The following is a 62,694-nucleotide window of genomic DNA, read 5'->3' as shown; positions in this document are numbered from 1 at the left end:
GACCATCTGCATGTTAGAGGGGGCAGGTTACATGACCATCTGCTGGTCAGAAGGGTTAGGTGATACGACCATCTTTATGACAGAAAAGGCAGGTAACACGACCATCTGCACATCAGAGGGGGCAGGAGATAAGACCATCTGCACGTCAGAGGTGTCAGGTGACAAGTCCATCCTTATGGCATGTGGGGAGCCGCCTGCTGTCCCTGCAGACGCCATTACAAGATGGCGCTCACATCCGGTTCATGCTGAGCAGTAAATAAGTCAGTACGCATGCCCGAAGTAATTTTCCACCTTCTATTCTCTGCCTACCTCGTGGCGTGATATGGGCTGATGAGTTTGTGACCAATCAAGAGTTGCCACGTCCAAGACGGGCTTACTAACCTATATAAGGGCTGGGTTTCCGACATTCGGGGTCTTCGCCCTGTAAGCTTATGCTCTCCCTCTCAAGATGCATTAAAGCTTTTCTGCAGAAGGATCCTGAGTGTGCTGCGTCGTTCTTGCTGGCGAGACGATAGCGCGGGACAGGGGTGTAAAGAGGATTTGATGTATGAAATACACAAAAATTCAATTAAAATTTTATTTTAAAAAAAGTTGTGCTTTTGTGTGGACAAATGCCTCTCAACAATTACAGTGTGCTAAACTTTTATATATGTGCTAATATGATAGGTTGTAGTATGGTGTATCACTATGTAATTTTAATTGTATTTCTTTGGTGTGAGGTTGACAGCTTTTCATACTTATTGTAAGGTTGGCGAAAAGAAAAATACAGACTAGGAAATAAGCAACTACAACAGCACAGGTTTAATGGGGGGGGGGCAGGATCTGCAAAAGGGAGAGCTCTGTGAGATGGAGGCCAGCTTGGTCTACATAGCAAGTTCCAGGCCATCTGGGACTACAGGAAGACCCTGTCTCAAACCCCCAAAACCAAACCAGAACCAAATGTTAGAGGCTGAGGTAGTTATAGGAGAAAAAGGGGGAACAGGGAAGGGAATAGAGATGTTTCCTTTTTTGGCTCTTGATGGCCTGTGCTAGGGGTAACTAGGGAGTAGTGATTTAAAGAATGGCAGGTGATTGATGAGCATTTCTAATCTGTAAATCCATTATTTTCTTTTATCATTTTCTTTAGCATTATAGTTTTTTTATCTGAGGTTCTTTATGTATTCAGAAAAGTAAATAATCATATCTGTGATAAAAGTTAAAGAATTATTCCTAATTTGTCTATTTTTTTCTATGTTTGTTTTGAAGTGCAGATTTTTAAACTTTTTTGAAACAAAGATTCATCATGTTTGTTGCTTAGGCTAACCTGGTATCAATAGACAGTCAAACAACAACCTCTTGAATAGCTGAGACTCTAGGTGCACACCACTACACCAGATTTAAACACTTTATATTGCTAAAATTATCTCTTTTCTTTCCATTAGAGTTTCTGAGTATTGTAATATATTTAGAAATGTTTCCCTGCTCTGATTTCCCATGTTTTCTAGCACTTTAAAAATTGTATACAGGCTGGAGAGATGGCTCAGCGGTTAAGAACACTGTTCTCGCAGAAGACCCAGGTTCGAATCCCAGCACCCACATGGCAGCTAACAACTGTCCATAACTCCAGTTCCAGGGGATCCAACAGCCTCTTCTGTTCTCCGCGAACATTGCACAACATGGGTGCACTTATCTACATGCAGGCAATACACACATACACATAAAATAAAAATATTTTTAAAATTGTATTTAGGTTTGTATATGTGTGTATGAATGTATGTGTGCTTTTATTCATTAAGAGCTTATTTTGGTGTTGGGTATGCAAAGTGACTAAGGATACAACGCTTTTTCCCAGTGAGTCAATCACCTATCCCAACACCATCTCTTGAATTATTGTTTTTAAATCTAGAGTGATTGCTGGATTTTGTCAAACACTTGTTAAGCACTTACGAATATAAGATTTTCTTCTCTTTTAAACAGTAATGTGATCAGTTAATAGTATTAGTGGTTTCTCAGTAGTAAACCAATCTTATGTTTTTGCCATAAAACTTCCAGATCTCTTCCAGAATCTATTTTGGTAAATAAATCCACTTCATTCAGATTTTCAAGTTTGCTTAAAGTTGAGCAAAATTAGCCTCTTAGAAATCTTATTTGATTTCTACATATGTGATTTTCCTACTTTTTATTTCTATTTTATTTACTTATTTATTATATATTTTTGAGACAGGGTCTCATTATGTATCTCTGACTGGCCTGAAACTAGCTATGTAGATCAGGCTGCTCTTGAATTCAGAAACCTACTGCCACTGCCTCTCCAGTGCTGAGATTAAAGGTGTGCACCAACACACTAGGCTGATTTTCCTGGTTTTAAAAACATCATGTTAAGTGTGCAATTTTTTTGTTCGTTTCTTTCTTTTTCATTTGTTTCCTCAAATGTTTGGGGTTGTGTGTGTGTTGGCTCTGGTATTTTGAGACAGGGGCTCACTATGTAACCTGGCTGGCCTCAAACTAACTATGCAGACCAGGCTGGCCTCGAACTCACAGGTTTACCTGGCTGCTGGGATCAAGGCGAGCGCCACCGTGCCCCATTTACTTTGTAATTTTTGTCACCCTTCTCTGGATGTTCCATGCACTGACTTTTTCGTATGAGCCGTGCCTCGCCTACATCGAAGTGTTTACCTTGCCTTTATTGTTTAGATGCTCTGTCCAGTCGGGTTTTATTCCTTTTTCCTAAGACTGTCACTGCTTCAGACCGCGGCTCAAGGCTTTCCTTTTCTTCCAGGGAACTCTGAGTCCTCTCGGTACTCCTCGGCTGGCTCCCAAACCCAGGACGGACCCCTTCGCGCCTGCGCAGAACGCAAGCCCACAAGCCCACCCACACGCGGGTGCCTGGCTCAGTCAGCCAATCATCATCTTTGATGACCCCCCTGCAGTGATTGGCTCTTGCGGAGACGCCCACCCGTTCAGGGAGCAGACGGTGGCCCACAGGGGACAAGACGACTGCGCAGCGAAGGCGGCGGCCGCGCGGGCTTCGGTTGCGGCTGTGGGCGAAAGGCTGCGGGGAGATGGCGGCGGCGGCGCTGGCGGCGGTGGACAGGAGCCGGCTGCTCCTGCGGCTGAGGTGACGGTGGGGGCGGCGGGGCGGCGCCGGGTCCCGTCTTGCGCTTCCCTCGGTTCTGGGCCACTGGGGCGGGAGTCCGCTGCGCACGGCTGCACTCAGGGCTGCGCGGCGGCGGCAGGGCCGGAAGGGATCCGACGAGCCAGAGCTCGTCTACGTCGCGGAGGGCTGGCTAGTCAGATGATCGACTCGTACCTTGACTCCAAATCCTTTACGAAAGGAAGCTTCGCGGGCCGGGGAACTTCAGTAGTAAAAATTCCTAGTCCTGCAAGTAGCTAGCTTTACCGTCCCAGCAGCCTCCGGCATTGTGGAAGGTCCGTGCCGCTTAGTGCCGGAAGACACTGACTCCGCAGGCGGTAGGCGGGTCCCCGCTTAGCTGCTTGTTAGATGTGTGATCTTGGCTGAGTTACCTGTTAACTTAGCTTCAGTCTCTTCTCCCAGGGGGAGGTGGTGACACTAGTATCTACAGGAAAGAATACCAGTCCAAATTAGCACATGGATAAAAGTTTAAACAGAATATGGCCCATGTGATTCAGTCCATAAACAAACGTTGCAGAATCAAATATACCTTTTCATTTGCTTTTATCTTCCACAAGTGATAGTAGGTGCTTTAGATTTTTAGTAATTATGGAGCTAACCCCAAGCAAAACGAGAAAGTTGATGAAAGTAATGTTACTGCTGTGCTTTTTCCCACGACTTTTCTTGGATTTTCAGGGCTCTTGTGGGTACTACCACAGACTCACCTCTCTCCTCCCTCAAAACATGCTAGCTGTTATAGAACAGTTATCTGGTACCTGTCATCCTGCTAACGGTGTATGGAGTTAAAAATGAGAATTTTACTCCTTTTTTTGCAAACGATTCTCTCGTAGTGAGATTCTAGACATGAGAGTAGAAGCTATCTTAATCATTGTAATTATCCCGTGGAAGCAGTTTGTTTATCTTGTTTAAATAATTATGAAAATGGAATAGAGCAATCAGAATGTTGGGATAGAGGATTGTGGTTAAGAGTGTGGCTGTCTGCCTACGTCTTTCTTTACTAGCCAGCAGAATAAAATTTGGGGCCATCAGTGGCCATGGTACATAATCAGAGTTTTAAGTTGAATATATTAAAAAGTTACCGTTTGGTGCTGGAGAGATCAGTCAGCAGTTAAGAGCATTGGATGTTCTTGCAGAGGACCCAGATTCAATTCCCAGCCCCCACATGGTAGCTAATAACCATCAGTAACTCCAGTTTCAGGGAATCCAGTGCCCTTTGGCCACCTCAGATATTGCACAACATGGATGCAGTGACATACATGCAGGCAAAACATTCGTACATATAAAAATAATTTTTTTTAAAGAAAGAAGCTGCCATTTTATAGACACATCTGCCCTGACAGGCTTGAAACCTTATCTAAAACTTACCTGTAGAGTACAAAAGTTAGAAAACTATAAAGATCAGGGAAGTTAATTCCCCCTCTTAAAGATCAAGAAAGTGAGATGGGCCAAATTGGAAAGACTTGAGAGGCCAGAAGTCTCCTGGAGATGCCATCTACAGAGCTCACATGCCAAAGCTGTGTGTCTTCCTAGTAGCTGTCAAGGATGGCAGCATTTGACTAATTGTGCCTCCAGTCAGATGTGTAGCCTACCCCAGTGACCCCTGTGCCGTGATAGTCCTGCTTGTTGCATAGTTACATTCAGAGGACATACATACTGCCACACCTTAGTTTTTATCTTTTTCTTTATAAAGGAACTAAACTTCTCAGTCTTTAGAACTGTGATTTTGCTGCCTCTTCAGATGCAGAAGGAAAAGACTATGGTAGAATTGATTCTGTAGTTTGTTGGTTTTCCAGCATATTCTGTGTAGCTGAAACACTAATGGTTATTATGCCCCTTTATTCCCAGAGTGAATCTAGTCTGCTTTTTGTCAGCTCTTGGTTAACATTTCAGTGTTAACTTAAATGATGTGTGTATGTATCCCTGAACTTAAAATGTCTTAGGCCTTAAGGTCTATCTAGTGAAGAAGCTTGGGACATCATTCCTCCTCCAGTTCTCTACTTTCTTTCAATATAAGAACTTGGAAAAATTGTATACTTTAAAACTGGAAATTATCTTCAAGGTCACCTCTTACAGGAACTGGTGATATAGTTAAGTGCTTTAGCATGAATCTAGCAGTGCAAGGTGCTAGATTCAATCCCTCATTGGGTGGGCAGAGGGCTGTCATCTTTACAGTCTCCTTTCTTGTGTGAGAACACTGAATCCAAGATGTAAACCCAAGATGGACTCAGATGATATCACCCATTAAGTTTCTTGAGTGAGAACACAAACCAAACCAAAAATTTAGCTGTTACCCTAGCATCATGGTCTGTGGCTCTCTGAAGCTCAAACCTGTCTATATGTAACATTTTATTTCTTAGTATTTAAGTTTTTTCATTGGGGGGCAGTAATGGAAAAAAGACTGAGAAACCGTGATGTAGAGTGATCTGGTCCTGGGCAGTGTTGGAGTCATATGGGAACTAGGCCACAGCAGCATGTCTTATGTCTGCTGCCTTTGTTCAGTTTCCTTTCTTTGATTTCTCTGTTTTAGTATCAGAACTGTCTTAGCAAAGGGTTGAATCCAGTTGGCATTTTTCAAAGTGAAATTTGATTAGAATATTTTATTTAATAAGGTAGAACAGAAAACATTGATAACAGTGTCATCTTTCATGACAATTCTGTGTGTACTAGGTAGTTTTTACAGTTGGTTATAGTATAAAAAAAAAAAAGCTGAAGTGGATTATCCTAAAGTACCTTTTTATCATCTCTCATTTTGTGGCAAATGCTGGCTTCGGGCATTAAACAGATGAAGTGACTCATTCACAGACATGTAGCACAAAGGGAAAACAGTCAGAACTTGAACTCTCAGTTTCTAGATTAGTTTTCTTTCCACAGAAAAAGTCTTACCAAATCACTTTGCTGATGACTTAAGATTGACCTTAGATCGTATCTGGATTTGATTTCAAGTTTTGAAAGACCAGTAACTATTCTTGTATATTCTGATTGATTATAATTGCTTTGGGGTTTGTTTTATAGGAAATGGGTTTGGAAGCAGAGACCCATGAAGTATGCAACAACTCCAGGTACTGGTAGGCTTTGTCTGGTTTTGCTTTAGATTGCAAACCAAGAAAGAGAAATGTGTAATTCTTAATGCGTGCACAATAGAATTAGTTCTCATAAACCTTTGAATTTGGGGATTTTCATGATAATTTTCTTATTATTAAGTCACCAATGTTGCTTCTTTTATGTCAAATCCTTGTTATTGAATTTTTTTTTTTTTTTTTTTGGTCTTTTTGAGACAGGGTCTCCCTGTAGCCCCAGCTGTCCTGGAACTCACTATGTAGACCAGGCTGGCCTTGAACTCACAGAGATCCGCCTGCCTCTGCCTCCCAAGTGCTGGGAGGCACCTTGTTATTGAGTGTGAATTTTAAAAAATATTTATTATTTGTATTTTATTTTATGTGTATGAGTGTTTTGCCTGCATTTATGTAAGTGCACCTGTGCAATACCCATGGAGGTCCGAAGAAGGTTTCAGATCCCCTGGTACTAGAGTTACAGATGGTTGTTAGCCACCATGTGGGTGCTGGGAATCCACCCCAGGTCCTCTGTAAGAGCAGTCAGTGCTCTTAACCTCTGAGCTATCTCTCCAGCCCCATTGAGTGTGAATTTTAAGGTGTAATGATGAGGAGTATTTTATATTTCTATCCATTTGACCCTATATTGAATGGGAAAAAAATAATTAGAATGGTCTAAATTTGAAAACAATTCTTTCAAGCAGAAGAACCATTATTTTTCTCAAATGAAATTTTATGTGAAATATAAAACAGAAGTGTAATGAAAGTTTAACTCTGTTTGACTGGATATGACCCCTACTTAGGGCACCCCAAACAAAATGTTGATAGTGAATTGTAGCAGGTCCTGTGATATGTGGTGGCTCTTGGCAGATCTCATGGAAAAAACACTTTTAAATTATAGGTAACCTTATTTTTTTTAAGAATAACCTTGGGTGCTAGAGAGATGGCTCAGCAGTTAAGAGCTCTGACTGCTCTTGCAGAGGACCAGGGTTTGATTACCAACACCCACATGGCAGCTAACAACTATGTGTGACTCTAGTTCCAGGGGATCCAACACCCTCTTCTGACCTCCTCAGGCATTGCATGACATGGGTGCACCTACCTATATGCAAGAAATACACTCACAGACATAAAATAAAAATAATAAAATATTTAAAAAAAAAACCTTGGACTGGGCATGGTGGCTCACGCCTTTAATCCCAGCACCTTAAGGCATAGTAGGCTTGTTCACATTATAAACAGAGATAAGATTAACTTTTTGGTTCCAAGGTTAAGTAAAAGTCACTTATCCAGAGCATATTTATATTGTAAAAGTCATTCCCACAGTCTTAATATTTTCATTTCTTGTTTCCCAGTAACATTTGTGTCTGATCTTCATGGTGTTTTAAACAGGAAGAAACATTACCAAGGTCCTCATTGCAAACAGAGGTGAAATTGCCTGCAGGGTGATACGAACAGCCAAAAAAATGGGTGTGCAGTCCGTGGCTGTTTACAGTGAGGCTGACAGGAATTCCATGCATGTAGATATGGTAGGTTTTTAAAAGCTGGAAACCGAATATTGAGTGTATGTATTTGCTTATTGTGTTTTAGCTCTTTACGATGACAGTTGATGCTTGCAGATGTTAACAAGGTTTATGTAGTTGAGTTCAAATTGCTCACTGAGTACTCTACTTGGGAACACTTTTAACATGTAAAACCAGTTGAACTAAATTGTGTTTAGTGGCATAGCTGATTTACATGCAAGAACTGTATCGAAGATTGTTTTCAGCAGTTCACAGAGTATAGTTCATAGACTACTTTGGGTAGCCCACGTCCAGACCTCTGTTGTGCAAGGACAAAAAGACCAAAACTGTTGTTAGCAATTGTCACTGGTTGAGTGACCTCAGACAAGTCACTTCATGTTTCTGAACTTTGATTTCTCAGTAAAATTCTAGCTGAAGAGACTGAACTCTGAGGTTTTCGTTTTTAGTTATTGCTAGCTCTTATCTACCAGATGGAACTCTAGCCATGGATGAATCTAACTGTTGGCCTTCATTAGGCTCACAACAAGCAGCAGTGTGAGTTCCTAGAGACTGACTTGAGTTGAACTTTTCTCATGGTAGTAAACTACTCCCTCCTGTTAGAAATAAATTCTCCTCATGATTGTCTGACCTTTCTGACCTCTCTCAGTGTCCTTTCTCTGGACCCCATCCACCTGAAAAAATTCGACCATTACTGCTGACATTCTGATGTCAGGACTTTCCCCTGACCCTTTTCCCTCTTCTCACTGTATTTTCTCATGATAGATCATTTTATCCATTCCAGTGACTTTATGGAAGACTCCACATTTCTGTTCGTAGTTCTGACTTCTCTCTGAGCTTGGCCCATAGACACCCTGCTGCCAGCTTCTCAGATACCAAACCAAAGCAGTATGTCTTGACATTGAACTTGAGATGTTTCATCTGTACCAAACTTGATTTTCTTAGGGACTTCCTTCCCCAGTTGACAATGCCTTGCTATAGAAAGAGCAATGCAGAGATTGGGGCAGCTTTGAACATCCTTCCTCTTCCCACTCTATATTCTTTACTCCTCCCTCATCTAGAAAACACCAAGGACTGTTTCCTCCACTTCCCACACACTTCTGCTCACTTCCTCCTGCCCCTCCTACCTATACCTAAGTCAAGTCATGCTCCTGTCTGTCTTCCTCTTTCCTCTTGGTCCCTTCTTGTGATCTGTTTCCTGCCTTTCAGCCAGACTGAGCGGTCAAAATAAAAGCTTGTCCATTTGCTCCTGTACTTTAATGGCTTTAAACCTCTTATGTCACCTACGAGGTTGGGAATAATTTCCAAGACAGATAATAGGTATTGTTGATGAAGGTAGGTAGAATTGGTATGTTGATGGAGATGTTGGTGAAACCCAAGGGCTGATGAACCAAGAGCTATTAAAATGAGCATGTTCTTGCTTGGTCTGTGTCCTCAAGAAAGGCTCACATATAGAGCCAGGTATGGTGGCACACACCTTTAATCCCAGCACCCGGGAGGCAGAGGCAGGTGGATCTCTGTGAGTTCAAGGCCAGCCTGGTCTACATAGTGAGTTCCAGGCCAGCTGGGGCTACAGGGAGACCCTGTCTCAAAAAGACCAAAAGAAAAAAAAAAAGGCTCATATACAAATGCCCCGAGGTGTGTATGAATGTGTGTTTCAGCCTTGCCCATATCCAGTGTTGGACCACTACAACCTAAATTGCATATGAAGAAGTTCATGATTAAATGAGATGTGGTACTGCCACACACAGTGAGTTTTACATGTGTTTGCTAGTAAAGAAGCACCCCAGAATATAATGTTAATGAAAAAGCAATTGCAGAAGTATATAGTATGATTCTATTTGCATAAAACTCAAACTGTACGTACTTACACAAATAGAACTATGGATATGAAAAATGTCACAAATGGATTATGGTGGAAAATGCCTGGAGAGGACACTAGTGAGGGAAATTCAGAGCTGACGGCCACTTGGTTTACTTCTTGTGTTCTTCAGAATAAGAATGTATTTGTGTTTTGTGAAATTAAAAGTTAAAAATAAATGATTTTTTAGCCAGGCATGGTGATGCATGCCTTTAATCCCAGCAGGGGCAGGGGGATCTCTGTGAGTTCAAGGCTGGCCTGGTGTACATAGAGAGTTCTAGGCCAGCTGGGGCTACAGGGAGACCCTGTTTAAAAAAAATAGTAATAATAATTGATGTTTTCAAATCCCATTATGAGTTCCATTAGGAAAAAAATCCAAAGCTTTTTCACTTCTCCAAAGGCCTCATGAAATCTGTCCTGTGTCATCCAACCACATCTCTGACCCTCGCTCACTGTGTCCCAGTCACACAAGCGATCCTTGGTCACTCAGTGGGCCAAGTTTCTTCCAACTCTAGATCTTCACACACGTTTTCTGTGTGGGAGATTCACCCCGTCTCCATTCCTGTTCTTAAGTCCACATTCTTCATCTGTCTCCCAGGTCAAGTCCTTACCAACCCTGAGGAACTTTCCCTGACTTTCCCTCCTAATTAGCCTGGACCACCTGCAGACCAGAGCTACTCTTTCTGTGGTCGTTAAATCCTTGCTTTCTCCTTCTGGGCTTTTATCACAGTTTCCATAAGTGTATAAATGCTTAATGACTATCTTCTCTCTGGATAGGGGGGCAAGTCTTGTTTACATCTATTTAGGCAGTTCCCAACTCAAAGCCTGACACATAGTAGGCATTCAGCAAGTTTGCATGAAGGAATACATGTTTTCTATGTGGTCTGCTTCAAGGGATGCTATGATTGTATGAAAGTTTTAAAGAGTAGTACAGAAGAATTCACAAATGTTTGAAAGAAACATCATCATACCCTAATAATTATGTAAACTTTGCAATTTTGTATTGCTACATTTCTATTTTTAAATGATAACTTGGTATTAAATACATTTAAGATTGTTATAATGTTATGATTGAATCTAGTACTGGGTTTATATGGGAAAATCAAGTTCGGAGTCCCCTTTCACCCAGGACTTGTTCACAAACTGGCTCATCTTTTCTTTTCTTTTTTTGGCCTTTTTGAGACAGGGTCTCTTTGTAGCCCCAGCTGTCCTGGAACTCACTATGTAGACCAGGGTGGCCTTGAACGCACAGAGATCCATCTGCTTCTGCCTCCCGAGTGCTGGGATTAAAGGCATGTGCCACCACGCCCGGGTAAACTGGCTCATCTTTAAAACGTGGCATGGACTGGTGCTTCTGAGTGTTAATTCTCAAATTGGTCATGATCATTGTTCTTGTGCCTTTTGTACCGGCATCTTTATTTTACCAGTAAATGATCCTGATGGAGTTGTATACAGTGTACAGGTACATACTAACCACACCATCTTTCACATCTGTAATGATTCTTAAACAGGCAGATGAAGCATATTGCATTGGCCCAGCTCCATCTCAGCAGAGCTACCTCTCTATGGAGAAGATCATTCAGGTGGCTAAGAGCTCTGCTGCACAGGTAAGAACTGTGGGAAAAGAAAAAACAAAAACTACAACACCAACCAATTAAGTTTTGTGTAATTTATGCAGAATTACTTGTTTGTATAAATGTTCTGTTTGACCCACAGTTTTTACATATCTGTTGGGTTGTATTATAAATTAGACACACCTTACTGGATCCTCTCTACTTAGAATCTTTTGGGAAATAGGTGGAGGGAGAATCTTAACTGAAGTTAGAATTAAGAGAGAATTCAGTTCTTCTGCCTTGAAAGCCAGGTGCTAGGACAGCAAGTGTTTGAGGAGGAAATTACAAGGTGAGATAGAACCAAGAGAGAAATCTTGCCCCTTGATTTTTCCATCTCATTCCAGCGCCCTTCCATGTTTTTCCAATATCCCAGACCCAAAACTTGGATATTATTACATCTCTTTCATCCTTCAAAATGAAATAGCAACTGATTTGTGTTTAATCTTTCTTTAAAATGTTTTCAGAAATATTTTTTTGTTCACACAGACCTTCGGCTTTCTTATCTAGATTTCTGAGTCTCAGATGAATCCCCTCCCTCTAACTCTCTCTTGAAAACAATGTGTTTGTTTATATATTTTGAGGGTGGAGTGCACATGCCACAGTGTTCATGTGGAGGTCAGAGGACAACCTGTGGAAATTGGTTTTCTCATTGCAACATGTGGCCCCAGGGATCAAACACTGGTCATAGGGCTTGGAAACAAGTGCACCCCCCCGCCCCCATCTCAAAACTCATCCTGGAAAATTGACTTTGGAGCTGATGAGGAAGAAAGTGGGAGGAGGTGAGAAGGCAGAGAAGTTAATTATACACATGGGTATTTGTTCTTGTTTTGACAAATTTCTTAGTTTTTGGAGTTAAAAGTCCCTTAAGGATGGTGTGCTGGTTTAGGGTTAATTGTCAACTTGACAGACTCTAGAATCACCAGGGAAACAAACCTTTGGCCATGCCTATGAGGATCTAACTTAATTGGGTTAATTGATGTGGGAAAACCCCTAGGCTGGGGAATCTGGATTGTATGAAATGGAGAAAGAAAGCTGAGCACTGGCATTCATTCATCCCTCTGCCTCTTGACTATGGATGTGCCATTACCAGCTGCTTCAAGCTCCTGCTGCCTTGATGTCCCTGCCATTATGGACCATACTTTGAGCTATGAACTAACAAACTCTTCAGTTGGTTTTGTCAGGGTATTTTTCACAACAGCAGGAAAAGAAATGAAGATAGAAAATTGATATCAAGAAGTAGGATATTGTGGTGAACCTAACCATGTGGTTTTTGGGCCTTTGGAACTATTTGTGGCTGGAATGTGGAAGAATTTACAAATGTGATATTTTTACCAAGAACTTGACTTCATCCTGACCATTTCCTGAGAACCTGAATGAAGCTGAATTTAAGGATATTTGAGGGGCTGGAGAGATGGCTTAGCAGTTAAGAGTGCTTGCTGTACCCAACTTCTGTTCCCAGCACCCATGTCAGGCAGCTCACAATCTCCTGTAACTCCAGTTCCAGGGGACCTGACACCTCTTCTTGCCTCCACATTATATACATTCATACACACACGTAAAAATATAAATAAATCTTTAAAGATAATAGATTTAGTTTTTTGTTGGTGGTTTTCTTTTGGGGGTTTTTGGTTTTTTTATTTGTTTTTTTCTTTTTGAAGCAGGGTCTCCCTGTAGCCCCAGCTGTCCTGGAACTCACTATGTAGACCAGGCTGGCCTTGAACTCACAGAGATCCACCTGCCTCTGCCTCCCAAGTGTTGGGTCTACAGGAGTGCGCCACCACGCCCAGCTTTTAAGTAGGTAAGGTATATGAGCATAAAGTTCTATACAAGGAGAGTGCAGTCAACAAAGTAGCTATGATTATTAGATTAGCACCATTAAAAAGATTGGGACAATAGGAAAGGCTCCTTGCAGACAAAACCTATCAAAGACTCCAGCTTATAAAGACGCAAATTTATATGATAGGAGAAAGCCTAAACTGAAAGCAGCCGAGTTCTCTGCTCCTTGAAATCAACTTCCTAGGATAGTATTTCCCCAGGGTCAGCATGCAGAAGCTGATAAAACTGGTCCAGCAGGGCCAGGCTCCACAGTGATCTGGCTGCAAAACTTGGCAGTGTTATCCACATGGTACTGATTTTGGAGACATGAAAGATTTTAAGGAGGTCATGGAGTTTACTCCATGGGTTTGGAGCATTTGAGGCCAGACAGCATCTGGGAGGGATGAAGTCCCTGCGAGGAGGCCTTGAGAGGCATTGCATGAAGTTGTGAAGGCGAGGCCCAAGTTGCTGTGGAGATTCCAAGATGTTGGCGATATAACAAAAAAATTTATGTATAGATAGATGTATATTCTAGGGACGGCCATGTGATCTATTAATTCCATTTAAAGTTTATTACTGGGCCGGGCATGGTGGCGCACGCCTTTAATCCCAGCACTCGGGAGGCAGAGGCAGGCAGATCTCTGTAAGTTCAAGGCCAGTCTGGTCTACATAGTGAGTTCTAGGACAGCCGTGGCTACAGGGAGACCCTGTCTCAAAAAGACCAAAAAAAAAAAAAAAAGTTTATTACTATCGTAAGTGTGCATGTATGTATATATGCAGTCAGGTGGGGGTGGGACTTGCATGTGGAGATCAGAGGCAACCTTGTAGAGTCAATTTTCTTCCCCATCTTTATATTGGTTCTGGAATCAAACCCAATTCAGAAAGACTTGCACAACAGGCACTTTACCAACTGATCCATTAAACTGGGCCCTGTTAATTCTACTTCTAGGTATATATCTAAGAATTTATAATGGGGATTCATATCTGTACACCAAGGTTCACAGCAATTTTATTTATAGAAGCTAATAGAAATAGCTCACATGTCTACACAAAGATTAGTGGGTGAACAGAATGTGGAATATACATGCAGCCTTATGCAGCCTTTAAAAATGAAATTCTGATACAAGATACCACATGGATGAACTTTGAAAACTGCTAAGTGAGAGGCTGGAGAGATGGCTCAGTGGTTAGGAGCACTGAATGCTCTTGCAGAGGACCTGAGTTCGATTCCCAGCATCCACATGGCAGCTATGAACCGTCTTTAACTCCAGTTCCAGGGGAATCCGAAGCCCTCTCTGACCTCTGTGGCATTGCACAACACGAGTGCGCTCACATACATGCAGACAATATACTCATACACATAGAATAAAAATAATAAAATAAAATATTAAAAAAAAGAAAACTGCTAAGTGAAATAAGCTACTCCCAGAGGGACAAATGGAAAGAGACATAGTGACTGCCTGAGAATATGGGTTGTATGTGGGGTGGTGATGCCGTTCTGGAGATGGGAGGTGGTGACAGATGGAGAGCATCATCAGTGAGCATGATGCTACTGAATTAGACACTTAAAGGTGCTTAAACTGGTAAGCTGTGTAGATTACCACAGTTTTTAAAAAACGGTTGAGGGTGTAACTCAGTATTAGACCACTTGCCTAGAATGTGTGAGGCCCTGGGTTTGATCCCAGGCATAAAGTGAAAAATGGAAAGAAAGAAATAGATATTTGTGGACTAGAAAAAGGCTTTAAAGCTCCAACATGACTGTTCCAGACATCTCTTTGGGAGCAGGAATGAGGAGACCTTGGTGTCCCTGTCAGCTGTGTCTGGAGAGGCTTCCATGGAGGAGGCCAGCATCACCAGCATCAAAGCTTTGCCAGTTGAGAACCTTGTTGTGTTTTTTCTTATTTCTAGGCCATTCATCCAGGATATGGTTTTCTTTCAGAAAATATGGAATTTGCTGAACTTTGTACACAAGAAGGAATTATATTTATAGGTCCTCCTTCATCTGCAATTAGAGACATGGGTATAAAGAGGTAAGAGTTATCTTTTTTTTAAATGTAGCCATATTAAGGCCACTTGAAATAAGTTTATTTTACTATTAAACCACTAAGTTTACTTCAGTGAGCATTTTTAATTTTTTATTTTATTATTTGTGTGTTTATATGCATGCATGTGTGTGTGTGTGTGTGCAGTCATTCTGCCTTTATGTGGGTTCTGGGACTCAAGCTCAAGTTGTCAGACTTTACAGGGCAAACACTTTATCTGCTGAGCCGTCTCAACAGTTCCATTAATAGGCATTTAAAAAATTTTTTGATTTATTTTATGTATATGAGTGTTGTACCTGCATGTATATAAGTGCACCCATATGGTGCAGTACCCATGGAGGCCAGAAGAGGGCATCAGACATCTGGGATTAAATAAGGAAAGATGAGGGACAGGAGAGCTGGCTCAGCATTAAGAGTACTGGCTGCTCTTGCAGAGGACCCAAGTTGGTTTCCAGCACCTACATGGCAGCTAACAACTGTCCTTAACTCCAGTTCTAAGAGATCCATTGCTTTCTTCTGGCCTCCATGGGTATTGCATGATGCAGGTACACTTACATGCATGCAGACAAAACATTCATGCATATAAACTAAAAATAAATTAATTAAAAATACTATGAGATGAGCTACCACGTGCAATAAGAAAAAGTACCTAGCAGGGGTTTTGTAATTGTATTATTTGTATGCATATTATTATTGTATAGTATTGATCCGAGACTCAAGTCTTTTCTTTATTTGTGGGATGGTTTCTTTAAAGACTTACTATAATTTATAGATATCTTAGAATTGAGGCATTTTAGTGTTTTTACTCTAAAAGCACATCCAAGTCCATCATGGCTGCTGCTGGAGTGCCTGTTGTAGAAGGTTACCATGGCGAGGACCAGTCTGACCGGTGCCTGAAAGAGCACGCAGGGAGAATCGGTTATCCTGTCATGATTAAAGCCGTCCGAGGAGGAGGAGGAAAAGTAAGGCTGTGGGTGCCTGCCTTTGGCATTTCTGGATAGTGGTTTGAGTTTATACTTTGGTCACACAATCCTTCCTTTCTTAGGGCATGAGGATTATTAGATCAGAAAAAGAATTTCAAGAGCAATTGGAATCAGCCCGGAGAGAAGCGAAGAAGTCTTTCAATGATGATGCTATGCTGATCGAGAAGTTCGTGGACACACCAAGGTCTGCTGTTGTTTTTTGTTTGTTTTTCTGACTCAGATTATTTTTTTATGCTCAAGGACAAGTTATTAAAGTGGAAAAACCCTAGGGTGGGCGAGATATGAATCTCATGGCTGCCTGGGAGACAGAGTGGGAAAGAGAAGGGGTAAAAGACATGCTGCTGAGGCAAGGTGTGGTAGAGGTCGGTCACCTGGCAGCAGGCAGCCACATGGTAGGGAAGGGAGCTTTATAAAGAGTAAAGGGTCTACGGCCACCGGGGTCGGGCCTGGTTAGTACTTGGATGGGAGAAAAAGAGTAAGGGGGCCTGGAGAGACGACTCATCAGTTAAGAGTACTCACTGCCCTTGCAAAAGACCTAGGTTCGAATCCCAGCTCCCACATGGTGGCTTATAGCCCTCTGTAATTCTTGTTTCAGGGGATCCAACTCCCTCTTCTGACCTAAGTAGGCACAACACAACACAGGTGCACTTACATACGTGCATGCATAACACTCACACAAAATAAAATTTAAAGAAAGAAAAGAGAGTAAGAAAACCCAAAGCATTGGTTAGGGAACTTAAAAGCATTTTTTAGACTCTAGCCAACATTCAAAAGAAAAAGTGAAGAAAAAGAAATAGTTCTGCCTTTTCCTCAGAAAGGCAGGCAGTCCCAGGTAAGCCTCACAGCGACTTTTATGGGGATTGCCTGATTCCGATTCTCATGTTACGTTATAAAAGCAATTCATGTATTTCTATGATATGAAATTATAATATGTTGTCTATTAGTGCCCCATTTTCACCTTCACATAGACGATTAGAGGACAGTATGCTTTCTTCTAAGCACTTTCTATGTGAATAGAAACAGACATGCATGAACACGTAGGAAACAAAGTATGTCCGAAAGAACAATGGATAGAATCTTGTTTAATAGTACAAATACTATACAATATTATTATATCCTAGATACTGTCCCATATCAGTAAATAATGTATCTGTCTCATTACTTTTATTCAAAGCTTAATGGCTCTGTGATACTGCTATCCCGGAAACTTACACAATGTTTGTTACTAGTAAAACTTAGGATTTTTTTCCAGCATAAAAATATTCTAATAAATCAGTTATAATTAGAGTTCTAAGTATCAATTGAGCTATTAAAAAATGGAATTAGTTAACTAAACTGAATTATTACAATTTCTAATGTTTTCTGATATGGTAATAAATTGTAACCCCAGTACCTAATACCTATGTTGCACTTATCATGTGCCTGGTTCTGTATGTTTTCCATGTACTAAGTAACCTTACTGTCCTTCTAATTCTAACACTAGCCTGCTTAGGGCTGTACTACTACTTTTATTTTGCAAGTAATGAAATTAAGCACCAGCATGACCATGCTAAACATCAGGGACTGAGTCGGGCAGTTTGACTCTCGAGTTCATACTCTAAACCATTGTACTTCCATCAAGATTCCTAATTTTTTTTCTGTTATTTAAAATAAGATGCTGATGATAAAGTTTCCTATGTCCTAGATTTTTATGTTAATTTTAAAAAATATTTTATTTATTATTTTTATTTTATGTGTGTGAGTGTATTCCCTGCATATGTTTAAGTGCACCCATGTTGTGCAATGCCTGAGGAGGTCAGAAGAATGTGTCAGATTCCCCCAAAACTGGAGTTAGGGATGGTTGTTAGCCACCATGTGGGTGCTGAGAATCAAACCTGGGTCCTCTGCAAGAGCAGTCAGTGCTCTTAATTGCTGAGCCATCTTTCTAGCCCTTGTTAATTTTTTAAAATATGTGATTTATAAGTCAAGTGAAAAGAACAATTCCTCCATTTTTAAATTTTCTTTGAGGAAGATCAGGTATTTTGGATTCAAGATTGAGGTTATGGACTTAGAAATATAGTTGCAATCTTATAAAATCTTTTGGTCAACATAGCCAACAGTTTAGGTTAACGAATGTGATATCCATCATCCCTAGTGAAATACACTAACAGGTATGTTTCATTTTAAAATAGGCATGTGGAAGTGCAGGTGTTTGGTGATCACCACGGCAATGCAGTCTACTTGTTTGAAAGAGACTGTAGTGTGCAGAGGCGCCATCAAAAGATCATTGAGGAGGCCCCAGCGGTAAGAAAATCCACTCTGGTGCAAGTATCTGACAGAGAGTTATCAGCCGAACAGTGAGGCTTCAGCATGCATGTTAAATTATAATTAACTAGAATTAATTACACGAACGAAATGGAATTGTCTTTTTTTTTTCTGTCTTTTTGAGACAGGGTCTCCCTGTAGCCCCAGCTGGCCTGGAACTTGCCATATAGACCAGGTTGGCCTCCAACTCACAGAGATCCGCCTGCCTCTGCCTCCCGAGTGCTGGGATTAAAGACATGTGCCACCAGGCCCAGCTGGATGTTATACAGAGGACTCTTGTTTTAGCAACTATTTAAAGATGTTCCTAAAATATATTAGTCATTTTCCTGCTACTAGTTATCTTGTGGAGGAAAGATAGCAAGAAAATTTAAAAAAAAAAAAAAAAGAATGACTAAGATTTTATTGATTGAGGACCAGTACACAGACATTTCAATTTGTACACAATTCTTAATACACATACCAAAAGTCTAAAGAACCACATACTGTGTTTCTTTTAAAAAGTCAGTCCAGTGATGTTCCAGCTTCCAACCTGGTAGTACATTTCCCTTCGGGGGACTCATTAACAGCAACATCAAACGCTGACCAACAATCCTTACTTCTACTGAAGTTTGTTACCACATACACTAGACACTCAAATTTTCATCTTTCACAGCACATGATCAAAACTGTTAGGAAAACTGGACCACTGTGACCAGTTGTCACAGAGGGCACACAGTTCTGACAGGATGATGACCAAGGGGTGGTTTGGGGTTTTTTTTTTTTTCTTTTTTTTTTTTTTCAGAAAACAGTTTACTAAAAACACAGGACTAGAAGTCATCTAAAATATTCCAGACATATTAAATGCACAACTGAGACTCCAAATTGCCATTTAGTATGCTCTGGGTCACAGGATACAAAACTAACCCCCCCTCTATGGAATGTTACACTGACACCCAAGACAGTCACAGCCTCCCTTGATTCAATATCCCACTATATTCTGGTTGTACCAAAAAATAACCAGCGAATGATTTCACCTCTTTAAAAAAATCATTTACGCCAGGTGTGGTGGCGCACGCCTTTAATCCCAGCACTCCCAGGCATGTGGATCTCTGTGAGTTCGAGGCCAGCCTGGTCTACAGGTTCCCGGACAGCTGGGGCTACAGGGAGACCCTGTCTCAAAAACAACAAAAATCATTTATACTTAAAAAATGGGATGAGGTGGGATTTTCCCCTTTCAAAACTGTTTCTAGAACTGCTAAAAAACTTGCATTTACAAAATAGCTGATAAAAATATTCCTCTGGGTTGTATAAGGGCAGCGGGGAGACTGAGGGCAGGATGCGGGTCTGTTGGACTTGGTGTCTTCCCTCCATCAGAGGTGGGCTCTCTGCCTGAGGGCAGGATGCGGGTCTGCTGGACTTGGTGTCTTCCCTCCATCAGAGGTGGTCTCTCTGCCTCACTGTCTCTCCATGCTCCTCCCGCCGCCCTGACTGCTGCTACCGAGATAGTCATTCTTATTTGGAAACTTTTGTTCCCTTAATATTGTTTACATCTCTTTGAGCCTCCTTCATCATTGGTTGAAGTTGTTATGAGAGTCAGGTCAGGACTACCTTTTTGGGGATTTATATTTCTTTTGGCCCTACAACGCCATTAATGAGGTGCATATTTCTGTTTCTAAAATATCAGAATCTGAGGTTTCTAATCAGTTTGTTCTTACACTGTATTCAAAATATAATTTTTGTCGCAGAATATATTATACCACTTGAAGTACATGTCAGTAATTCCAGTAAAGCTTTATTTTCAGGCAGTGATTACTTGAAAGTATATGTGTAAAGCAATTCTTAAAAACTTTGCTTGGTGACATATATTTCTTTTTATGAACCTTTGTTAATTTGGAATGTCAAAGTGTTCCTTTATTCCAAGAAGTCATTAGGTACAATTCAGATTGCTCTATCATCGTGAAACAAAAAGGGATCATTTAAAGTTTTCACATTGATACTTGACAGTCTTTAAATTTTTTTGTAGCCTGGTATTAAACCTGAAGTAAGGAAGAAGCTTGGAGAAGCTGCAGTCAGAGCTGCTAAGGCCGTAAATTATGTTGGAGCAGGTGTGTTAAAATTTCCTTTCGACAGAAGGAAAAAATTTATTTTTGTTTCAGGAGTTGAAAAAAAAACCATAAATCAGTGGCTTCTCAGGTTTTTGTTTGTTTTGTTTTGTTTTGTTTTTGCCATATCTTCAATAAGAAATATATATTTAAGACCTATTATATACATATAAGTGATTGTGCTTATATAAATACAGATTTAAAACAAGCATTTTACTAATCAGTACTTAGTGTAATCATATATTTTCAGTTTCATTGATTTCTGCTGTAATTGTTAAACTTTTATTTCATTTATTTATTTACTATGTCTGTGTGTCTGTCTATATATGTGTATATGCATGCAGGTGTGCTTCAGCCCATTTGTGGAGGTCAGAGGACAGATTTTAGGAGTCATTTCTGTCCTTTCACCCTATGGGGCTCCAGGGACTGAACTCGGGTCGTCAGGCTTTGACAGCAAGTACATTTACCTTCTGAGCCATCTTTCTAGCCCTCTGCTGTAATTTTTATTATTTTATTTCTTTTGATGGATTATTTGATTTAATTTGCCTTTTTTTTTCTTGCTTTCTAAAACAGAAGCTTGTATTACTGACTAGTCTTCCTTTCTTTTTTTAATATTTATTTTATTTTATGTGTATGAGTGAATTGCCTGTATGTGTGTCAGTGCACCCGTGTCATGCAGTGCTCACAGAGGTCAGAAGGTGTCAGATCCCTTGGAACTGGAGTCACAGATGGTCATTAGCTACCATGTAGGTGCTGGGAATGGAACCTAGGTCCTCTGCCAGAGCAGCCAGTGCCCTTAACCACTAAGCCATCTCTCTGGCCTAATTCTTCCTTTCTGATATATACATTTAACAGCTCTAAATGCCCCCATAGGCATTATTTCTTCTACATCCCATACATTTTTTTAGTTGTATTTTCATTTAATATAGAACACCATATTCTTTAATTTTCAGGTGTGTTTCTGTTACTGGTTTCTAATTTAGTACCATTGTCTTCTGAGAGCAGAAACCATAGATACCTGCTTCATTATTATAAGTGCTAATGAACATTAATTGTACAAATTGATAGTTATGCGTTCCCTTTCCACATTTCATGCTTCAGTCACGCTCACCCCCCCACCCCCCCAAGTTCCCTTTCCATTCCACCTACTTTCAGGTCCCATTTGCTTGTTTGTGTCCAGATAGAAGAGAAAATATAAACTCGTCTTTCTGTGTCTGGCTTTTTGTGAGTAACCTGATCTCAAGTTCCATTCATTTTCCTGCAGATGACTAATTTCATTCTTATTTATGACTGACTAATACTTGACTGCATCTTTTTAACATTTTCTTTTATGTGAATGAGTATATTCCCTGCATGTGGTTTTTGTTTTATTTTGTTTTGTTGCTGGTCTTTTTGAGACAGGGTCACCCTGTAGCTCCAGCTGGCCTGGAACTCACTAGGTAGACCAGGCTGGGCTTGAACTCACAGACATTCCCCCGCCTCTGCCTCCTAAGTGCTGGTATTAAAGGCGTGCACCACCACACCTGGTTTTCCCTATATGATGTAAGTGCATCTGTTGCATCTGTGCCTTGGACTGCCTTTGGAGGACAGGAGAGGGTCTTGGATCCCCTGGAACTGGAGTTATGAACAGTTGTTAGCCTCATGGGTTCTGGATTTGAACCTGGGTCCTCTGCAAGAGCAGCCACTGCTCTTAACCATTGAGCCATCTCTCTAGCCCCTCTTTGTTCATTTGTTAACAGATACCTTAGCTGATGTCATAACTTGGCTATTGTGAATAATCCTGCAATAGCGTGGATGAGCAGATAGATATAAGAACATGCTCATGTTATTTGCTTTGGACAAGTACTGCCAGGTGTTGTATAGCTGGATCATATCATAGTTCTGTCTTTTTTAAGTTTCCAGAGTGATTATATGAATTTGCATTCTCACCAGCAGGATATAATGGCTTTTTCTCCACATTCTACCAGCATTTGTTATTCTGTGATTTTGTAAATATTTTTGTATTACCCATTCTAACTGAGGCAAGATGGAAACTCAGTGTAGTTTCTGTTTGCATTTCCTTGATGGCTAAAGATGAACTTTTCCCCCCCATTTGTACTTACTCTTTTAAGAAGTTGGGGCTGGAGAGATGGCTCAGCAATTAAGAGTACTGGCTGCAGCTGTCTGTAACTCCAGTTCCAGGGGCTCCACCACCCTCTTCTGACCTCCACAGGCATTGCATGACGTGGGTGCACTTACATGCAGACAAATACACTCATACATAAAATAAAAATAATAAAATATTTTAAAAAGAAGTGTATGTTCAGTATGTTTGACCATTTTAATGTGGTTATTCTTTTGATGTGAAGCATTTTGAGTTCTTTATATATTCTGAATGTTAATCCTCTGTGAGATGAGAAGTTTCCCTATTTGGTAGGTGTCTCTTCTCTCTTTTCTTTGCTGTGCAGAAACTTTTAAATATGCTATAATCCCATTTATCAGTTCCTCTTTTTGTTTCTGAGCTGTTGAAGTCTTACTTAGGAAATCACTGCTTGTGCCAATATTTTGAAGTGTTTTCCCCTGTATTTCTTCTAGCATGAGTTTCAGGTCTCACACATGGCCTTCCCCATTTCCAGTTGACTTTTTACAAAAGTGACAGATAGGCATCTAGGTTCAGTCTTGTGCATGTGGATATCTAGTTTTCCCAGCACAGTTTGTGGAGAGGCTATCCTTCTGCAGTGTGTGTTGGAGCACTGTTGTTGAAAAGACAATCTATTTGGGAAATGTTTTCTTGTGCTGATATAGTGGAATATTCTTTAGATGGTTGTTAATTCTATTTCATTTGTAGTGGAACTTAACTTGGATGTTTATTTGTTGATTTGGTTGGATTTATCCTTTGGTAAGAGTGGTATTTTAGAGTCTATCTCTCCCTGATGTTCTGCCAGTGTTTATTTTATAAAACTGGGTGTTTGGGCTGTGATGATTGTTCCTTTTATCAATATTTCATGATATTTGTTCCTTCTGATCAATTCTGGTGTGAAGCCTTCTTGGTCAGATAAAAGTGTAGTTATCCTGCTCCCTTTCTGGTTCTATGTGCTTGGACTATCGCTTTTCTGCCCTTTCCCTTTTAGTCTATCTTGGTTGATGAGTTTCCTGTAGGCAGCAAGTTGGTGGTCCTTGTTTACCAACCAATCTAAATCTTTTAATTGGTGAATCAATTCCATTTATGTTTGGGGTTATTACTGATGATTTGTAGTAGCTGTTGTCATTTTGTTGTTTCTCTTGTTTTCAGTAACCTCCATTCATTTATTTCTCCTTTATTGATATTAGGGATAAAGGCATTAACAGTGTTTCTTTCCTAATTCTTTGCTTGTTTGCTCTTCTCATGGGATTTCTTCTTTTCCTGCTCCAGTGGTTGTTAGTCTTGCTTCCCCTTCTGGATATAGAATTCACTGAAGAATCTTCTGTAATACTAGTTTAGTGTTCATGAATTTCTTTAGTTTATGCTTGTCTTGATAGTTCCTTTGATTTTGAAGGATAATTATTCTGGACAGCATTCTGTTTCTTTTTAGGTCCAAGATACATCACTCAGGACCCTCCTGGCCTTTGGAGTTTCTGCGGAGAAATAGCCTGTTATTCTGACGGGTTTGAATTTAAAAAGTGATTAGTGTGTCTGTCTTGTAGCTTTTAAGATTCTTTGTACTTTTGGCAGTTTAACTGACAGGTAGAGAGGTTCTTTTCTGGTCATATCTATTTAGAGTGCTAAATGCCTCCTATACTTGGATATCGTGTTTCCAAAGACTTGGGAAATTCTGCTATTGTTTCACTGAATGGGTTTTCTATGCTATTACCCTGTACTTTGGTTCCTTCATGTCCTCCTGTTATTTTTATTAATGGTGTCTCAGTGATCCTACATGTTCTGTTCATTCAGACTAGTTTTCTTTATTACTGTCTGTTCTAATCTATAAACCTTATCTTCAAGCCCTGATATTCTTGTTTTATTTGATCTAGTCTGTTGACAAGTCTTTCAGCTAGGTTTTTTTGTTTATGGCAGGATTGAGGCAGTTTCTTAAAACTGGGCTAGGATGTAGCTCAATGCCATAACCCACTCACATGCTCAGGGTACCCAGGCTCTGTTTCCAGTCCTCTCACTGAGAAAGAAGAAAGCAAAAGCAGTGACAGCCAAAGCATAGAAGCAAACCAGATAGAGAAATATAACAACTAATTAAGAGCATTTACCACCACAGTACCAGTAACAGTAGAGGAAAGAGGCACAAAAACAATATGGGATGGACTAAGAAGTTACTAGTTAATAAAGATAAGAATAAAATACTAAAGAATATGTAAAATATTTATTCTTTCATTTTATGTGTATGAGTGTATTGCCTACGTATGTGTAAGTGTACCCCTGTTGTGCAGTGCCTGCGGAGATCAGAAGAGGGCATCGGATCCCCTAGAACTGGAGTTATGAATAGTTTTTTAGCCACCATGTTGGTGCTGAGAATAGAACCCAGGTCCTCTGTAAGAGCAACCAGTGCTCTTAACTGCTGAGCCATCTCTCCAGCCCCACAAAATAAGCCAGGCATGGTGGCTCATGCCTTTAATCCCACACTCAAGAGGCAGAGACAGGCAGATCTCTGAGTTCAAGGCCAGCCTGGTCTACATAGTGATTTCCAGGCCAGCTGGGGCTACAGGGAGACCCTGTCTCAAAAAGACCCCCCCCAAAAAAAGAATATTTAAAAGGGAATGAGAAATACAGAAAGTAATTTTTAAAGGAGTTAAATTAGAGAAGATTGAATTAAATATAAAAAATGGAGAGCTAGGGATATCACTTAGTGGTAGAGTACCTACCTAACACATGCAGGGTTCTGGGTTTGATCCTTAACATCCCAGAGAGAAAGAGGGAGAGGAATAGGAAAACAGTTATGAAAGGAAAATAATGAGAAAAAAAGAGAAGAGAGGTACAAACAAAATTGAGGCCTGCGCAGGCCCTTGCCTGACTGTGGCTTGGGGTTGCTGTCTGCCTCATAAAGCAAAAGTGGAAGTTTTGTCTTCTGGGAGACCAAGTCATTGTCTTCTCTGGAAAGTTCTCCTTCCTCTCCTACATATAGGCAACTTTGGCATTTTCCAGGACTTAGGGCCAGGGATGGAGGCCTTATGAGCCAAGAGTTCCAGTTGAGGTCAGGAGCTATGACAGTAACTATAATGAGAAAATCCAGAATGCAGCATAGTTAACTAGAGCCTAAATTTCACAACAGTTATAGAGTTAGACTTCTTAATAATGATTAAAAAAAATATATAGCCTTCCCCAGGGATGTTTTATATGTGTATATTCTCACATATTTATATTTAATATAACTTACATCTCAAACATAACGTCTTAGTTTCTTTTCCTGTTGCTGACAGGATAAGATAAAATACCTGACGAAAACAACTCAAGACAGAGTTTATTCTGGCTCACAGGTCAAGAGTACAGTTCACTGTGGCCAGAAAGTCAGAATAGCAGGAATTTGAAGCAGCGGGTCACATCACCATTAGGAAGCTCATGGCAATGGGTGCAGTGCTGCTTCTCAGCTCCCTTTCCTCACTTACGCAGTCTAGGGTTCCAGCTAGGGAACGGTACCACCCACCTCAGTTAATACAGTCAAGATAATCCCCCACCATACTCCTCAGTTAATACAGTCAAGATAATCCCCCACCATACACCTCGGTTAATACAGTCAAGATAATCCCCCAGCATACTCCTCAGTTAATACAGTCAAGATAATCCCCCGGCACCCACCTCAGTTAATACAGTCAAGATAATCCCCCACCATCATGCCCAGAGGCCTTGTCTCCCAGGTGATTCTAGATTATATCAAGTGGACAGCACTAACCATCACACATACACAGATATAACAAAAAAAAAGACTTTGTATGTTTCCTTTCCACCAAAGAGGTCAGTTGTGGAAGCAAAAGTAAATGTACTCAGTGTTTGCTGAGCGAAATTTTCAGGGACCTCTGGAGTCAGCGTAGGCCCCTGTCATTTCCCCTTTGTGTGTTTTGCTCCCCTAGCAATCAGAGGGGGTAGTTTATGGGCAGAGCCCATTGTAATCACTCATGGCTGCCCTGCTGGTTTTACTTTCTCTGCACAGCTGAAGGCAGAGCTGACGTCTCTAGCACCTTCTTTGCTGGGGCGGGGGAGCATGCTATGATGGTGTGGGGTCACAATCATCCATATGTTATGGAGAGAGAGCTGTGCTAGATTTCACTTGTGTTCTACTCCGTCTGGTATTCCAGAACTTAGCTCCCACATTTTATCATGCGACTACTTGCCTTTCCCCCACCGTGGTTCTCTTGGGCATCATGGACCAGCTTTCACTGCACAGAGGTTTCCTCAGTTTTATTTCAAATCTTTCCCCTGTAGCCAAACCAGTTCTGAAGGCCATTCAGTGTATATGCTTTGCTGCAAGTTCCTAGAGACAGAAAAATGTTACAACCTTTGACCCCCAAAACAGTATGTTCAGACAAGACATCCTCTCTCAAGATGGTGCGAATGGTACTGCAGTACAGAACTTACCTGTGTGGTGTGATGTGCAAATTCTAGGTCTCCTTTTGTATAAACTGCCCTTCTGCCCAGTGCTGAGGCCTGAGCTAATGGTGCTTTCTTTATCTGTCTCTTTAGCTGGATCCCACTGCCAGACGCTTTGTGGCTGGTTCACATGAAGTACTTTGTTTTACTCTCAGTCCTTCTGGGTCTTGTCCAGTATCTGTTCACAACTAAACTTCATTGTCTTCCCATAGTCACCCAGAGCAGAGCGTGTCTGCTCCCCAGTTGTTTTGATTCTGTTCCCTAGAGCAGCAGGTGATAGTTGTGTGCTTCTAATCTGCCATTTCCATTTCTTAAAATTTGTTTTTTTCTTTTTGAGACAGGGTCTCTCTGTAGCCCCAGCTGGCCTGGAACTCACTTTGTAGACCAGGTTGGCCTTGAACTCACAGAGATCCTCCGGCCTCTGCCTCCCAAGTGCTGAGATAAAAGGCTTGTGCCACCATGCCCAGCCCATTTCTTAAAATTTGTTAAGGTGTGAGTTATACCCCAGAATGTGGTTGTTCTTGATGACTGATCATTCCAAGTTTGAGAATGTGTTCTGTTGTGGTCCATAGATAATAGTAATATACAGTTCATTGCTGGTTGTTGCTAAGTTCAGCTATGTCTTTACTAATTTTCTGCCTACCAAATCTGTCCATATCTTATCAGGATTGATATTTCTCAACCACATGACAGATTCATCTATTTCTTTTTAGTCTTGTTTTTGGCCTCATTTATTTTGACACTGTTACATAGCTTTGCAGAACTGACCCCATTATCATTATGTAAAGGTCCTCTTCATCCATAACTTTCCTGCTCTGAATTCTGGTTTGTCTGAAACTAACATAGCTACCCTACATCCTTTGTTGTTAGTGTGAGCTATCATTCTCTGTGCTTTTACTTCGGATCAGTTTAAGTCTTTATGTATGTGTGTGTATATATATGTATACATACACACACATACACAAAGATGAGTAGACAATATAGTTGGTTCTTGTTTTTGTTTTATCTTCTTACACAATCTTTTATTTGGTCTAAGACTATTGAAGTTTAAAGTGAATGCTGATACAGTGCAGTAACTATCTGCCACGTTTGTAACTGCTTTCTAATTGTCCCTTTTTCTTATTGTTGTCTTCCACTTTTTCTTCCTTTCATGCCCCTCCCCCACCTCCTAATTCAACTCTGTTACCATGGTTTTAATTGAGTGTTTTATGATTCCATTTTTTCCTCCGCATTTCAGTTCGTAGCCCTAGGATTTACAGTATGAATTCAAACTAATCTGAGTGCACTTTGGAAAGAAAACAGTCTAGAGCCAGTGAGCTGACTCAGTAAAAGCACTTGCCATGCAAGCCTAACAACCTGAGTTCAATCCCTAGAACCCACAGTGGGAGGAAAGAACTGACTCGCAAAAGTTGTTCTCTGACCGCCATGTGCATGCTATGGCATGCACACATCTGCCCTTATAGACATACATCATAGACACACACACAATAAAAAAATAAAAATTTAAATTTTAGAAGTCTGTCCTTTCACATCACAAGTGCACAGTAGATGCACTTATGATCATAATAGATGTCTCTAGTGTCTCCCTTTTGACCCTTCTCTCCTTGCTACCCTGCATTTCTCCATAGGCATATGTGAGCAGATACGTACTCAAAGTCACAGTTGCTGTTCTTTTAAACAACTGTTAAATAAACTAAGAATAAATCAATTAAGATTTCATTTTACTTTCTCCCACTCATTCTCTGATGGTCTTTCCTTATGTAGACACACATTTCTGACATATATTTTCCATCCGAAGAATTTCACGTTCTTTACAAGGGTACTGTAATGATTGTACTGATTAGACAAAATCAGCACACCTATACTTAAAGTGTATTCTGTACAATTAAAACTTAAAGCTAAAGGTTACTTGTCTGCTGTGCATAAGGGTCTAGGATCCAACCCCAGCACTACAAAGAAAAAGCCAGGGGAGGTGAATAGACATTGTACTAGCATAGCTTAGATAGTTAACAGCTAACTAGTCAAACTTTCAGTGTGTCCCCAACAAAAAACTGTTCATCTTTTTGGGGGATGAGGGGAGCAATACTGGGGATTGAACCTGGGGCCTCGTGCATATGGGGCCGGCATGCTACTACTGAGCTATGTCCTCAAAAGGACTGTTAAAGGAAACTTATAGGAGCCCACAGCAATCAGGGGGGAAGCAGTATGTTTGTTTTTTCCCAAAGTTCAAGTGAGATGGGATATTATGATGTGAGGCTCCTGGGTGTTGGCACATGGGACAGAAACACATGGTCAACCATATTCTTACTACTACAGGAAATGAGACTGATTCATAATTTTCATTACCATTTGCTCACAATTCCAAAGATATTTTCCATTGCTGTTTCATGCAGCTCTCTATTTTAAACTGAGACTCATTTGCTACTGAAATATATATTTTCTTCATGAAATGCAAATTATATGCTATAAATGAATTCAGCACCAGTAAGTTCAGTTTGCTACATCATAGAATGAAAATCTTTTTTTTTTTTTTTTTCGGTCTTTTTGAGACAGGGTCTCCCTATAGCCGCAGCTGGCCCTGAACTTGCTAACTAGACCATGCTGGCCTTGAACTCAGAGAGACCCACCTGCCTCTCCTTCCTGAGTGCTGGGATTAAAGACATGCACCACCACACCTGGCATATAGAAAGAAAATCTTGATTTGCTGCTGATCATATACTGTGGAAGTGTGACCATTGTATCTTATCTTTTAGGAACTGTGGAATTTATTATGGACTCAAAGCATAATTTTTACTTCATGGAGATGAATACAAGGCTGCAAGTAGAGCACCCTGTTACTGAGATGATCACAGGGACTGACTTGGTGGAGTGGCAGCTGAGGGTGAGAATTTTTTTTTCTAGTAAAGATCAGTCTTGAGGTAGGGACATGGCTCAGTGGTAGAGTGCTTGCCTAGCACGAGAGAGGTCCTGGTTCCAACCCCTAGTTCTGCTAAAATAGAAATAAGCTCAGTCTTGAATGTGGTAACTTCTGGCCTCCTTTTAGGCCACTTTGGGTATAATTCACTTTCATGATTGTGACAAGGACAGGAAAGCGAAGCTGCGTTTGATGCTGGGACACTGACATTGTGGGAACTCAGATCCCTCATCCTTGCTAACCTTCGGTTTCCCTTAGGCTTCAGGGAGGAGGCAGGAGAGCTGCATCTCTGAAGCTTGTCATGGTCACATGACAAACCTTTCGCTCTACCTAAGGCCACAGCATTCTAAGCCATGCTGTTGTTCGATTTTTACATGCAAGACAGATGCTAGCCAAGATGAAATGGCTAGGGCAGAGTTGGGAGTCAAAAGCTAAGGGAATGGTCTACAATAGAGGATCTCGTAAAGTGCTGATTTAGAGACTGGCAGCCCACAAGTTCATTCCCAGTCAGTGTTCAGAGCTGCCATGATGAATCTACTGTGTTTTATACAAAAATAGAGCCATAACTGTTTTTTTTTTCACTGTGGCTACTCTAAGCATTGGTGATCCAGAGTTCTACAAAGGGTCTTCTGTCAGGATTAATAACTTAGTCTGCTTTCATTGTCTTTATTGAAGACAACTGATTTTTACCTTATCTTTTTAAAAATGTGAAGCAAGTATTTAATATCAATATTCTTGATTCCTGTAAGAGTCTTGGTTCATTGTATTACTGAATCTGTTACTGGTTTCATGCTTTGATGCTGAAGTCATGATTATTTGGATAACTTTGTCCTTTCAAAACTTCTGTGGATACCAATGCAATGTTCCTTTGGTGGATGATTGGTGGTTCAAATTGAGCCCAAAGATTCTTAGGGGCTGCCGTGGCCTTGAAAGCTAATGAAAAACATACACAGCCTAGCTACTAAACACAGTGAGTGTCAGAGAAAACTCTGGCAAGTGTGCTTGTTTCCAGAATTCAGGAGGTTTTTTGTTTTGTTTTGTTTTTGTTTTTTTTTTTCATCTGAAACAGTCACCATGTGATCCCATGGGCCACATGCAGCTGAGAATGCTTATGAATGTGAGCCAACCCAAAACTATAAAGTTACTTAAAATCTTACAAGATTTATTTTTTGTTTTTGAAAATTAAGTGTTCTCACGCATGGACTTGGTAGATGACAGCCTCATGTTCCATTGTCAGAATGTTGGACACTCTTGGTAGACTTTGAAATCATGGAGGATAAAAGTTTCCTAAGCATTAAGGCATGAGAGGAAAGCCACAGACATATTTCCTGGAACTCAGGAAGTTCCAGTCACTTGTCAAGGCCCTTCAGAAAGGAAGCAAGCTTTCATCATCTCAGGATAGATTATAGAAGTTAAGGAATTGGACTTGTCATATGGTACTCAGGTTACTTTGGAGGCGTGCTTTAGATATGTGAAAAGCAAGGGACCTTGACAGTTGGATGAGTGAAGCATTTGAGCTCCAAAACCTGCTAGAATCAAAAGCTTCTTAGAAAGAAGACTCAGTGCTGCAAACAGCTGGGTTCAGGCTATGGTACAGATGGTCAGCAGTGTTCAGGGAAAACTAGTGAAATCATCAAGGCTTTTAGAGACTTAGTGTCTGCCCAAGAATGAAAATGGCATAGAATTCCTGAGGTGTGTGTGGTTGGGACCAGTCTCTCCAGGACTCAAACAGAAGCTGGTCTCGGAAAAATTAGCAAGCAAAGACAAGCAAATTTGAAAGGGTCTGTATAGTAAGAAATAAGATTATGTCTTAGAATATGGGGTACATGGTCAACTCTTCTTTTGTATATTAAAACAAATGTAACTTAAAATATCAAAAAGAATGTCGTCATGAAGCATAGGAAGGAACAGTACCAGCTAACACTTCCATGGTGCTTGCTAGATGCCAGGCTGTAAAGTGCAGAGCCTGAGAAACTGCCCAGGCCAGGGTGAATATAGACACAAACTGAATTCAGTCAGTATGGCTGCAGAGACTGTGGTTTGAAAAACCCTAAAGATACTGAATTTAGTTCTTTTTCCTTTGGTTTTTAACTACTGTGGTTCCCGAGCCTTCCAATTGCAGGTTAGAGGAATGGCTTTGCTTCTGTGTGTGCTTACCTGTTTAGTTCAGTTGCAGGTTGCTTACAGTCTTTTCTCCTGTATCTGTCGCTTTCTTTCTTCAGCTACTGTTTACTGATATTGGAGGAAAACCTGAAGGGAGGGAGAAAGTGGCCACATATCCTCTAATAGCTTCATACTGTTGAAGAACACAGTTCATTGGATTGGTACAGAAGACCCCAAATTGTATTTTAGTAGTGATGACAGTAACAGTTTACCCAGCTTGTAATCTTCAGCCACACAGAAACAAAATTGAAAAGCTATTGTGCTCCTCTTTCTGCCTTGCTTTGTCACTCACTGGCTGATGGAGGTGACGGTGTAGAATGATAGGCCACCCACAGCTTTTTTCCATGGCTGTGAATAGAGTCTTGAACACCAAGTGATAGTATTTTATAAAGATTGATTTGGGGACTAAGTATTAATGTAAAGACTAAGCATATCTTGCCAGTAATAAATTTAGGTTTTGATTGTACTAAACAAACACGGATTTTTGTATTTATAAATTAGACATTAGCCTTTCTCCATTTAAAAACTCTAGAGCCCATTATAATTGATAGATTATCTCCAAACTGTGTCAGTTTTTAAATCTAGAACTGTTTTGTCTAATACTCAAGGGGATGGATAGTCATTGTTATTAGAATGCATTGCAGAACCCAGTTGTCCATTTTCCATAGGGAAGAAAGGCCAGGCCATTGACTTAGTAAGCCACCGAGCAGCTCCAGAGTGGATTTTCCTAAGAAGCACTCTTCTGTCACCAGATTGCAGCAGGAGAAAAGATTCCTTTGAACCAGGAAGAAATACTTCTTCAGGGCCATGCCTTTGAAGCCAGAATATATGCGGAAGATCCTAACAATAACTTCATGCCAGGAGCTGGACCATTGGTGCATCTCTCTACCCCTTGGGCAGACCTGTCCACGAGGATTGAAACTGGAGTACGGCAAGGTGACATGGAATAAGACCAGAGCTCTCACTCTGGTTAAACTCTCACTTTCTTTTCCCTGATATGAGGCCTTACTGTGTTGCCAAATCTGGCCTCAAATTCTTGGGCTCAAGTGATTCTCCTGCCTTGGCCTCCCAAGTACCTAGAACTCTAGGAGCTCACCACATGCCCAGATTTTAGTGCATTATTGCTTTGAGGGGGTTTTGGTGTGTTTTGTTACTGTTGTTTTACATTTAGTCAGTCTCTCTCTCTCTCACATCTCTTGAGTGGAGGTGGATGTGTGCCCTGTTGTTCATGTAGACGTCAGAGCACAATGTACAGGAATAGGTTCTCTCCTGCCTTGTGGGTTCAGGGGATCAAAGAGGCAGTGAAGAGCAGAAGTGAGATTGGGTCTTTACCTTGACCTCCAAAGTAAGAAAGCAAAAGGAGATACGATGCAGAAAACCAACCCGTGTGACATGCTAGGGCCCAGTGCTCTCAGTGACTAAGCCTTGTTGGGTTTTGGACAACGTTTTGAATCCTCTGAGCTGTGGTTTCCTTGAAAATAACAGTGTACTGTTGGTAGCTGCCATGCAGGACTTGGTGAGGACTGAATGTGAGACGCACAGGCAGAATGTCCTTTTGTCCTGTTTCTTTCCTTTCAGTTTGACACTCACAGTGTTTCTCAATTCTAGGAGATGAAGTCTCAGTGCATTACGACCCCATGATTGCAAAGCTTGTCGTATGGGCTGCAGATCGCCAGGCAGCCTTGTCAAAACTGAGATACAGCCTTCATCAGTACAACGTGAGTGAGCTGAGGCCAGCGGCCTGATGTGCTTGCTCAGCACAGTCACACTTTATCCTCACGAGAGCCTTAGTGTTCTCAACTCATTTCTACCAGTTGCATGTATGTCACACACAAAACGGTACTTCATAGAGACCCCGTGAGTCAGAGTAGACTTTGAGGACTGTTATTTCAGTTGTGGGGGGAAAAAGCCTGTAGAAATAACTGTTAATGTCATTACTTATTTTAATGAAATCCTAGCCAGTCTATGAAATAGGCCACCTACAGGAGTATTGCCTATATCCTTAAGTTTTCTTCAAAAAATAAAATTAATCTTCAGTTTCATTCATTTGACAGTGTTTATTTTTCTATAGCACATTAATTTCTTTGGTGCAGACGCCTCATACCATGTTGATTTCACTCCCACAGAAGGATTTATTAATGCATGATTTAAAATTATTATGTGTTAATTTGGTCAAACATCCCATTTCTGTGGCTCTCAGCATTCTGGTCACATTCGCATTCTTCCAGTGTGGAGTCAGCTTCTGTTCTCCTTTGCAGAGCATCTGTCCCCCACACTATCTGCTGACTGTCCTAGGCACTGCTTATGTCCGCAGAGTCCTTTCCCAGCATCTCATTTAAAACAGGACCCTTTGCTATTCTCTGTCACCTTGCCATCGTTGGTGTTTTACTGTGTGCTTGCTTGTAAATAAGCATAACCTCTTGAAGGCAGGGACTACATCTGTTTGTTCCTGTTCCCAGAGCCTAGTACCTAAAAGTGCACAGTAAATGGCTATTAAATAAAGGAAGGAATGGGCGAATATGTGCATGAATGAGCCCAAAGCTCATAGCTACTTTTACCTCTGATCCTTTTGTGGGGGTAGATTTGGATTCCTTTTTTATTTTTATTTTAGTGTTTGAAGACAATTCCTTACAGGTTGTTGATTGCTGTCTTCCCCCATGTCACAGGCCTGCCTTCATTTGCAGTTGTCCTATTTTCTGGAATGTTCTAGTGTGTCTTAACGTTCATCACTTTCCTGACCTGAGCCAGTGAAATGTTGCCATGCTGTCTACTGTAGCACCATGTCCTCCATCCTCCTCCTGTTAAGCAGCATTGTGATGTGTGAGTCCAGATACACATGGTGGATATGGTGACAGTAGTGACCTTTTACCACAGGCTATCTTAGGTTTTTCATTTGTCCCATTAGTTGTCTACACTAGGAGATACTTAGAAAAGAGTGGATGCTTTTCTGAATATGTTGTTTTCCCTGTTTAGTGGGAACCATGGTTTTTATTCTCTTCCTAGATTGTCGGGCTGCGCACCAACATTGACTTCCTTCTCCGCCTGTCTGGCCACCCAGAGTTCGAAGCTGGGAATGTGCACACTGATTTCATCTCCCAGTATCACAAGGCCCTGCTGCCCGGTTGCAGTGCCATTGCCAAAGAGTCCATGTGCCAGGCAGCCCTAGGGCTTATCCTCAAGGAGAAGGCTGTGACTGATGCTTTCAGACTTCACGAGCAAGGTACAGAATGCTCCTCTCATCCCTTTACTTGGCATGCTTGCTGAATCAGCAGCAAACAGGCTTCTCTTTTTCTTTCCTTTTGTGCTTCCAGCCACTGGTGCTGTTCTCTGCAGATAATGTTTTTCAGTGTGAAAAGAGCTGTTTCTCTATCATGAGTGCACACATAAACCCTACTTACTGACCCATTAAATGTAGTTTATTTACTAGGGATAACCCTAAACTTTGGAGCAAACAGAATTTTTTTTAACCTCTTATCTTTTCTTATTATTAGGATTATTACAGTAGATTTTCTTGTCTTATAAGATCTTATTGTTAAAATCTTTGATTTTTAGATTCATTCAAGATGAATCATATTGAAAGCTTAAAATATATAACTGTGTCTTTAGATTTTTTTTTCCTCTATTCTCATTTTGTTTTTTTATGTTACATCTAAATACTCCCTGTGTGGCAGTCCTGAGCCTGAACTTGGCATTTTCAGAATGGAATACCCTCTCGTTGTCACTTCTCTTCTTTAAATTTATAAGTAGCACAGTTACAAGCTTCAGACTAAATGACTACAGTTTAGTTATGCCATACCCCCTGGATTACATTCAGTGGATTATGTACACCCAAGCATACGGGGTGGACCAGTAACATGAGTAGAAGAGACAAGAGTCCTGTGGAAGAAGAGTGAATGGTGGAGACTGGGGGCTGGGTGGGGTGTCGGTGCCACAGAGGACAAGCACTTAGTTACAAATACTCAATTCTTCCAGAAAAGCTAGCACTTCTCATATGAAAGTTTCTGATGTCAATGAAAGTGTCTGCCTTAACTTTAAAATAGTGAGAACATGCTGGGCGTGGTGGCGCACACCTTTAATCCCAGCACTCCAGAGGCAGAGGATCTCTGTGAGTTCAAGGCCAGCCTGGTCTACATAGTGAGTTCCAGGATAGCTGGGGTTACAGGGAGACCCTGTCTCAAAAAGACCAAAAAGTAAAGTATAACTTTATTGGACTTGAAATTTGTAAATTTGTTGTTGAATTTTTAATCTTTTCTAGATAAGTTCTCTCCATTTTCATTCAGCAGTGGAAGAAGACTGAATATCTGTTATACCAGAAATATGACTCTTAGAGATGGTAAAAATGGTAAGTAATGTTTTATTAAAAGAGAATTGTAGGGCTGGGTGTGGTGGCGCACGCCTTTAGTCCCAGTACTTGGGAGGCAGAGGCAGGCAGATCTCTGTGAGTTCAAAGCCAGCCTGGTCTACATAGTGAGTTCCAGGCCAGCTGGAGCTACAGGGAGACCCTGTCTCAAAAAGACCAAAAAATAAAAAATAAAAATAAAAAAGAGAGAGAGAGAATTGTAAAGCATAGAAACATACCATATTAAACTGAGAATTTCATCGTGGTCATGCTTAGTCAGTTGCATGCTCTTAAATGCCTAAACATTGGAAAGAAATATGTCAAAACTAGAATTATTGGCTCAGGGTCATAGAGTTAATGATGCATGTTTTTCTTCACACTTTTTTAATGCTTTGTAACTTTATGAATGTATGCCTTCAAATATACTTAGCAAACAACTGAAATAAAATGTGACAAAATATTGGTGAGGTGACCATGGTAGGATTGAGGCCAGCTCTTTTTCCTTAGTTCAGGCCGTGTTTTGATGTGGTCCAGGTGGAGGTGGGTCACTACAGAGCTGTCATTTAGTGTATGTCACATGTAAGTTTTATCTTCACACCTACTTAATGAGGGGATCGCCGCTCACTGTGGATGATGGAAGGTGGGTGTTGCTGAAGCCTCACTGGGGCAGTTACGGATGCTGCTGATACTGGCTCCATGCTATTTCTAACACTTTTCAGTGTAATGTTTATTTTTTATTGCATATTAGTTTGAAGAAGTTCAGGGCAGAGTCTGGCTTTTTGTAGCTAAAGTTAGAAGAGGCTGGCACCTAGAAGCCAGGTCATTTATAAAGTACAGCCAGGCATCCTGTGATAGCTGGTGACTCTCCTTTCTGCTGTCTGCCTGGGAAGCCAGAGTGGGTGAGGTGTGCTGGGCACTAGAACGTGAGGTATTCTTAAACTCTGACAATCTGTTATAAAAATCATATACCTTTAATCCCAGCACTTGGGAGGCAGAGGCAGGCGGATCGTTGTGAGTTCAAGGCCAGCCTGGTCTACATAGTGAGTTCAGGTCAGCTGGGACTACAGGGAGACCCTGTCTCAAAAAGAAATAAATAAATAAATAAATAAATAAATAAATAAATAAATAAAATAAAAATCATATACTTGGGCTGGAGAGTTGGCTCAGCAGTTAAGAGCTCTGGCTGTTCTTTCAGAAGACCCCGGTTCAAATCCCAGCAACTGTCCATAACTTCAGTTCCAGGGGAATCTGATGCCCTCTTCTGTCCTCCGTAGGCATTGCACACATGGGTGAACTTAGACACAATATACTTACCAGGCAGAACAGCGTTTTCCTGCCAGCAGATCAGTGCACCCTCTTCTCTCAACAGAACAGGATCTTCTTTACCTCAGCACTCTAGACATCATCACTGGGGAGCAAAATCTTCCTTCACAGAGTCATTGCATTATGGCTCTCACCCAAGCATAGATGACCATTGCTGAAGTACAAAGAAACTTTGAATGAAACATCTTCATTCTGTAATACTCCATAAATGGTTAACCCCTCCATCTTGTGCTGGTTTTTACTCATCTCACCCTACAAAGTAGCCTCCAAAATCTAGAAGTGTCTTATTGGAGACTTCTGCATGCTGAAGGCATGTATCAGAAGCAGGAAAGTTGCAGTGGCCTTTGCAACCTAAATTAAACAGACAAATCACATATGTAAGTGTAATTCAGATGATCCAACTCTGCTATTTGGCATGAATCTTCAGTAAAGCACTGAGTTGTGTTTTGAATTATGCAAAAAGTTTCAATTTAAAAATAAGTACATTGACTGATTACTGGTCACTATATACCTTTTTTTTTTTTAAATTGAGACAAGATCTCCTTGTAGCCCCAGCTGGCCTGGAACTCACTGTGTAGACCAGGGTGGCCTCAGTCTCATGGAGATCTGCCTGCCTCTGCTTCCCAAGTGCTGGAATTAAAGGTATGAGCCACCACACCCAGCTCACTATATACTTTTTACAGTATTCTACAAAAATAATCTAATTCTGAATGTAACAGCTTCTGGAAATGTTATAGTAAGTCTCTGAAAAATGCTAATGAGCAGTGACCTCAAAATATTCCAGACTGGAAGCCTGGAGGCACTTACGAGTCTAAAGCAGAACCAGTTCTTAATGAGAATGACCACGTGTTTTAGAGCTGTATTTAAGACTTGAATTTTGTTGTTACTATTGGCCATGTTTCACAGAACTCTGTGTGACTGTCAATAATAATGGCTCGGGTTTACTGAATATTTTCAGATACTGTGTTAAACATTTTCCATAGTCTTTCATTTGCATTTTCAGAACAGGTCAATGGGATCCATGTAACTATTAACACCACCTTTATTATTAGTAACTAATCTTTCTTAACCAATGCCAAATTTCAGAGATCAGAATTTTCCAAAAGTAATTGAAGTCAGGTTTTAAACCCACTTCCTGAAGAATGTGTGCTTATATATATACTCTGCTAAATTTCTGTGTCTTATTAAATGTGTAACAGAATATTTAAGATTCTCTGGTGGGCAACAAGAATATCTAGGAGAGAAAATAACAAGTTCACTTGATATCTTAATAATTTTACTGCAATCCTACCAGTATTGGTGTCAGTTAAACACTTTTCATGTTTGGCAGATTGAAAGAAAACTGATCTGGTATAATTGGAGGCATTTTCTCCTAAAAAAATTTAAAGGGGGCCGGGCTTGGTGGCACACGCCTTTAGTCCCAGCACTTGGGAGGCAGAGGCAGGCGGATCTCTGTGAGTTTGAGGCCAGCCTGGTCTACATAGTGAGTTCCATGACAGCTGGGGCTACTGGGAGACCCTGTTTCAAAAACACAAAAAAAAAATTTAAAGCACATTGACAATATATAGGATGAAGAGTTTTCACACACTCAATATAAGGCTTTTGAAAGCAGCTTTGCTGAGAGATGTGGAGAAGAGTAAAAAATTTTTCATCCCTGCCTTTTGTCTGAAGGACTCTGCCAATTGGAATTATATGTAGTGGAAGGTGGCAGTGTAGTTGGTGGCGGTATAAGCGATAGGCTATAGTAGTTATGGTATAAGCTGTAGGGTGTAGTAGTTATGGTGTAAGCTGTAGGCTGTAGTAGTTGGTGGTATAAGCTGTAGGCTGTAGTAGTTATGGTGTAAGCTGTAGGGTTTGTCAACTTTAGTATTTGACTTTGTAAACACTTTCAGCTTTGTAGTTTTTTAAAAACAAGTGACAAATAAAAAATTTTATTTAAATCAGCATGAGGGGAGAATCATAATAGTTTTAATAGTAAAAGTCTAAATGGTCAAGACTGAGTTCAAAAGACCTGGCAGACACTTCCCAAAGGACTGTGAATCTGGTATGAACAAGACGTGGCGTCCCGTTTTGGGGACAGCAGTGAGGAAAAGGAATAGCCATGAGCAGAGGCACACGCGACACCAGCTGGCCGGCTTTTCCCTTGGAACTGGGCCCTGTGTGTAGAGAAAGGCAGGAAATAGAACTGAGAGGCTGGGCCATTGTTGCCGGGACAGCGATTCAGTGTGGAGCTAGAATGGCAGAGGTGGGAAGCAGGGAGGTCCCTAGGATGTCTTCAGAGCCTGTCAGCCTGGGTCAGTTAGGGTTAGGAAGGAAGAGGCTCAGAGGACAGGTTCTCCAAGGGAACAACTTGGCAACCAGCTGCTGACCCCTGGATGAGGAAGGCAAAGTGTGAGGCAAGGGTGAAAGGGTTTAAACTGGATAACGAAACAGCCACGCCTCTCTGGAGCTGTTGGGGCAGGAGGGGACAGTGATCTGTTGGGCCCAGCATGTTCATTTCAATGTGCCAGTAGCTCTCAGCAGGTCATGACTAATCAGGCTCTAGAGAAGATCAAGGCTGGAAGCAAATTCAAGCTGGTGGCATCAAAATGATGGCTGGAGGATCAGGAGTTCATGAAATGCCATTGACCTACATAACTGCCCACAAAACATGGCTTGTTACTGGGGATTGGACCCCAGCCCTTGTAGATGCTACACTCGAACACCTACACAAAACTTCTGATTTCCAACTTGGAAAATAATCTTCAACCAATTCCATATTAATGCATAGCATGCACAATTTCTCCGTCTTCTGATATGTTATATTTTTAAAGCACTTTCATGTTTATTTAGCTATTATCATGGCCTCTGTCCCCATACCCATTTAATGACTCAAAACTGAAAGCATTAAAGTGACCTAGTCCCAACTACAGAGGCCGTCAGATGGTGGGTTTGAACGTTGAACCAGAACTTCTCTTTACTAGTTAGTTGCATTTTCTGTGCTAACACTGTAGCCTTTTTATTGAGGTAGAAGTATATGAAATATTAAAACTCAATTTCAAAAGGGAAAGGTTTGAAAAATCTGCCTTCACTGACCGCTGGCAGGTACTTTTCTAAGAAAAAAAAAAATTGTATCCCTAGGGAGTTAAAAGATGTTGCTTTCTCTTTGAAGAGCTGGCTAGCTTAGAGTTGAAAGGGAGAATTTTGTTATCTCCGATATGAAATAATTTAATGTTTTCTATTTTCTCTTCCATTTCCCCCGATTCCATAAAGACGTAGCCATAGCCGTGACATATAACCACGATGGGTCATACGACATGCAGGTAAGCTTCGTTGGTTCTGGTCTTTGACTATGGTAACTGTACTGAGGAGAATATCATGTGCTTTTATTTCAGAGCAGTTTGGGGAAACTATCCTCTGTATTGTTTCTAACTTGTTTACCCAGTTTAGCTGATTCCTTCGCTAATAAGGACTTGGCCTTTCAAAAGAAGACCCTTGAATCAACCTCTAGCAGGCTCCTCGGGTGTGCGCATACTCATCAAAGCAGCGGTTCTCGGATTTTCAGGCTTAAGAATCCTGTAAACTCTAAAAATTATTGAGAAGCCAGCCGTACAAAGAACTGCTGATAGTTACCATTTAGAAAACATAACAGGAAGTTTGGTGCGCAGCTCAGTAGCACAAGAACGCTCACAGTATCACTGCCATTCCTCAGTGGCTTTTTTTTTTTTTTTTTAGCTTTACTACCTACACTTTCTCTGTTTTTTGACAATTTCCTACATAAATACAGTTTATTGTGAGGACCTTCACATACACACCCATTACCCTCTCTTATCTCACTCCCTCTCTCTCTGAATCAATCCTTTTTCCCCCACAATTCCCTTCCTCTTTTCGTGATTTTTTTTTCTTTGTTTAATCCAAAGTTTAGTTAAGGTTGCTTTGCATAAACATGGATAAGGAACCATTTGCCGGTGCATAAGCAATTCACCAGTGGTTATACCACTGAAGAAAATGATACACCCTCCTCTAGCGACCATTAACTGCCAATAACTCCTTTGGAAGGTGGGGCCTCACAGTCCCACATCCATAGGCAGTGTTGAAAAGCCCATTCTTGTGCAGAGCTTGTGCTTGTCCTGCAGACACCCGTGTGTGGCCGACAATGTCTCATGACACTGCTTCTCATCCTCTGGCCTGTGCATTCTTCCTGCCTCCTCTTCCACAATGTTCCCTGGGCCTTGGACGGAGTGATAGAGATGTCCTGTTTGTGGCTGAGCACTCAACAGTGTTATTTTCAGCACACTGACCAGCTACAAGTCCCTGCATTAACCATCACCCATTGCAAAAAGGACCATCTCTCCCCAAGGTTCAGAGCAGCACTTAATTTATGGGCAAAAACATAAAAACTTAGAAGGCAGGCAGTTTGAAGGTATAAGTTTTGTTGTTTTTTTTGTCTTTTGAAGCTATAATGTTGTACCTGTTAAACAGGTATGTTCTCCTTTCCCTCGGTTCCTAAGAACCACTGTTCTATTTCCTCTCTGTGAGTTGGATACTCAAGGTACCTGATATAAGTGGTGCTGGTGCCAGCCGGCCAAGACGGACAGTACCTGAAAGGGGGAGTGAGGATTGAAAGAAAGAACAAGAGACAGAAAAGATACTTGGGAGGGCTGTATGTAGAGACTGCAGCCACGGTTTATTTCAGCTCCACCTTTTTACAGAAGAACTCAGTTAGTTTCAACAGCTGTTTTTCCCACCTGTATCTGAGGGTCAAGGAGCGGTCAAATACTTGTTTTGTGAGCTCCACCATATAAACACATTCCTCCTGATTTGGCAGATTAGGTACTGGTGTGCAAAACCACAAACTCAGTAAACAAGCCTGACACAGCTTATGTACATAATGGATTAATAGCTCCCGACAAAGTGGGACAGTTTAATATTTGTCCTTTTATGACCGGCGTATTTCACTTAACATAATGTTAAGTATCAGAATTTCCATTTTAGGGCAGATGATATTTCATATACCACATTTTCCTTATCCATTCATCTGTCAGTGAACACTTGGATTATTTCCAACTTTCAGCTATTAATAAGAACACTGCTAGCAACATGGGTGTACAGATATCTTTTCAAAACCCTGTTTCAATTTTTTGCGCGTGTATCCAAAAGTGGAATGGCTATATCATGGAGTAATTCTGGTCTTACTTTGTGATAAACTATTACACTGTTTTCTGTAGACGTTGCAGCATTTTGCATTCCCACGACCATTGCACAGGAGTTCCAGTTTCTCTACATCCTGGCCAGACTGCTTGTTCTTTTCTTTCTCTTTGGTTGTTTTTTAATAATAATCATCCTAATGATGGGGTAAGGTGTTAAGACTTTGATTTGTAAATGACTTAAAGATGTTGAGCATTTTTGTTGTATTTACTTGCCATTGGTGTATCTTCTTGGGAGAAATTCCTCTTCATGTTCCTGTCCTATCTGTATTTTAATCCCAGTTTTGTTGTTTCTGTTAAGCTGTAGGTAGAATGGAGAAAGCAGAAAAATCATACAAATACACATTATATTAGCTATCAGAAGTGGAGCATTCATACATGTCCAGTAGCTTCTGGAGAATGCTACTCCATACTCATGAGAGAATGAATGTTTTAAAAGGCAGATAATATCTTGGTCCTATAATTTGACTTTATAGACCCTCCACGTGGCTGTTGAAAAACCCAAGGAATTTAAGCAATACTCTACGAACCTCCAGGGTAAAGTTTCTGACAGCCCTACATTACAAGTCTGCTGGCAAAATGAAGTGCTAAAACAGTTGGGTTTTTATTTTTTAATATTTTATTTATTGTTTTTATTTTATATGTATGAGTGTTATACGTGCATGTAAGTAAATGCACCCATGTTGTGAAATGCCCATGGAGGACAGAAGAGGCTGTCGGATCCCCTGGAACTGGAGTTATGGACAATTGTTAGCTATCATGTGGGTGCTGGGATTCAAACCAGGGTCTTCTGCAAGAACAGTCAGTGTTCTTAACTCTTGAGCCATCTCTCCAGCCCAACAGTTGGGTTTCTAAATAATTTTTGTATGTATAGCAGGGGCATGTGTTACAGTCTGTGTGGAGGTTAGAGGACAGCTTCCAGGAGTGGGTTCTCTGCTTCCTCCATGTGAGCCCCAAAGATAAAACGCAGGTCCTTGGGTTTGTGGTAGGCACCTTTACCCTCTAGGCCCTCTTGCCTTACATTTTTAAAATGTAGGCACTCGGGTACAAGTTGAGGGAAGAGACTATCATTTTTAATATGAGCTAAAAGATTTCAAATTCTACAGAATGGATTTATCACAGTGTGTGTTAGATTTCCCAACACTTTGAGATTTGGTTGTTCTCTTTCTCCAGGTTTCAGAGCCCTGAAGCCCTGGGAAGTCTTCTTACCTGTAGTACATGAGAGCCATCTTCATAGTGATGCCCCTGGTTTGGGGACTTTTTCTTATTCGTTGGTGACTGGTAAATTGCCAACTTGTGCCCGTTGATTCATAGAACTAAGTGTGCTTTTGTGAATCTTTAGACTAAATTTTTCCATTCTGTTATACCCTGAGGATTTTACAGATTATTCAAATAGCTGTTTTTAGTAGATTACAAGGTAGAATAAAATGTCATATTTAATTTAAGCTAGTTGAGAACCAATGTACAAATAATGCCATGTGACCTACTTCACTTTAGCCTACACAGTATACCTGAAGAGTCGACATGGACTTCTAGACTAATGTGGTGGGAATTGAATCAAAAAACATAGAGACCTGGATGGATTTTCTAAGTGTGAGGGAAATCTCTTGGGTATAAATGCCAGAAAACACTCTTTAAAACAAAAAGGGTTTGTGTTAGTTTGCCGGCTCCTTTGAGACATGAGGTAAGAAATCTGTCCTTTGGCACAGCCTCTTAGAACAAGAAAATTGTGGTCAGTCTGCAGCTCATGTATCTTTTTTTTTTTTAATGTTTTGTTATTTTTATTTTATGTGTATGCGTGTATTGCCTGCATGTAGGTAAGTGCACCTGTGTCGTGCAATGCCCGAGGAGGACAGAAGAGGCTATTGGATTCCCTGGAACTGGAGTTATAGACAGTTGTTGCTGCCATGTGGGTGCTGGGATTCAAACCCGGGTCTTCTGCAAGAACCAGTGTTCTTAACCGTTGAGCCATCTTTCCAGCCCCCATATCTTCTTAAATTGTAACCAAAGCCCATGAGTTGGATCTTCATGTCGATAAGAAATACCCTCTAGTTCTAGTTTTTTTCTTTACTGACTTTGACACAGGAAATCTTCATTTAACTTAGGTACTCTTAATAACTGAGCCATCTCTCTAGCCCCTTGATTTTTCCTTTTTCTTTTTGTCTTATTGAGATAGGGTCTCTCTGTAACCCTAGCTGGTTTGGAACTCACAGAGATCCTACTGTCTCTGCCTCCAGAATGCTGGGATTAAAAGCAGGCATGCGCCACCACACCCGGCTTGATTTGGGTTTTTTTTTTTGTTTTTTTTTTTTTTTGGTCTTTTTGAGACAGGGTCTCCCTGTAGCCCCAGCTGTCCTGGAACTCACTATGTAGACCAGGCTGGCCTTGAACTCACAGAGATCCACCTGTCTCTGCCTCCCGAGTGCTGGGATTAAAGGCGTGCACCATCATGCCCGGCTTGATTTGTATTTTTATTTAACTATTTTATTACTATCCTTTCCATCCTTAAATGCACGTTTATCTTTGGCATTATGCTGATAGGGTAGCTTATATCATTTTTTAAATTTAATTATCTTACTGCTATTTGTATCTAAATTATTTTGATTAGGAATCTTTTTAAAATACTTTGTTATTTTTATTTTATGTGTATGAATGTATTGCCTGCATGTGCATAAGTGCACCCGTGTTGTGCAATACCCAAGGAGGTCAGAGGACGGGGTCCAATCCCCTGGAATTGGAGTTACAGTTGTTGCCTGACATGTGGGTGTTGGGAATTGAACTCGGGCTCTCTGCAGGAGCAGCCAGTACTCCTAACTGCTGAGCCATCTCTCCAGCCCCTGGAGTCTGTTTTGTTTATGTGTGTGTGTGTGTGTGTGTGTGTGTGTGTGTGTGTGTGTATGCCTCCATGAGTATATGTTTATCACATGTATGCAGGAGCCCAGGACAGATAGAAGATGGTGTTGGATCTCCTGGAACTAAAACTACAGGCAGTTGTGAGCTGCCATGTGAATTCTGGGAACTGAACCTGGGTCCTATGTAAGAGCATTAGTGCTTTTAGCCATCTCTCTAACTCTTGGTTAAGAATCTTGGCCGGGAGATTCTTACATGATTTCTTAAAAATATATTTTATGTTAACTTTGAAACTGCTAATGATATCAACATTCGTATTTATTCTATGTGGTTGTTTATTTTAAAGACTTTTATGTTTTTCAGATTGGAGACAAGACCTTTCGAGTCCTTGGTGATCTTTCCAGTGAGGGAGGCTGTACTTACCTGAAGTCTTCTGTCAATGGAGTATCCAGTAAAGTCAAGCTGGTTATCCTCAACAACACCATCTACCTGTTTTCCATGGTGATGTCTCAGGCTCTCACTCTTTGTTTTGGTTTGGTTTGGTTTGGTTTTGATGAGGTCTTTATCTGTAGCCCAAGCTGTTCTAGAATTCATGGCAATCTTCCTGCCTTGGCCTCCTGAGTGCTAGGTTTATAGGTGTAGGCTACCATGTCTGGCTCTGATATCCATCTTGAAATTTGAGAAGGAATTGCTTGACTGCAGCATTATTATGCCAACGTCATACTCACCTGAACAGACTGACTCTTAAGTTTTTAAGAGCTGGCCCGAACTTGGAAGATACTGGTGCCCCTAGCTATCTGTTAAAACCCTCTGTCTCTGAGAACTGTGCTGATGGATCTCTCTTGTCCCCTCAACTTGTATAGATGAAGCTGTCTTTATCTGCACCCCATGCCAATGGAACTGACTCTGAAACCCTGTTTCTCCCACTGATATGTGTCCCATCCTGTGCGCTGCCCCCTGCAAAACAAATCAGGCCACACCACTTACTCAAAATGGTTTCTGCAGCTTCACTGCAGAAATACAAATTCAAGTTGAGCTCCATCTTTACTCCTCACAGACCATCTGGTCTTTTCATCCCTAGTTCACTTTCATCTAAAGTCACCATCCTTCCCAGCCTCCACTGTGTCCAGTGGGTAGGTGCACTGCTTTGCATCACTTTGATATGTTAATTCTCAGGCATACTCACATTCATCCATTTCTTTTTGTCTTTTTGTTACAGTCTCTTTGTAGCCCCAGCCAGCCTGGAACTCGCCATGTAAACTAGACTGGCCTCCATCAATATGCCTGCCTCTGCCTCCCTGATACTGGGAGTAACCTGGATCATTCATTATCCTTACGGGTGAAGTAGCAAACTGAGGTTGCCAAGGAGATGCTCCCTCTTCAGACCCAAGAGCCTGCGCCTGGTTTTTTGGGGGGTTCATTAAAAGTTATTAGTCCAGATCATGTCCATTAATAAAGGTCAGACCTACACTTGACCGGAGGCATTTCACCGAAAGAGAAATGAGAGGGGCCCACTCCCTTCCACCACTAGGAACATGTTTCTTTCCGTATTTCTTTGTCACAGTCCTACCTTCTCTAGTCTCTGTTTACATGTTTTGTACCCACAGATTCTCATTATTAGATACAACCATTTTCTTTGGATTTGGAATTGAAGCTTACACTCTCCTGGTTAGAGTCCGTCCTCTCAGTGCTGGCATTCTCTCAGGATCCTAATATCTGCCCACTTTCCCCAGACTCATTCCCCTGACATTCAGAATCCTGGGGATTGGGGAGGTGGTGACCACTGGGAAAGGAGTCTGGGAACCCGATGCTCCTGAGGGAGGGAGGGGGCAGTAGAGAGGTAAATGAGATGAATGGTGATGACTTGGCAGTCGGAGACGAGCCAAGTCACACTTGGCCTTGCTCTGGTTCAGAGCCCAGTAACCAAAGAGTCCTCAGCCTCCAGCCTGGGCCAAGGAAGAGCGGACTGTTCATCAGATATGCTGTAGCCTGTAGAGTCTTCACACATGGGGAAGCTGTCTTTATAATAAGGTGGCTTTAGTATGCTAGTAATTAAACTGTGCATAAAGTCAGGATGATCCAACTTTCCCAGGTGCTCCTTTCAGTAGCCAGCAATACTGTAACAGTGCCATGCTAGAGGCAGGACATGGGGTGATAAACAGCTCTGGAAGGTGAAGCTTCCCTGGCTTACATCCTGACCCTGCCACTTAGTGTCTGTGTGACTTCATACAGTTATACTTTCTGGGCTTCGGTTCTGCCACCCAGAAAACAGAAATAGAAAGCATACCTACTTTATAGAATTGTTACAACTTAATGGACTTAAATGTATGTAAGTGTAAAGTTCCTGGCATAGATTTAAGCACTCCATAGTAGAGATGCTACTAAAAATCACTTCCAGATAGAGACCACCATGTCACTTACAATCCTGTCCCTTAATTCTTAATTGCTGGTGAGGCATCCATAGACTACCCTTGTATTGTGGGAGACTAGACTGCAAGAGGTGTTTTTAACCATTAAGCTGTATTAGAACCCTGTCAGTGATGACTAATAGTTAATAGCTTAAAAATTATCAGTAGCTCAGGTATATAAGTGAATATAAAATGATGAGATCTTGATTCCATTTTCTCTGTTTTTGTTCAGGATGGCAGTGTTGAAGTTAACATTCCAGTACCCAGGTACTTGTCTCCAGTAAGATCAGGAGCTCAGGGCGGCATGATCGCACCTATGACTGGAACCATTGAAAAGGTAATCACGAGACAGCTATAGATGGACGCCAGGAAGGACTACAGCAAACGTCTCTGTGGAGCTTTGTCATGTGTCTTTTTCCCTTTCTAAGTTTTGCTCCATGGAAAGCATTTGCCTCAAGAAAGCAGGATCTTTTACAGATTGAAGTTAGTATTTCAATCTTCAGTGTAAATGTCTATGTACCTAATTTATGATAATGATCACTGGGTTATTTTGGTTTGGTTTGGTTTTGGGGTTTTGTTTTGTGTGTGCCTGGGGCAGGGGGTTGGGGGGGTGGGATGTGCCTGAGTTCAAACTTGAAGGAAAGGAGGGAGGGAGGGAAGGAGGGAAGCAGACAGTAAGTCTGCTGTTTCCCAAGCAGTCTTCCGTTCCTAGGCTGAAGGAAGTGATCCTCCTGTTTGACCCTCCAAGGTCCATGTTACCATACCTAATTCAAACTGTATTTTGTGGATTAAAATAGTGTTCACCAAACATTATCTAAAAAGGCATTTTTTAATGTTAAATTTAACAATGTTGTCATTAAATAATGGCATAATTGTATCTGTGTTAAATTTGAAAGGCTAGTATTGGGGGGACATTGTTGTTTGAGGGGAGGAAGGCTGGAGGAAAAGCTGTTTGTTTTTGAGACAGGGTTTCACTATGTAGCCCAGGCTAACCTTGGGTTTATAGCAATCCCCTTGCCCCTGTCCTCCAAGTGCTGAGATTATAAGCATACACCACCATGCCTGGCAAAACACATGGTTTGATATGGACTACAGGATATATTCAGTTGATGTTTGTTACTGTCTTAGTCCATGTGGGCTACTAGAACAGAATTCCATAGACTGAGAGCTTGTAAACCATAGAAATTGGTTTTTCATAGTTCTGGAGGCTAGAAAACTCCAGAACAAAGCACCAGCAGATTTTGCACCTGGTAAGAAAAGAGTCTGCTCCCTGTATCACGACTGAGCACACTGTCTTCTCCCAGTGTTCTCTCAAGGCAGAAGGGGCACAGGACCTCTCTTGGGCCTTCTCTATTACAGTACAGATCCCTGGTGACTAAATCACCTCTATCTCCAGATACTGTCACCTTCAGAAGTAATTATTTTAACATTAATTTCAGCAGGACAGAGACATTCAGATAGTAGCACAGCTGATCTAACTTCCCTGGCACTACGTTGCTGATCTCCTTTTATATAAAGTACAAGAGAATCTTCCTAATACATTGTCATAGTACATTAAGTGGGCTAGAGGTGTGGCTTGATGATAACTTAACATAGATGAGGTCCTGAGTTTAATCATTGGCACTGCAAAATAAAAAGTAAAAATCAGCTGTATATTCTTGGAACCCATTTTTAAAAAGAAGAAAATAACTATTTAATCACACACTGTTCTCTTTGTGAGCTGATATACCAGATCTGCCTTTAGCTTGGTCAGTCTGTTCGTACCAGCCTCTCACAACTAGGGTGCCTGCATAGTGCATAATTCTTAAGTCTAAAGATAGGCATTTCCCATAACTGCCCCTAACTATGCATTGGCTTCTTGAGGCTTTACTAAAGCGTTACCAAAGGTTGGGTGACCCCTATAGCTCTCAAGGATGCTTCTTGCTTTTCACAGTTCTGACTCCACACAATGACTGAGACTCTACTGGTGATAGTCTCAGAAATGCTTTGGTAATTGTGTTAATCAAGTGACTCTTGTACTATATCAGCTCATTTATACTTGTAAAAACAAACATGAAAATATTTTGGAGTTGCTAATTGTTTAGTTCTCACAAGAGTTGTTTACACACTTACTACATAAGCCCTGCCGACTTGAAACTCTATCCTAGGCAACTCAAACTAGAAAATCAGTCCTTCCCTGTTGGAGATGTGTCCTGATTATACATTCATGAAAATTAAACCAGAAAGGTATCAAGGTATGTGAAATATGCTCATCTGATTCAAGCACAGCTAGGTGATTGGAGTAGGGGACTAAGCATCCCAGCCATAAACACACAGCAGTGCAGCACTGGATGATCTAGCAGTCTCCAGTTTCCCTGGTACTGCTGTCTTTGGTAAATGACACAGCCACACAGGCATGTGTGAAGGACCTGTATTTTAACACACTACTCAATCTCTAGGTGTTTGTGAAGGCTGGAGACAAAGTGAAGGCCGGAGACTCTCTGATGGTTATGATTGCCATGAAGATGGAGGTACGTGAAAGCACAAGTTCAGTTGCCACGTTGCCTTGGGAAGAGTCAGGCCTAGTTATTCTTCACTTTATTTCATGGGTTAATACTATTTTCAATATTACAGGCCATGAACTGGCCAAGCATTAATTGAAAGAAGCTGAAACAAACTGTGCTTTTGGTAAATACATTTTAATTTTGTGAAATCATACCTGTTATTCTGAAATTAATGAAAATATCAGAAATATCTCAATCAAATGCTAACTGTTGCTATTTTGTAAGGCTGAACTTAGGATGACAGACATTACATTGTAGGCCAGTACCCGGACAAGTTGAATTCAGATCTTCGTAAGTAAGGCCCACAGATCAATACTTTTGTTGCTATGAAATGCTGGGATTGAACCTGGGGCCTTGTGTAGACTAGGAAGGCACTCTCCCACTGAGCTGCACCCTTAGTCCCAGCACTTCTTAAAAGCTTCCCAGATGAGAGTCTGTTGTGAAACCAAGCTAAGTCTTTTCATTACACCAGAGCTTCCCAATTGTGCCCTCGAATGGGTTACCACTTAGTCTAAGTAGTGATTCCTCTCAATTATAAAAGTATTACCACTTTCTCTTTGGACTTTGGAGATGTGTATAAACAAACAAACAAGCTGTATAAATAAATAAGGTACCGGGAAACTACAGAGCATCCAAAGTCTTGGCTGTATCCCTCCCTTTGGTCTGGCTCATGTGTGCCTGGCCCTCACTGACACCACCACCAATCTTGTGTCTCCTGTCCCTGCAGCATACCATAAAAGCTCCAAAAGATGGCACAGTAAAAAAGGTGTTCTTCAAAGAAGGGTCCCAGGCCAACAGACACGCGGCGTTAGTGGAATTTGAGAAGGAAGAATCTGAGAAATTAGGATCCGAATGAACTGTCCATCAAAGAGGTGGCCACGTGCACAGTATCTTGGATGAGTAGAGCAGGCACCTCCGCATCTCTAAGGGATCTCACTCACACAGAGGAATTTCATTAAGTAAACGATGGTGTGGTTGACCACGTGCACAGTATCTTGGATGAGTAGAGCAGGCACCTCCGCATCTCTAAGGGATCTCACTCACACAGAGGAATTTCATTAAGTAAACGATGGTGTGGTTGACCACGTGCACAGTATCTTGGATGAGTAGAGCAGGCACCTCCGCATCTCTAAGGGATCTCACTCACACAGAGGAATTTCATTAAGTAAACGATGGTGTGGTTGACCACGTGCACAGTATCTTGGATGAGTAGAGCAGGCACCTCCGCATCTCTAAGGGATCTCACTCACACAGAGGAATTTCATTAAGTAAACGATGGTGTGGTTGACCACGTGCACAGTATCTTGGATGAGTAGAGCAGGCACCTCCGCATCTCTAAGGGATCTCACTCACACAGAGGAATTTCATTAAGTAAACGATGGTGTGGTTGACCACGTGCACAGTATCTTGGATGAGTAGAGCAGGCACCTCCGCATCTCTAAGGGATCTCACTCACACAGAGGAATTTCATTAAGTAAACGATGGTGTGGTTGACCACGTGCACAGTATCTTGGATGAGTAGAGCAGGCACCTCCGCATCTCTAAGGGATCTCACACAGAGGACTTTTATTAAATAAATGATGATGTGATTGTGCCTAAAACCTTTTAGTATTTACAAATCATGACCTTGGGTCACAAGGTCATTATCTTTTCACACTAATAAAATTGAATTGTACTTTTTATTTGGAAGCTTATGTTTGTTTCTGTCTCAAATTTTATACATTATATTCCTTTAGAAAGGGATGGAGTAGGCAACTTGATCAAGAGTGGTTTAATAGAAATGGTCATGTGAAGGAATTATTTTTCAGTTAGAATCATGATGAAAATAGTAACATATTTCAGAGGCAGATGTAAAAAAGCCAAACTCAACCAAGAGTAACTTAATTAGGTAGCTTAAAGAGTAGATGTTGCTTGTTTATAGTTTTTGTGTTTAGAAAGTTTGTCTCTAGATACCTCTGCCTTTATGGCACTGTACTTGCTAAGTGTGAATTTAAAAAGTGTATCATCCTAGAACATCATTTATTAATCCTTAATGTGGATATGTTTGAAAAACATAATTTTAAACAAAGAATGGATAAGAGCCAGGGAGATGGCTCAGCAGTTACAGCACCAGCACACAGTCAGGAGAACTAGAGTTTGAATTTCCAGAACCATGAAAATGCCAGGTAAGCGTGGTGACTCACCTGTAACTCCAGCCTCAGAAGGCATACAGGATCCCTGCAGAGCTGGCTGTGAGCCTAGTCATATGGGTGAAAGACCCTGCCCCACACACGGTAGAAGAGCTATGGAAAAATCTTTGCTTCGTTTCCTTCCTTGTGTCTAGGTTTTAGGTTACAACCAGTATATAATCCTTGGTATTTTCATGTATTTATTAAAATGCTAAATAGCAGTTGAAATGTGTTCCTGCCCATCACATAAGACTAGGTTAATGTGCACAAGACAAAGAAATTCAAAGATAGTCTCCACACTTTAAGATGCTTTATGATTTAATTGGGAAATTACAATGTAATCATGTCAAAAGTTTCCAGAACTTGTGACCGGGATGCCGAGGAAGGAGTTGCAAAGGCAAAGTGGTGACGGGGTACCAAGTGGAATCTGAAATGCTGAGTCTCAGATGACCCTGGTTACGTGGTCTTGTTAGACTGTGTACTTCTCCAACAAGGTAACAGGGAGCACTCTCTCCTGGGTGTGTACAGAGGTGAAGACTGCCCTGACTGGTTTGGAAGTAGTCTGTTTTAGGGGCTGGAGTAAATGAGAGTTTTGTGGCAGCTGTGACAAAGGTAGAGTTCATGAAGGATAACCTAGGGACAGGATGTAATGTGGAGGTTGTAGGCTAGAACTGAGGCAGGAGTAGAGCCTCACTGGAAAATTAGCAAGTTTGTCCTGTGCCTGAGCAGATCTGCACAACTGGAGGGGAGATGCTTGAGCCAGACTATAGAAAGAAAGAGTGGAGGCCGAGGGAAAATCATAATGTCAGATTTGTGTGGGGAAGGGGTTGGACATCACCTGGGCTCTTGTAAGATGGCTCTTTCAGTGTGGAAACACCCATCACCTGTCCATCCAAATCATTCCTAAATCAGCCTCCCAGCAGGATGTACTTATGAAGTTACTAACCTCATTTAGCCAACCCCAAATGTTATCACCTTCCTGCTCTTCTCTCTCAACTTATGGGCCTGTGTGTGGTGAGCAGCTGGACTTGGTCTGGTAACAAGCAGATTTCATTTATTCATATATGCATGTCTGTGCTGCAGATGCATTTGCTGTATGTCTCTGTTCCTGAAAACAAAGATGGCAAGAATGGATTGTGTCCTGGTTCTAATCTAATGGGAGATGATGTGGCGGTGTGGGGAAAGGTACTGTAATTGGTGCTAAGTGATTTGTTCTACCTGTGCAGTAGGTGCCACTAGGTTCAGGTGAGTAGAAACCCTACTGTGAGGAAAGGAAGGGAGGACATTTGAACTGGGCTTTGAAGGATAGCCATATGCCACATGAAGAAGAGTTGGTAAGTTTGGGACACTGCAGGCAGAGAGACTAGCAGAGGTTGCTAACAGCTTTAGGAAAGCCTCAGTATATCGGGGCAGAATGGTCCCAGTGGACTGGACAGATTCCCCATTTGATGTGGGAAGCAAATGCCCACAGGGGAGAAGGCTTTTCCTGCTTCCGTCTGTACCTAAGGATGGGGAGCCGCCGAAGACTTTCTAACAGCTTAAGTGGTACAAATTGTGTAATGTGCATGACCTGGAGTATAAAATGGAGAGTTGGAGATAGTATAGTGGTGCAACTAAATGTGGGGCCTGAGGGTGGAGGGATGGGTGGGGAAGACAAACCTTAGTGCACATCTTGTATTTTTCTGAAACAGGGTCTTGTGTAGCACTTAGCTGGCCTGGAACTTTCTATGGAGACCAGGCTGCCTTGAATTTGCAGCAATCCTGCCTCTGCTTCCCAAGTGCTGGGATTATAGGTATGAACCCCATGCCTGGCTTTGTTTGGTTTTCGTTTTTGACATAAGATCTTACTGTAGCCCAGGCTGGCATTGAACTTAGAATAATCCTTCTGCCTGAGTTTCCCAAGAGCTAGGATTTAGGCATGAGCTACCTCACCCAGGTACATATACTTAACATAGAAGTAATTCTTTCACACTGGAGGTATAGCTCAGTGGTAGAGTACTTGCCCTGTGTCTCATACAGAGAGAGGAAAGGGGGAAACCCGTGGAGAAGCACGCTAAGTTTGGCCTAGCTTGTTACTCTTGCAAACAGGTCTTTGGACCATAACAAGTCTTGTTTAGACATACGTAAGCCAGTTCTCTCTTCTTCCCCTAGCTCTAGCCTACTCCAGTGACACCTCAACACCTGTCAACCACAGGCAGATTATATTGCCATGAGGGAAAGCATCCAGTGGCTGCCAGGCTGTCATGGAATCTAAGATGAAGGAGCATCAGTGTGCCCAGAGGCAGCTCATCTCTGGCATGAAGGCTGGGCCTAGATTTGTTCTATCTGCCCCAGTTGGTAATCACACACCTGTAGCACACACTGGAGGGAAGTTTCTGTGTCTGGCTTCAGCCTCAGTGTGGGTGGGCATTGCCACTTCCTCCGGGCAGCAGAGTAGGGCTACCTTTAGCCGAACTCACTTTTATCTTTCAAGATCAGCTGTTCTCACTTGCGTATATGTACTGTCCTTAACCCTCAAAATTTTCTCAGGAATATTAAAAGTTGAAACATGCATCTATGCCCTGCCTAGCCATGGCACTTCTGTTGTTGATAATCTGTTCACAGTGTGGACAGTACACTTTGCAGTTCCATTGCACTGTTCATTGGAGGATCTTAAGAAATATTCCTAGATGATAATGCAGCACTTCAAAATATCCAGGTGGCGAGGAAGCTGTGAATTGAACTGTGTGTGAGAGAAGAGAAGGAAATCCTCAAGTGTTTTACTTTGTATTCAATGCGGGGAGCCCTGGGTCATGGCTTCTCTCCAGCTGACGCACTTTTGCTTAGGCTTTCCCAGGATGCAGCAACCATGGTATTAAAACAAATCCTATTAGATACTCTAGATGGCTCTGCTTACAGCTCTCATGCCACAGGCTGAAAGGAAATACCTTGCCCCTTTTCCTGAAGACCCCTACAGTGACCCTGGGGACACCATTCCTTGTGAACTTTAGGGTGACCAGCCCTGCAGTAGATGATATCCATGACTACCTCATCACCTGATATTTATACCCCAGCTGCTAGAATCAATGTCATCATGCCAGTCTCCTGAGTTTTCAGTACAGTATGTATTCCCCTCCCAAACCTGCAAGCCACAGAATTGATGTGAATACCCCCACCTTGACTAGGAATAGCTAACAATTCTCTGACATACCAACCCTCATTATTCCTGTATTATACCTTTAGATTAGGCTAGAAAATATTCTCAAGGAGTGGAGGATGTAGTTCAGAGGTAGTATTGGAGATAGAATATGTGCTTCATCTGTGTAAAGCCCTGTGAGTAATCCCTAGCACAACTCCCAAAAATAACTATCTCGGTTACTTTTCCAGTTACTGTGATAAAATGCCCTAACTAAAGCAACTTAAGGGATGTGTGAAAAGCCTTATGGAAATCCACTATTTTGTAAGCTAATTAAAAAATTGAAAAAAAAATTTAAAGAGGAGTTTGAATGGAAATGTCCTACATGGGTGGACAGTGCTGCTCCCAGAAGACATGGGTTATTAAACAAAAATCTTACTGCCAGGCATGGGGCACCTCCCTATGAGTTATTTGTAAGGGAGGCCCAAGAGACCCCCAAATCATCAAAGGCTGTCATTGTTCTTGGTTGCCCATCAGAACCAGATGGTGACCCCCGTTGGATGCCACACCTTTGGTTGTAGGACAGAGAAATTAATCTAGAAAGGACCAGAAAACCTCCTCCTGGCTAGCTTGCATAATGTCAGAAAGAGTTCTGCAGGCCACTGGAGGAAAAAAAGACATCAATGGTCTTCCTCAGAGCTGGACCTTGCCTGCAACAATACATAACTGCCTAGTATGATGTGCCTCCTGGTGCAATAAAGGCACTAATCGATTTCTGGGGGTAACCAATCACAGGAGAAAATTCATACCTACGCTGTAAACCTGGTCGAAATTCCATGGCTAGACAGTCCTAGGTCCTGGTGGTGGGGGAGAGGCCTACTACTGTTATTTTACTAAATGGTCATGTTGTCAAACTACCCTCTATTTATGTTCATAGGTTTGTGCTGCCCTTAGCCTTGAACCTACTTTTTGCTGTGGGCGTCAGTTAATGCAGAGACTCATAACTGGTAAAAGTGCTGAGAGTAAGTGATTGTGATTGCTCAGTCCTAAACAGAACATCTACACCAACCCACCCTGACAAAGCTCAAAGACCATCATGGGAGATGGGAAGGAAAGAATGCAAAAGCCAAAGAACTGGGCAGTGCTATGAAATAATGTTTTCTAGACATGACATGGTAGTTGCCTTCATGAACTCACAGCAGCTGTGGTTACCTGCACAAGACCTGCATAACATCATGTCAGTCAAACTTTCAGCATAGATGGGCTGGAGAGATGACTTAGTGGTTAAGAGCACTGGCTGTTCTTGCAGAAGATCCAGGTTCAATTCCCAGCACCCACATGGTGGCTAACAACCACCTGTAACTCCAGTTCCAGGAAATCTGATGTCCTCTTTGACCTCTATGGGCATTATACAACACAAGTGCACTTACATACATGCAGGCAATACACTCATACACATAAAAATATTTTTAAAAAATTTTATTTCAGCTCACGAGGCCTCACCCCTAGCTGAGAAACTATTGGCAGTTGATGGGTGCTGGTGGAGGAGAGCCATTTTTCTCTGGGGATATGCTTAATGATGTTATTGGTAATCCAGTGGATGGCCCCATACTCATGTGCATGCAGACAGCACTAATTGGGCTCAGTGGGTTACATGAGGAGGATGAAGAGGAGGGGTGGAGTTGAGAGGGGGATGTGGTAGGAAGGGTCCAGAGAGAGTTCAGGGAGGAGGAATTGGGGGTGATTATAATCAAAATATATTCTATACATGTAAGAAATTCTCAAAGAATAAAAAATTCATTAAAAATACAGAGTATAAACTTCCACCCAGTCCTCCACTATTGTTTCCTGTGTGTCCTGGTATTTTATTACACACTCACAAAGTAAATAGAGTGTGATTTCCTCCCTCACAGAAAAGTGACATTTTGTGCCCATTTTTCTGCAAGGCACTTTTTGTTATTAACCATATGCTTTACAGATCCTTTCCATAACAGTCACTTTCTGTTCACTTGCACAGATCCATGGTATTCCATTTACTCCACTAAGATGTAGTTTATTCAGCCAGATATGAGCCCAGGGACCCAGATCAGAGGGCTATGCCACATGGCTATGTAGAGGACGTGACTACATGATGTATCTCTTCTCAAAAGGAATGCAAACCCAAAGCTACAGATCCCTGTGTGGTTGAAGACATACCCCAGTTCTCATCCTCAGACTAACCATTTTTTTGCTCATCTCCGTTTTATCATTATTTTCTTTAGATTTATTAATGTCCCCCTTAGCTTATTACTCCATGATGAAGCACCTGGAATATTTGTCAAAAGCAGATTGCTCAATTAGATTTGTTTTCGTTTTTGAGACAGGAGCTGATTAAGTAGCTCAGGTTGGCCTGACCCTGGAAATCCTCCTTCTCCACATCCAAAATGATTACAGGTGTGCAGCACCATACCGAACTCTGATTAGAACTGGGAGAGGCCTGGCATCCCGCACACTTACCAAACATGCCAAATCATTTTGCCAGGAAGGTTTGGAAATCACGAGTTAGTCCAGTTCATTTCAAAATGCAATGTCATTACAAAATGCCCTCAGATCTTGATTTTAGTGGTTTAGAGAGCACCGAGAGAATTTCCATTTCTACCTATCTGCCAGGCTGCCAGTGAGGGGACTCTATTTTGAAAAGCATGCAGCAGTTATTCTCAAGACCTGACCCTGGCCAGTAGTGTCAGCAACCTGGGAATGCATTACAAATTAAAGTTCACACTTACCAATCAGGATCTCCGGGTGTGGCTCAGCAGTCTGTTTGTGAGGCCTCCAGGTAAAACGCTGTCAACTACAGGTCTATAGTCCTGCTGCCGCTTTCTGCTTCCAGCTAGGAAGTTGTTTTATTTGGGATCCATATTTCTAATCTTACTTGTGTCATGTACATGTACATAGCTTAACTGCACTTGGGGAAGCAACTTGCTAGAAAATGGTTCAGAAACTGGATGAGAAAGTCGTCTTGAATATTTGGAGCAAACCCATTCCCTGTTAGCTTCAAATTGAATTTTTAACCATCACTTCAGAAACCTCTTTGTGTTAAAGGTTAAAACTGGATTTATAAATGCAGAATCCATGCCGGGTGTGGTGGTGCACACCTTTAATCCCAGCACTTGGGAGGCAAAAGCAGGCGGATCTCTGTGAGTTCAAGGCCAGCTGGGGCTACAGGGGAGACCCTGTCTCAAAAAAACCAAGAATGTATGAATGAATGAATGAATGAATGAATGAATGAATGAAAATGCAGAATCCAAATGAACTAAGTACATAGGCGTCAGTCTATAAAATGATATAGAGAAGTGATGGGCAAGAGGCCTCAGACCTACAGGTCTACAAAAACAGCCGCTGCTCCCATTCCATCCAGCTAGTGCCAGGGCAGGTGGGATGTAGGCCCAGGGTGGTCACATCTTCCAGTTTTTGTGTGTGAAATCTCTTGATATTCAAATTTGTGCAATCTATTCAGATTTATTGAAAATATTCTGTGTGCCTAACCAAGTTTACCTTGGGCTAGCAGATCTGGATGGCGGATTCATGAGCAAGAGGTCATCACTGTCTCACAAAGAAGCAAGCTAAGTTGAGGCATCTCCCCATCTCTGGTGGCCTGCTGCTGTGAGATTCAAATTATTTTTTCTGCACCTGGAATAGGGTGGTCAGCTCTTCCATGAGCTTTCTGAACAGTCAAGGGTTAGCACTCAGGAATGACTGGAACATTTCATAATGGGAAATGGACAGCTTCACATTGTACAATCAATTTAGAAATGAAAAATACTTAACGTAAGTGTGGTTCTTGTGGATCCTGAAGCTGACACAGTTTGGGGAGGCTCTATGTAAGAAAAAGAATGTCAAGACTTGGAAATACAGCCAGACTTTGTGCTACAGGCATCACTGATGTTCTTTGGCTTGACCTGGGTGGAGAGGGGATATCAGCATCATTGTACAGCAATCTGATTAGCTGTGCATTTAGGTTTCTCACATATTTTTGTATATTTTTATATTTGATAATTTGAAATGTTATTTGGCTCTTTACTAAAGAAAAATTCTTATTTTCACAGATGAAATAGGGCTTTAATAAATATTTGTTAAATGATTGAATGATTTAAAATATATTCGGCCGGGATGGCTGGAGAGATGGCTCAGTGGTTAAGAGAGAGCACTGCTCTTGCAGAGGACCCGGGATCGAGTCCCATACCCACATGCCAGCTCTGAACCATCCTTAACTCCAGTTCCAGGGGAATCCGAAGCCCTTTTCTGACCTCCGTGGCATTGCACGACATGGGTGCACTCACATACATGCAGGCAATACACTCATATACATAAACTAAAAATAATTTTAAAACATTTTTTAAATATACAGCCAATATATGTCAGATGGCCCCAGCTAGGTGTCACATTGTTAAATATTATGGTATTAGTACTTAATATTTAAGAGAAAGGAGAATTGAAATTTAATGAGGAAAATAACTATTTTATTTCATTTTACTATTTTTAAAAGTCATTCTTCCATTACTACTATATAAGTGATACACCCCCACACACATATATATATAACTGAACACATGCTTTTAAAAGAAAATAATTGAATTTAATATTCTTAAAACAAAATTCTATTATTTCTAACCTAAATTTTTTTAAATTTACAATCATATACTATTTAAGAATGTTAAGTGGAGGTGAAGCTGGAGAGATGGCTCAGCAGTTAAGAGCACTGGCTGCTCTTGCATTAGACCTGGGTTCAATTCCCAGCACTCACATAGCAGCTAACAACCATGCGTAATTCCAGTTCCAGAGGATCCGATGTCTTCTTATGACCTCCTCAGGCATTGCATGACATGGGTGCACTTATGCAGGCAATACACTCATACACATAAAATAAAAATAAATAAATAAATAAATAATATAAAAGTTAAGTGGAGGTACCAGAAAACAAAGGAAAATCATGTTTATCACCTATTAATGGCAGGGAATATATTTCTACATTAAAAATTGTTTAATTACATTTTTTCTTTCTTCATTGGGAGAAAGGTAGACATGCCACAGTGCTTATGTGGAGATGAGAGGAAAGCTTTCAGAAATTGGTTCTTTCCTTTGATCAAGGATCAGATTCAGGTTGTCAAGCTTGGTAGGAAGTGCCTTGACTCACTAAGTTGACTCACTGATTTTTTTTTTTTTTTTAAAGAAAACACTATTACGTCTAGGTCTTTATTTCTTCTTATACATTAAGCCATGAACTCATAGGGAATGGCTCCAGCAGCTCTGGCTCCTTTCCGTTAGTTCTCACAAAATGCTTCTCTGGGTGGGGCGGGCTGGCGCTCCAAGTGAACCCAAGTTCCTTTCTCTTTGGCTTCTTTTTTTTTCTGATCATTTTCCTTCACACGCTTCAGGAAGCTGTCTTAGCTCTTAGAGTGCTTAATATGTTCAGTACACACATTAACTCTCTTGGCAAGAATCTTGCCCTTAACTTGCTTGTTTACAGCAATGCCAACAGCTGAGTGACACTGTAGACTCACCCGGCTTTGCCATGGTAACATTTATGGGATGTTCCTTTTTGAATAGCACCCATTCCCTTAACATCTAAAATGTCACCCTCCTTGTAGGCTCACATGTATGTGGCCAAAGGAACAACTGCATGTTTTCTAAGAGGCCTAGAGAACACGTAGTGGGAGCCTCTCCTCTTTCCCTTTGCGTTTGTCATTTTGGCAAATCACTGGAAGATGGCTGCTCCAGCAGAAAAGCTGCTTTCTTTTTTCAATTTATTTTATTAAACTTTGTGTGTGTGTGTGCGTACGTGTACACATGTAGAGGTCACAGGACAACTTGGAAGAGTCAGTTATCAGTCCTCTCCATCTACCACGTAGGCCCAAGGGATCAAACTTTGGTCATCAGGCTTGGGGGCGAGTACTTTTACCCTTTGGGCCAATGAAAGGGATATTATTAAAAACAAAAACAAAAACCAAGGGGCTGCAGAAATGGCTCAGCAGTTAGGAGCACTGGCTGCTCTTGCAGAGGACCCAGGTTTGGTTCTCAGCACCCACACGGTGGCTAACAATTGTGCATAACTCCAGTTCCAGTGGATCTGACACCCTCTTCTGGCCTCCAAGGGCACTACATGACACAGATGTACTTACATGCAGGCAATACGCTCATACGCATAAAATAAAAATTAAAAATAAATTTAAGCCTTGGCTCCCACATCCTCATTTACCCTCCCAGCTCCCCCACCTCATCTCTCCTAGAGTGGGCACTGGTCCATTTCTTCTTTTGGCATCCCAGACTCTGGAAAACCCTCTTGGCCCAGACTCCCCAATGCTTCCTGATCCTTTGTACCCAAACTAACCCAATTCCTCAGTCTAGTTCCCTGTAGCCCTCAAGGCCTGTTCCCTCTCCCACCTCGCCTTTACATACCTGGACCAGCCTTCATCCCTGGCCAGCCCAACCGCCAACTTCCTGAGACCAGCATCTTGCCTGGGTGGGTTCAGCCACACCCACTGTGCCTTGACTCCCACAACCTCATTCACCCTCCTTGCTCCTCCACTCCATTCCCCTCCTACGGTGAGCACTGGCCCATTTCTTCACTTGGCAACCCAGACTTCTGGACTGCTCTCTTGGCCCAGACTCACCACTGCTTCCTGATGCTTTGCACCCAGACCAACCCAGTTCCTTAGTCTAGTCCCCTGGAGCCCTCAAAGCCTGTTCCCTCTCC

The 62,694-nt window shown here is 41.5% G+C and overlaps 1 protein-coding gene across 3 annotated transcripts; it reads left to right on the top strand.

Moving 5' to 3' along the window:
* Positions 1-2,943: 2,943 nt before the first annotated feature.
* Mccc1 (methylcrotonoyl-CoA carboxylase 1) lies at positions 2,944-52,360 on the top strand. Of its 3 annotated transcripts, XM_017798743.2 has the most exons (20): positions 2,944-3,097; positions 6,146-6,192; positions 7,576-7,712; positions 11,076-11,171; positions 14,901-15,022; positions 15,849-15,996; positions 16,080-16,201; positions 18,189-18,300; positions 20,324-20,405; positions 29,706-29,833; positions 32,782-32,965; positions 33,638-33,747; positions 35,033-35,249; positions 36,285-36,371; positions 40,944-40,993; positions 46,091-46,228; positions 48,368-48,472; positions 50,574-50,645; positions 51,406-51,555; positions 51,659-52,360. In XM_017798743.2, exons 1-19 carry the CDS (start codon positions 3,042-3,044, stop codon positions 51,532-51,534), a joined length of 2,142 nt encoding a protein of 713 aa, XP_017654232.1. In that variant the 5' UTR covers positions 2,944-3,041; the 3' UTR covers positions 51,535-51,555; positions 51,659-52,360. The 3 variants fall into 3 exon arrangements, with proteins under 3 accessions (XP_017654232.1, XP_008833619.1, XP_008833620.1); XM_008835397.3 differs by having other exon boundaries at positions 51,406-52,360; XM_008835398.3 differs by lacking the exon at positions 6,146-6,192 and having other exon boundaries at positions 2,973-3,097; positions 51,406-52,360.
* The last annotated feature ends 10,334 nt before the right edge of the window (positions 52,361-62,694 follow it).

This window comes from Nannospalax galili, unplaced genomic scaffold (assembly GCF_000622305.1).
Source record: "Nannospalax galili isolate Female #2095 unplaced genomic scaffold, S.galili_v1.0 scaffold557, whole genome shotgun sequence".
NCBI lineage: Eukaryota > Metazoa > Chordata > Mammalia > Rodentia > Spalacidae > Nannospalax > Nannospalax galili.
Note: the sequence above shows the minus strand (reverse complement) of the source record. Positions and strands in the feature narration are given on the sequence as shown.

Bases quoted from the DNA above. Each gene is read 5' to 3' on its own strand.
- Mccc1 (XM_017798743.2), top strand. From the start codon at position 3,042: ATGGCGGCGGCGGCGCTGGCGGCGGTGGACAGGAGCCGGCTGCTCCTG. The intron at 33,748-35,032 runs GTGAGTGAGCTG...TTCTCTTCCTAG, and splicing joins ACAGCCTTCATCAGTACAAC to ATTGTCGGGCTGCGCACCAA. The intron at 46,229-48,367 runs GTGATGTCTCAG...GTTTTTGTTCAG, and splicing joins CCATCTACCTGTTTTCCATG to GATGGCAGTGTTGAAGTTAA.